Below are 72,089 nucleotides of genomic sequence, written 5' to 3'. Positions count from 1 at the left end.
CTGTTTGAATGGTGTCTGTGAGTATAACAGAACTCATTTGGCAGGCAAAAAACTGAGAAGGTTTCATGCAGGAAGTGGCCTGTCTGACAAGGTGTCGTTCTTCTTGTCTCTGTTTATTGAAGAGTGAGGATCTTAGCTGTCCCGTGACACTTCCTACGGCTGCCATAGGGTCTCAGAAGGCGGTAAAAAGCTGAATCGTGGCTTTGCAGGCTCTGGCTGAAAAAAAGTAGCGCGTTTGGGTAGTGGCTGGTTACAGTACTGTGAGACTCAGGCTCGTGCCTCCGCGTCGACCGAAAGCTTTGTTTACTTTCCTCTGTTTAGCTAAATGGACATTCCCGGTCGGAATATTATCGCTTTTTACGAGAAAAATGGCATAAAAATGGATTTTAAACAGCGGTTGACATGCTTTGAAGTACGGTAATGGAATATTTAGATTTTTTTTGTCACGAATTGCGCCATGCGCGCGACCCTGATTTAACATTTCAGATAGTGTCTGGGACGCACAAACAAAACGCCGCTATTCGGATATAACGATGGATTATTTTGGACCAAACCAACATTTGTTATTGAAGTAGCAGTCCTGGGAGTGCATTCTGACGAAGACAACAAAAGGTAATCAAAGTTTTATAATAGGAAATGTGATATTGGTGAGTGCTAAACTTGCCGGGTGTCTAAATAACTAGCCCGTGATGCCTGGGCTATGTACTTAGAATATTGCAAAATGTGCTTTCACCAAACAGCTATTTTAAAATCGGACATAGAGTGCATAGAGGAGTTCTGTATCTATAATTCTTAAAATAATTGTTATGCTTTTTGTGAACGTTTATCGTGAGTAATTTAGTAAATTGTTAGCGAATTCCCCGGAAGTTTGCGGGGAATTTGCTAGTTCTGAACGTCACATGCTAATGTAAAAAGCTGGTTTTTGATATAAATATGAACTTGATTGAACAAAACATGCATGTATTGTATAACATAATGTCCTAGGGTTGTCATCTGATGAAGATCATCAAAGGTTAGTGCTGCATTTAGCTGTCTTCTGGGTTTTTGTGACATTATATGCTAGCTTGAAAAATGGGTGTCTGATTATTTCTGGCTTGGTACTCTGCTGACATAATCTAATGTTTTGCTTTCGTTGTAAAGCCTTTTTGAAATCGGACAGTGTGGTTAGATTAACGAGAGTCTTGTCTTTAAATAGCTGTAAAATAGTCATATGTTGGAGAAATTGAAGTAATAGCATTTCAAAGGTTTTGAAAATCGCGCCACAGGATTCAACTGGCTGTTACGTAGGTGGGACGAATTCGTCCCGCCGGTCCCATAGAGGTTAAACATGTGTTAATCATGTGCTCTTCTGCCCTCTAGTCTAGGTCAGTGTGGTCTGACAGAGGGTTGCTGTTCAGTTCTGGCCTCAGTCCTGAGTTCACCCAACTCACACCTGAAACAACTGGACTTGAGAGACAATGACCTGCAGGACTCAGGAGTTACACTGCTATCTGCTGGACTGGAGGATCCAGACTGTAAACTACACACACTGGGGTAAGTACAGCTGTTTCAGTCAGGTCAGTACTGAGCTTAGCAAAACAAATACTCTGAAAATCTGATGTTTCATGACAATGTTTGTGTCATGAACAAATTTATTGGTGTCCTACAAGATGATTGACACCAGTACATCAACCAAGAGAGCTGTTGTGTGTCTCTCTGTAGGCTGTCTGGCTGTCTGGTCACAGAGGAGGGCTGTGCTGCTCTGTCTTCAGCTCTGAGGTCAAACCCCTCCCACCTGAAAGAGCTGGACCTGAGCTACAATCACCCAGGAGACCCTGCAGGGGGACTGCTTTCAGCTGCTCTGGTGGATCCCACATATAAACTGATGAAGCTGAAGTAAGTCAGAATAGATGTCCTAATAGTGTGAGCAGTGGTTGTGTCATATGTAGTGATGTAGGGTCAGTAACATGAGGACATGATAGTAAAATTAAGGGGGAAGTTTACTCAGCAGGCTGAGCACTCCAACACAGCATACATCATCACCACATGAATACTCTTCTTCTGCATCTCTGATATCCTGTTGGAACTGTACTCTGTTCTGTATGTAGTAGGCAGGATTGAAAACCTGTATGTCTCTAGTAATGATTTGTACTCTGTTCTGTATGCAGTAGGTAGGGTAGAATACCTGTATGTCTCTAGTAATGAACTGTACTCCGTTCTGTATGCAGTAGGTAGGGTAGAATACCTGTATGTCTCTAGTAATGAATTGTACTCCGTTCTGTATGCAGTAGGTAGGATAGAATACCTGTTTGTCTCTAGTAATGAGCTTGGATAGTGCACCAGAACACAACAATATGGTTTAAATGTTGACTGCTTTATTAGGTCTTTGTCAGTTATTAACCTGTTTGTCCTACAGTGTGGATCATGGTGGAGAGTGCAGGCTGAAATCAGGGCTGAGGAAATGTAAGTATCTTTAATCCTAATTAACTGCATATTCAGAACTATAGTAACCGAGTAACTAATCAATACTTGTTCTGTACCTACAAAACAACATTTTATATGAAGAAGTGGTTTGATTAAACTCTCCTTTTGTCTACAGATGCCTGTCATCTCACCCTGGACCCAAATACAGCAAACCCAAACCTGATACTGTCTGAGGGGAACAGGAAGGTGACACGGGTGAAAGAGAAGCAGCATTATGAAGACCATCCAGACAGATTTGACTATCATTCCCAAGTTCTCTGCAGAGAAGGCTTATCTGGAGGTCGTTGTTACTGGGAGGTGGAGAGGGATAGTGGCATGGCTATCATTGGTGTGGTGTACAAAGGAATGAAGAGGAAGGGAAAGGAGGATGACAGTAGGATTGGAGCCAATAAGAAGTCCTTGAGTTTATTCTGCTATGATAGAGGTTATGAATTGATAGTCTTATTCCATGCTAGAGTCGGTAGATCCATCTCTGGTCCTGTTTCTAACAGAGTTGGTGTGTATCTGGACTGGCCAGCTGGTATTTTGTCCTTCTATAGTGTGTCCTCCTCTGGTACACTGACACACCTTTACACATTCTACACCACATTCACCGAACCCCTCTATCCTGGGTTTGGGATTTCCTTCTCCTCAGTGACCCTGTGTCAGATAGATGACCAACACATTCAGAGGTGAGTCATAGCAATGTTTCATCATTTGTTTTCCTCTGGAATCATTTCTATAATTAGATTAGTAGTGGTGTGTTTTAATGTGTTCTGTTGGACCTACAGACAGTTAGATTAGTAGTAGTGGTGTGTTTTAATGTGTTTGTATGCACCCTACATAGGGAGCTGGTCTGTCACCCTTTGTATTGTTATGAAGACTGTATGTATGCTATATAAAGCCTTTATAAGTTGTATGTAGTTTAATCACAGTCTATCCTTCTGCTTTACCAACACCAGAGACCATGGTGGAGAGAGTTGGATCAAGCCTGGACCTGAGAACACCAGAGACCATGGTGGAGAGAGTTGTATCAAGCCTGGACCTGAGAAATGTGAGTGTTAACTGATAATTGTTTTTAAATCAAAATAGTTTTAAAGCGTTCATTATACTTGAGTCCCAGGCAAGGAACACAATCATGATCTATTTGGTCAAAACAAACTTAAAGGTAGAGTCAGCAATATGACGTAGATGCACAAAGTAAACAGCATAGTGGGTCAATTTCTGCAACAACTAAGAGTGTTGGAACGCAAATCTAAATTTCTCTGCTGTTTTGTTCCCTTGTCTAACACTCTAAGAGAGTGAAGAGAACCCTTGCACATGGGTAGTGTCATGACGTTGGCCTGTGGCTAAGGTTTATGACCCCCCCATAAATACCTTTCTCCCTTCCCTCTCTCCGACTCTACTGAAGGACTCTTGAATAGCCATTGTTAAACATCGAGAGTCTGGGAACATCAAACAAGTGGGGGAAAGGAACCATATTTCGGTAATAGAACCAGTTGAAAATATGCGTTGGTACTTAATGAATATGATGTCAGTTCGGTTGTCATCTGAGACATTATGACTGATGACAGGACGACAAACTGTATCTGGGAAAGTCTACACATTCTAGTTATAAGATTCACATGGAATTGTTGTTCAATTTAAATGTTTAAATATAAAACTATTTGAAAAGATTAAATGTAATTTTAGCTTCCAAATGAGAGAAATGATTTTCATAAGGTTAGAGCCCAGCTCAATCAGTGGCCCGCCCCTGTGAAGAGACATGGGTTATAAACTATGAAACACCCTTCTCCCCTCCACTATATAAGCCCTTGACGAAAATGTAACGTCCTGTTCCGAGGACGATAGGACGACGGTCCATACGTTAAAAAGGACTAACATGTCAACTACCGAACTAAGCCAACCTCAGCATGAGCTTTGGTTGTGAATGGTATGAATTTTGAACTCTTATTCACTAAAGAAGTGAGACATCCTAGCCGTTTAGTTAGCAACAGCAGCTGTAAACGTGGGCTAGGAAAGGACGGACGACGTATCCAGTCTAACACACAACGAAGATACTACAACATATCCAATTTACCACCAGAGACATTCTTTTGAGGACAGGAAGGTCTCTGTTGGCCAACACGGCCAGCATCTACGACCAACCTACCGAGCGCAGCTCAGAGTAAATATTTATAGCATTTTCCTTTTCCAAATGGGCGGTAATTTAGAATGCATAAGATACTGTATTTACGATAGCACAGCTTCTCCCTTTGTTCCTCAGTCTTCCTGCTCTTTCATTCAAGCCCAACCCCTCTCTTTGTGTAACCAGCCGTCATTGTCACGTTCGGTCTAAAGGAGTAAACCAAGGCGCAGCGTACTTAGAGTTCCACATGTTTAATAAATATGAAACTCACCAAAACAATACAGAAGAAACCGAAGCGTGACATTCTGTGCTGCTCACAGGCAGCTACACAAACACAAGATCCCACAAAGCACAGGTGGGAAAAGGCTGCCTAAGTATGATTCCTAATCAGAGACAACGATAGACAGCTGCCTCTGATTAGGAACCATACTCGGCCCAAAACAAAGAAATACAAAAACATAGAAAAAGGAACATAGAACGCCCACCCTAGTCACACCCTGGCCTAACCAAAATAGAGAACAAAACCCTCTCTATGACCAGGCGTGACAGTCATACAGGTTCCGTCCCCCAGGGAAGTTTTCTGTATGACATAATTTGCATTCTGTGTATATGTAATTCTGTGTGATTAGTTAGGTATTTAGTAAATAAATAATTAAACCTAATTTTGTATTGCTGATTCAACTTGTTAGCCAGGGTTCGTGAAGATAACTAAGAATTTACAACTTTCAGATGAGACTGAAATAAGGTGACGATTAATATTGACTGCTATTGATGTAAAATATTACTAGGTCTTTAAGAGTTTATTCGGAAGATAACAGCTCTATAAACACTCTTTCGTGGTGCCCCAACTTTCTAGTTAATTTCTTTTACATGATTAGCTCAATCAGGTAATATTAATTACAGAGAAAGTATTTTATTGAATAGCATGTCATATCACTTAATCCGGCATAGCCAAAGACACGACAGTAGATACTGTGTGTGACTGTGTGAGAGAGAAGTCAGGCATCTTGCTCATCACAATATCTGTGGTGCTGCTCGTACATCATCATTTAGCTGACTCTACCTTCAAGCTCTCATCCTAGGATCTACCAGAAATCAGACCCCAACATCTACAAAACACGGACCAGAACGATGTTGTTTCCTGCTTCCACAAACATTAATTAATATAACTAATGTCAGATTATGGTAGGCTAATGAGTGTACATTCTGAGACTGTTGATCACTTATATTCATTTTTATTAAAAGTCTATTTAATAATTATTAATTCAATATTCCATGAGATTGTCCATTTTAAATACTACTTTTGAATTCAGGGATTCCTCAGAGCTGTAAGACTTGTGGCCATGTTGAGGTAAGTCATAATGTCAATTCTTACTTTTACATACCTGTAGGAGTCAGGAACAGTCTCAAAGCCAGGTGTGTACTGACTAACCATTCATACTGGGATATAGACAGTCCTGTGTTCTGCTTTAGTAATATAAACACAGTCTCAAAGCCAGGTGTGTACTGACCAACCATTCATACTGGTATATAGACAGTCCTGTGTTCTGCTTTAGTAATATAAACACAGTCTCAAAGCCAGGTGTGTACTGACCAACCATTCATACTGGTATATAGACAGTGCTGTGTTCTGCTTGTAGTCATGAAGGATTTTAGCTGTTGTCATATTTTGTCATTAGACAGTTTAATTGATAAATCACCAGCATTCCATGTAACATTGAATAAATACATTAGATTAGTTACTTTGGTTAATGGGCCAGTTTCCCAGACACAGATTAAGTCTAGTCCTGGACCATAAAGAACTTTCTATTGGAACTTCCATTGAGCATGCTTTTTAGTCCAGCACTAGACTCAATCTGTGTCCAGGAAACAGGCCCCATATGTATTACTGACATGCTTGTCCTTGTTCAGGACTCCACACACTGGCTTCAGATTGAACCTTTGACTTCCACTGTCCAGGGAGTGAAAATGTTCAGGTAAAATAACTACTTTTAACATTTCATTCCACCTGCTAGTGTATTTCCCTATTAACTTTGGGAATAGTCTTCTAATCCAACCTCTCCATTTGACGATTGACCCTCTCTCCATTATCTTGTTGTTGCACTCAGACACAGGACACCCAAAGGGAGTTATGAGTGCACAGTGTCTGGGCTCCGCTGGTTGTGTGAGAGAGATGTCATTCTGAAGTATCACTTCAGGACCTGGGAACCCTACAGTCAACTTCTGAAAGACATGCAGTACACACAAGGTGGTCCATTGCTGGACATCACTATGGAGTTAGGTGAACTGGAGGAAGTTCATCTGCCACACTGTGTCTGTTTAGGTAAAACCATATAGAAATAGTATTCAGAAAGACATTTCCATGTAACTGAGTTTCACTTCCTGAATGAATGAATGAACTATTCTGCGAGTTTGAGTTTACTGTGATCCGGTACTGCATATTCTTTGTGTTTTAGTTGGATGAATAATACAATATTTGTCTTTCTGTCTCCTTCTTATTGTGTTGTTCAGGGACCAACCCTTCCCTGAGGAATGAGATGAAGATTCTTCATGTAGAGGAACATGGAGTGTCTTTAGAGGAAGTGCATGAGGTCACCAGATTCCATGCTAAGATTCTCCATCCCAAGTTCTCAGTAATCTCTCTGATACTGAGATTACTGTCTTGGAACGTAGATGTCCACTGTGAGCTGATGCTCTATCTGACAGTGAAAAAGCAAACACTAATTCCACGCCTATACCTGTTCCCCAGTAACCCCGGCCAAATACTGGTGAGGTTCCATTATTATAGAGGTGACCTTAACTAACCAGTGGTGCAGTTTATGTTGACACTCATTAAATGAAGATAAGTGTGTTGGTAGTTTTCTGAATAATCTTTGAATTAGACTATACATTGACTGGCTGTGTATTCCGTGCCTCGTTTCACAGGCTGTGGAAGAACAGGAATCAAAGTTTCAAGGGTCTAAAAGGATTCCCATCACAAGACCAGAGCAGTCCTTAGAACTGAATAGTTCCTTCAGACTGAACATTCCCTGTTCTACCTCCATCTTTCCACCGGTACAGTTTTTGCAGACTAAGAACATGAATCTGACATTTAAGTCACATCTCTCTCTCTCTCTCTCTCTCTCTCTCTCTCTCTCTCTCTCTCTCTCTCTCTCTCTCTCTCTCTCTCTCTCTCTCTCTCTGTCTCTCTCTCTCTCTCTCTCTCTCTCTCTCTCTCTCTGTCTCTCTCTCTCTCTCTCTGTCTCTCTCTCTCTCTCTCTCTCTCTCTCTCTCTCTCTCTCTCTCTCTCTCTCTCTGTCTCTCTCTCTCTCTCTCTCTCTCTCTCTCTCTCTCTCTCTCTCTCTCTGTCTCTCTCTCTCTCTCTCTCTGTCTGTCTCTCTCTCTCTCTCTCTCTCTCTCGTCTCTCTCTGCTCTCTCTCTCTCTCTCTCTCTCTCTCTCTCTCTCTCTCTCTCTCTCTCTCTATGCTGGCAGTGTTTGGTGCATGCTGGGTATTGTATGAGCGAGTGTGAGTGTTGTCTGGAGTTAGATCGCCTGTGGTTTCTTTCTGGTTTACTTTTCTTGGTGGTTTTCCTTTTTCTGCTGATTCAGGTTTTTTTCAGTGGTAGAATTAGATATATTGTATTTCTTGTTGAATTGTCCTGGTTTTGGTGGGGATGGCGACCCACATGTGGTCGGCGTCCCTGCCACTTGGGCACGGCTTGAGGTGTGTTACTAAAGCTACTGTCACTGTGGAGGAGTATCTGGTCTCAGTAGGAGAGAAGGTAGACTATGAAAAAGTTACGCCGCTTTTTCTCCGTCAACAAGGGTTACGATTTTGAATGTACCGCCTTTTTATTGCAAATGAGCGATTGGAACGCGAGTTATTGCGGTTTGGGAAATTGGGTTTCAAACACTCGACTCTGAAAAAGGTTGTTGTTTCGGCGACAGGTGTTTATGTTTTTGGATTCACCGGAGCAGACTTTGGAGTTATCATTTAAAGTCAAGTATGACATCAGACTGTATATGGCTTATGCTAGTACGGGTAGTCAACAGTGATTTGAGTGTGGGGATGTTGGCCATAAGTGACATGCTTGCAGGTGGTCCTCGTAACGCCTGGACTCACTGATGTAGGGAGAGGTGGGCTGACAGTGGTAGGAGCAGCCACAAGCACCTGTTGCTGAGGAACAAGTTGTTTGTGTTGAGGGTACTGAGTTGCAGTTTGTAACAGAGGGGAACATAGCGTCTGATGTGCAGCAGAACATTTTTGTTGTAGGAGCTCAGGATGGATCTGGGGAGCCATTTCCCCAGACTGGTGAGAAGATGCCCAGTACGCGTGATGGAGTACAGGAGGGGGTTTAGGTGGGTCTAGTTTCCCAGGTAGTGGAGGAGATGCCCGGTACGAGTAATGGGGTACAGGAGGGGGTTCAGGTGGAGCTAGTCTCCCAGGTAGTGGAGGAGATGTCCACTACTAGTAATGGGGTACAGGAGGGGGTTCAGGTGGGGCTAGTCTCCTAGGTAGTGGAGGAGATGCCCGGTACGAGTAATGTGGTACAGGTGAGGAGTGTTGAGAGGGATGTGGCAGAGGGGAGTCAGGGGTCTGTGTCCTCAGTTGAGGAGGATCAGGAGAAGGATATGGATATTTCTGATATGATAGCAGCTGGCGATGACTCAATCAATCAAGGTCAGACAGGTTGTATGTATCTGATCTCTACTGTAGTAGTTAATGAAGGTGGTGTTTGTGCAGCAAGGTTAGACAGGTTATATGTATCTGATCTCTACTGTAGTAGTTAATGAAGGTGGTGTCGGTGCAGCAAGGTTAGACAGGTTATATGTATCTGATCTCTACTGTAGTAGTTAATGAAGGTGGTGTCGGTGCAGCAAGGTTAGACAGGTCGTATGTATCTGATCTCTACTGTAGTAGTTAATGAAGGTGGTGTCGGTGCAGCAAGGTTAGGCAGGTCGTATGTATCTGATCTCTACTGTAGTAGTTAATGAAGGTGATGTCGGTGCAGCAAGGTTAGACAGGTTGTATGTATCTGATCTCTACTGTAGTAGTTAATGAAGGTGATGTCGGTGCAGAAAGGTTAGACAGGTTGTATGTATCTGATCTCTACTGTAGTAGTTAATGAAGGTGGTGTCAGTGCAGCAACGTTAGACAGGTTATATGTATCTGAGCTCTACTGTAGTAGTTAATGAAGGTGGTGTCGGTGCAGCAAGGTTAGACAGGCTGTATGTATCTGATCACTACTGTAGTAGTTAATGAAGGTGGTGTCAGTGCAGCAAGGTTAGACAGGCTGTATGTATCTGATCACTACTGTAGTAGGGTTGACATTACTCCTGAGGGTTTTTCTGATCACCATATTGTTACTGTTGATATTCACTTGTCCTGTCCATGAAGGTCATCACCTTATTGGTATTTTAATGTGAAGATATTACATGACGCCATGTTTTGGGAAAAGTTTTTGTTGTTCTGGAAAACATTGAGGGTTATTAATTAGAATTTTTGAATCCTTGAGACAATGGTGGTAGGTTGGGAAGGCCCAAATATGTGTGTCTTGTCAACAGTATACTGCTCTGTCTTGTATTGAAGTTAAAGAGACTATCAGGGCCCTTGAACAGGACATCAAATCTATTGAATTGAAGTTGCTCACTCAGAGGGACCCCGGAGCCCCTGGCATCGATGTTTTACCATCTCAGTTCTATAAGCACTGGGGTGCTACCCCGCTGTCTATTGGGGGGATTTTTATGAAGTGGTGTGTGAATCTTTTCATGAGGATTCTCTTCCTGTATCCTGTCAACGTGCTGTGCTTTCATTGTTGCCAAAAGGGAGGATTTGGCCCTTTAAAAAAACTGGTGACCTGTTGCATTGCTGTGTGCAGAATATAAAATGATATCTAAGTGTCTCTCAAACAGGTTGAAAGAATATCTGGGGCTGTTGGTCCACAAGGACCAGTCTGACTGTGCACCTGACCGCTCTATCGTGGAGAACTTGTTTCTGATAAGAGATGTTTTAGACATTTGTAAACTGTCTGATGTGAATGTGGGTTTACTTTCTTTGGATCAGAAGAAGGCTTTTGACCGTGTGGACCACCAGTACTTGTTCAAAACAATGAAAGCCTTTGGGTTTGGGGATGTTTTTTTGTCTTGGATGAGTACACTGTATGCTGGGGCCTCATGTATGATGAAGGTGGGGGGGGGGTGGGTTGAGTTGCCCCATCCCTGTCCATAGGGGTATTAGGCAGGGATGCCCAACTTCAGCGCAGTTATATTGTCTGGCAATTGAACCAATGCTTTGTTTTTTAAGAGCGAGGCTTACTGGTTTCTCTGTGCCAGGGGTTATGAAGGGTCCCACGATAGCACGGTCTTTGTATGCAGATCACGTGACAGTTTTTATTACAGAGGGTGAGGATGTTAAGGTTCTCTCAAACGCTCTAAAGGTGTGTGAGGGGTTCTTATCAGGTAGAGTTAATTGGGGAAAGAGTGAATCGCTGTGGGCAGGTCAGCTTCAGATAGGGTCCACTCCACGGTTGGGATGAACACTGTTCTTACAGTGTCCCAGGTTGGTGGGGATGATTGACCTGATCACTAGCTTATTCTCAGGTCTGGGAGAGGTTTTCTCTTCCCAAATGTTTATATTTGGGACAAAGTACAGGTTTAGTAGAAGGGGTGAAGTTCTCTTAACTTTGTGTCAGGTGCAGCTAAATTAGCAATTTGTAAGACATGAAAGAACAGTATTCGAGGACAGGGGTCTGTGGACGTGGTGGGAATGCTGGAGGGGATGTTGGCAGCGAGACTGAGGGTTGAGTTTGCCTGTTACAAAATGGTTAACATTGATCTGTTTGAGTATATGGGGTATTCAGAGGCTGTTGTGTTGAGTTACTGTGGAGGAAGATTTGGTGTTGATGTTTAACCATGTTTTTGTTTAACCTGTCTCTCTCTCCCTCTCTCTCTCCAGAGGATTCATCTCATACATAGAGACACCACACCAAGCTTTTTCAAGGTGGTTATGAAAATTACAGGGATTGAGATGGAGTTAATCGGTGATGATGAGAGGATAGTATGGAAAGAAATTGTACCAACAGGTAGGAGAATATGTCAATCATAACTTTTTCTGACAGATGCTATTTACAGTGATATAACCTATTTTTTGTTTCTTTCAGATGAATTCATCACTGAAACCCATTCAACTAGTAAGTAAACATGAGATATACGAACCAATGACTTGAGGGTCAGTCAACATGGTTTACTGTAGGACCTGGACTAGTCCTGATTATAAAATACTGTCTTCAAGAACAATGACATCTCCTCCAGGACTTGATGTAGATTAACCTGGTTCTGAATGCCCCAATGACATCTCCTCCAGGACTTGATGTAGATTAGCCTGGTTCTGAATGCCCCAATGACATCTCCTCCAGGAATTGATGTAGATTAGCCTGGTTCTGAATGACCCAATGACATCTCCTCCAGGACTTGATGTAGATTAGCCTGGTTCTGAATGCCCCAATGACACCTCCTCCAGGACTTGATGTAGATTAGCCTGGTTCTGAATGACCCAATGACATCTTCTCCAGGACTTGATGTACATTAACCTGGTATTGAATGACCCAATGACATCTCCTCCAGAACTTAATGTAGATTAACCTGGTTCTGAATGCCCCAGACTGTTTTTCTATGTCTGTGAAACCGTCCCTAAATGTGAATATGTGATATGTTCAGGTCGTTATTGTAAAAGATAATGTTTTCTCAATACTTTTATTTTAGGAGTCTGCTTCTAAATGACTGAAATGTAAATGTTCAAATGTAGTTATTTTGTAACCTGACTCTCTCAGGTGCTGTGTTGGGGGCAGGAGGTCCGGCTGAGAGCAGTCTGACTGGTTCTGCAGAGAAGCAGCTGCGTTCTGTACGGACAGAGTTTGTGAAACGAGTATCAGGACCTGTCCTGAATGAACTGCTGGACGGACTCCTGCAACACACAGTCATCAACCAGGAGGAAATGGAGTCAGTGAAGGTGATAGCTGAGAGGGCAGAGAAGGCACGTGACATCATCGACATGGTGTTGAGAAAAGGAAATGAGTCATGTTCCAGGATGATCAACCTTCTTGGGGAGCTGGACCAATGTCTTTGTTCACTGCTTCAGATCAACAGTGTTGGAGTACCAACCTAATGGTAGAATGGATAGTAACAGTGTTGGGGTACCAACCTAATGGTAGAATGGATAGTAACAGTGTTGGAGTACCAACCTAATGGTAGAATGGATAGTAACAGTGTTGGGGTACCAACCTATTGGTAGAATGGATAGTAACAGTGTTGGGGTACCACCCTAATGGTAGAATGGATAGTAACAGTGCTGGGGTACCAACCTAATGGTAGAATAGATAAACAGTGTTGGGCTACCAACCTAATGGTAGAATGGATAGTAACAGTGTACAAACGTTATGGAGAAAAAACATTGTGTGTGTGTGACGACTCTCCCGGGGATAAATACACCTTTCCCCCCATTCATTGAGGAGACTCTCTCCACCCAGACACACTGTTGTTTTTGGTTTTGGCATTTCATTTGTTCATTTGTTTTGGCACCTCTCAACAGCCCTCATTATCACCATCTGTGAACACATCCACTCACTTCCACTACTGACTACACACCACATTGTTACTTGTATATAGTTCACTTTATTTAATAAATATATTTTTTTCTATATCTCCACGTTGTCTCCCTCTTTGTTACGGGCTATGAGCCGGTTCGTAACAGTGGATCAGAATTATAATCTGAATCATTTGGACCGGGGACAACTGATCCTAGATCAACCCTCCTATTCAACACCATGGGGTGTATTAACTAGGAAACAGACCTGATCCTAGATCAACCCTCCTACTCAACACCATGGGGTGTATTCACTAGGAAACAGACCTGATCCTAGATCAACCCTCCTATTCAACACCATGCAGTGTATTCACTAGGAAACAGACCTGATCCTGGATTATCACTCCTATTGAACACCATGGGGTGTATTCACTAGGAAACAGACCTGATCCTAGATTATCACTCCTATTCAACAGCATGGGGTGTATTCACTAGGAAACAGACTGTCACGTAGAGTAGGCCAGAAGGCTAAACTGGAAAACCTAAACTCTATCAAAATAAAAAGATGGCGGAGCCGCAAAAGTTATTCTGTGTGTTTATTTACATAGTGATTCCGGAAACAAAAACAACAGTACTGCCATCAAACATATACCTTATGGGACAGCTAAAAACAATGCTGCCCCATCCACAGCTCAATCCAAAATGCCTCTCCATGAACTGAAAGAGAGGCTCCTTTTGTAGGGCTAGCCCCTCCCCTCAGAACAATTAACACTAATTAATTAATTAATTAAGCAATTACCTATTCAAACCTTCCTTTTCCATTTGACTAAACATACTAAAGTATATACATTGCAACACGTTTTTTATGAAACAATATCACAATATAGCATTTACAAAATTACATCACTACTGACAGTGTCTTTCAATATTTCCATTTACTTTAACCTCTTCACTATAGGGGCAGTATTTTCACGGCTGGATGAATAACGTACCCAAATTAAACTGCCTCCTACTCAGACTCAGAAGGTAGGATATGCATATTATTAGATTTGGATAGAAAACACTCTGAAGTTTCTAAAACTGTTTGAATGATGTCTGTGAGTATAACAGAACTCATATGGCAGGCAAAAACCTGAGAAAAATCCAACCAGGAAGTTTGACCTCAGATGGCTGTAGTCATTTCAAATGAAGTTCTATCTAAAATGCAGTGTCTGTGATGTCATATTGCACTTCCTAAGGCTTCCACTAGATGTCAACAGTCATTAGAACCTCGTTTGAGGCTTCTAGAATACGATTTGATTGAATAACACCCGGAAGAGTAACTGGTCGACCTGGGGTCATTTCCTTACCTCGCGCACGCTCACGAAGGATTAGCCATTTTTCTTTTTCTTTTGTAATGAATCTGCTATTGTCCGGTTGGAATATTATTGCAATTCTACAATTATAATACCCTAAAGATTGATTGTGAACATGGTTTGACATGTTACTACAAACGCTGAGGGAACTTTATAACTTTTCGTCGACGGTAGAATGATGCATTTTGGAATGGGGATCTGGACGCGCCATCAAAACGGATTTATTTTGACATAAATTATGGACTTTATCAAACAAATGAACATTTCTTGTGGAAGTGGGAGAACTTCCGAGTGCATTCAGCCGAATATCAGCAAAGGTAAGATAATGAAGGTCATTAAACCTTTATTTACGAATTTGGGGGAATGATTTAAGATATCTTGGATTTGATGTTCTAAATACTTGGAATTTATCAATAATAGGAGCTTAGTTATTCTACACAGATTCACTAAGGTGTTTTTACTTTGTGTATTAACAAAATTGATAAGGGAGCAGGTCTGCGAAGACCTGAGGTACATGTGCACTACCATAAATAAAACTAGCTTAAAACTGTTGGGGCTACAGGTTAGCAATGAACCCCGAGTCGGGATTGCTAACAAGGCTGGAAATTCAAAACATCAAAAATCTAATAATTTCAATTTCTCAAACAATCAACTATTTTACACAATTTAAAAGATAAACATCTCCTTAATCTAACCACATTGTTCGATTTTCAAAGAGGCTTTACGGCAAAAGCATAAAGTTAGATTATGTTAGGACAGTACATAGCCACAAAAGTACAAACATCCAATTTCAATTCAAGGTCAGGCGTCACCAAAAGCAGAAACCAGCTAAAATTATGCACCAACCTTTGACAATCTCCATCAGATGACACTCCTAGGACATTATGTTATACAATACATGCATTTTTTGTTCCATCAAGTTCATATTTATATCCAAAAACAGCATTTTACAGTAGCGTGAAATTCAGATTTTTCTTCTCTGAAATGCTTCCGGTGAACATAACAAAATTACTATTCGAAAACATTGGTAAATTATAATATTGTCATTCAAAGAATAATATATTATCATCTCGTAATTGCTACCGAATGGCCAGATCTCAAAATAACTTTACTGGGAAATCACATTTTGCAATAAACGGGGTGCTATGCAGAGAACAATAAGCTATGCTATACAGTTAGCATCATCTAATATCGATAATAACATTGTAAATATCCCCTTACCTTTGATTATCTCCATCAGAAGGCACTGCCAGGAATCCAAGGTCCAGAACAAATGTGGTTTCTTTTGACAAAGTTCATAATTTATGTCCAAATAACACCAAGTAGTTTGCGTTCATTATGCTCCCACAAAACGCGGTGGGGGGGGGTGTAAAATCACGCCGAAAAGCTAAAAAAACCTAGTAAATAATCTATTTACGTTCGTTCAAACATGTCAAACGTTGTTTAGCATTAATCTTTTGGTCCATTTTTAACGTTAAACATCAGTAATATTTTCACACAACCTATCCTATGTCTAGATAAACAATTATGACAAACTCACGCTTCTCAGATTTATGCGCAGGCGCAAAAAAATGAAGTGACGACATGTCAACTTCCATGCATTCTAATTTGCTCTCTGTTTATCATAGACGCTTCAAACAACTTTATAAAGATTGTTGACATCTAGTGGATGCCGTAGGAGTTGCGAAATGAATCCTTTCTCACTATGGTATCTATAAAACAATGACACTAAATAGTACAGTCACAAAATTCACATTTTTTTTAAAATCTATTTTTCACAGGTTTTTGCCTGCAATATGAGTTTTGTTATACTGACAGACACCATTCAAACGGTTTTAGAAAATTCAGAGTGTTTTCTATCCGAATGTGTTAATAATATGCATATCCTAGCTTCTGAGTTGGTGTAGGAGGCAGTTAAAAATGGGCACATATTTTTTTCAAAATTTCTCAATACTGCCCCCTAGCCCCAACAGGTTAATAATTGAGGTCAGTGTTTTTCTTTGTGAAGTGGCCGAGAGGTTATTAAGAAGGGATATAAAATAGGTGCTGTGAGATAGGACGGTAATTTTGTGCAAAGAGGATAACTTAAATGGTTATTTAACGAGTGGTAAATTAACCATAGATCCAAATCAAGAGACATACCTAAATAAAGTCCTAAATTGAGGAGAGGAGAGGCTATAAAATAGGTTTGTGAGATAGAATTACCATCCTATGTGAACAAGATAACTCAACTCAAATGGTCAATTAACAAGAGTGAATTAACCATAGATGCAATTCAAAAGACAACACTGAAATAAAGTCCAAAAAGGAGGAGAGGCAAGAGCATTAAATTAAACAAGACTAGGTAAATTAATTATAGATCCAAATTAACAGATTGGAATTAAACAAAACAAGGTAAGATAATCATAGATCCAAATTAGTAGTCATAATAGAACAAAACCAGGTTAAAGTGAAAAGCAAATACACATAGATCGTCAGCATAGAGTGAGAGCACCCACATAGAGAGGAGTGACACAATTCTAGATTGTGAGAAGAAGACACATAGATTGTGATACACATAGAAGTTTTAAATTTAATTAGAGTTGTAATAATAACGGTAGAAAGCACTCACATAGAGATTAATAGTAAGTACACACAGATTGTGAGAAGAAGCATAATAACAACGATAGTTATTGGATAACCATGGGTGGCAAATCCTCAGAGGAGGTGCAGGAATTAACGGGAGATGAGCGATACATGGAGTTAAATGTTATAAAATAAGTATTTATTTTGGTCCAATGTGGAGAAGGAAGTATGAATTTGATGGAAGTTTGGACGTAGAAAAGTTGGGACTAATGATCAGAAAGATACATAAGGTATGTGGGGACAAGACAGGGAAACAGCAGGTCAAGGGTTAGATATAGCCAGAGTGTGGCTGTCTGAAACCCGGAGAAGAAGGCAAGTATAGAGAAAGAGAGAGAGAAGGTTTGAAGAAGGATATCAGCAGGGGGAAAATAAATAAAAATGATGTGCGTGTGAGATAGGGTTATTGACCAGTTAAAAGTCATAAGTTCAGTAACTCGTATATGTGTGAGACCTAATAACTTATCAAAAGTCACAATAGTAATTATTCCTAAATTCTGAGAAAGAGAAAAAGAGAGAGGCAGAGTAAACGGGAGCAAGGTTAAGGAGAGTAATCGCAGGAGAAAGGCTTAGACATTTACATTAGGGCTATGTTCTGGAAATTGTATTGGTAGTACGTGCCTAATTTTACGACTACAGATATTTAGAAATAGGGTTGTTTGCGAGCAGTCTTCATCATTTCAATAGCACGTTGGTGGTTCAGCGGTAGAATTCTCGACTGCCAGGCGGGAGGCTCGGGTTCGTTTCTCAGCCTATGCATCAGTGGATTATAATTTAAGGTGCTGATTGTCATTCAACTGTTGGTATGTTTTGCCTGGAAAGATTCGGTTGTTAGTGGTTGTTTAACCTGTTATGGCTAGGGGGCAGTATTTTCACGGCTGGATAAAAAACGTACCCGATTTAATCTGGTTACTACTCCTGCCCAGTAACTAGAATATGCATATAATTATTGGCTTTGGATAGAAAACACTCCAAAGTTTCTAAAACTGTTTGAATGGTGTCTGTGAGTATAACAGAACTCAAATGGCAGGTCAAAACCTGAGAGATTCCTTTACAGGAGTTATCAAGGAGTTACAGGACAAAAATGTTGACAGCTGCGCCATACAGGTTGCAAAATAACTGGGAGGAGATTTTCGATGTACCAATTCCATGGCATATGGTTTATGAACTGGTACAAAAAAACTACACTTGACTCAACAGTTTTTCAATTTAAATGATTATATAAATTTCTTGCAACCAACATAATGATATATATATATATATGGCAACAATACAACAATCTCAGCTCTGTAGATTTTGTTGTGAAGAGACAGAATCATTAGATCATTTATTCTGGTATTGCCCCGATGTAGCTAGTTTCTGGTCATAGGTTCAGGAACGGTTAAAAAAATCACATGCACTTAAAGTTAACCTTACAAATAGCAATGTTGGGCGATTTGGAAAGACACAGTCAGTCAATTAATAACATAATAATACTCGCAGGAAAGGTTTTCATCTTTAGCTCACAATCTGTGGATACCATACAATTAGAAAGGTTCAAACATTTTGTAAAACATCACATCCTAATTTAAAAATATATGGCTCATGGAAATATGTGTGTAAATATGTATATGTATGTGTAGCAAAAAAGCTGAAATAAAACTACGATATTTGTCCTCTGAAGAGGGTGGTGGAGGATTGTTGTTGCTTTTTTGACCAAGATTTACAGCCCAGTCAGATCAGGGGTGTATTAATTAGTCACCCACCGTAGCACAACGTTTTGCAACAAAAAAGTAGTTTCTTTTGGACAAATTCAGGTAGTGTTGATTTAGGATCAGGTCTGTTTCCTAGTGAATACACTGCATGGTGTTGAATAGGAGGGTTGATCTAGGATCAGGTCTGTTTCCTAGTGAATACACCCCATGGTGTTGAATAGGAGGGTTGATCTAGGATCCGGTCTGTTTCCTAGTGAATACACCCCATGGTGTTGAATAGGAGTGTTGATCTTGGATCAGTTCTCCCCGGTCCAAATGATTCAGAATTATTCTCATACACTGTTACGAACCGGCTCATAGCCTGTAACAAAGAGGGAGACAACGCGGAGATATAGAATAAAATATATTTATTAAATAAAGTGAACTATATACAAGTTACAATGGGGTGTGTAGTCAGTAGTGGAAGGGAGTGGATGTGTTCACAGATGGTGATAATGAGGGCTGTTGAAAGGTGCCAAAACAAATGAACACAACGAAGCCCCAAAATGCCACAACCAAAAACAACAGTGTGTCTGGGTGGAGAGAGTCTCCTCAATGAATGGGGGAAAGGTGTATTTATCCCCGGGACACAGCCGAGCCCAGGTGTGTCCCATTTCACTGACGACCCTTCCAGCTCCGCCCACCGACATCCTATTAAAGAAAACAAGATCAAAGAGAAAGAATTCTGCAGACAGAGTGGGAGGGTCGTCACAGTGTGACAGAGCGGGAGGGTCGTCACAGTGTGACAGAGTGGGAGGGTCGTCACAGTGTGACAGAGTGGGAGGGTCGTCACAGTGTGACAGAGCGGGAGGGTCGTCACAGTGTGACAGAGCGGGAGGGTCGTCACAGTGTGACAGAGCGGGAGGGTCGTCACAGTGTGACAGAGCGGGAGGGTCGTCACAGTGTGACAGAGTGGGAGGGTCGTCACAGTGTGACAGAGTGGGAGGGTCGTCACAGTGTGACAGAGTGGGAGGGTCGTCACAGTGTGACAGAATGGGAGGGTCGTCACAGTGTGACAGAGTGGGAGGGTCGTCACAGTGTGACAGAGTGGGAGGGTCGTCACAGTGTGACAGAGTGGGAGGGTCGTCACAGTGTGACAGAGTGGGAGGGTCGTCACAGTGTGACAGAGTGGGAGGGTCGTCACAGTGTGACAGAGTGGGAGGGTCGTCACAGTGTGACAGAATGGGAGGGTCGTCACAGTGTGACAGAGTGGGAGGGTCGTCACAGTGTGACAGAGTGGGAGGGTCGTCACAGTGTGACAGAGTGGGAGGGTCGTCACAGTGTGACAGAGTGGGAGGGTCGTCACAGTGTGACAGAGTGGGAGGGTCGTCACAGTGCGACAGAACGGGAGGGTCGTCACAGTGTGACAGAGCGGGAGGGTCGTCACAGTGTGACAGAGCGGGAGGGTCGTCACAGAGTGACAGAGCGGGAGGGTCGTCACAGAGTGACAGAGCGGGAGGGTCGTCAAACACACACAATATATAAAATGTTTTTTTCTCCATAACATTTGTGCACTGTTACTATCCATTCTACCATTAGGTTGGTAGCCCAACACTGTTACTATCCATTCTACCATTAGGTTGGTACCGCAACAATGTTACTATCCATTCTACCATTAGGTTGGTACCCCAACACTGTTACTATCCATTCTACCATTAGGTTGGTACCCCAGCACTGTTACTATCCATTCTACCATTAGGTTGGTACCCCAACACTGTTACTATCAGTTCTACCATTAGGTTGGTACCCCAACACTGTTACTATCCATTCTACCATTAGGTTGGTACCCCAACACTGTTACTATCCATTCTACCATTAGGTTGGTACCCCAACACTGTTACTATCCATTCTACCATTAGGATGGTACCCCAACACTGTTACTATCCATTCTACCATTAGGTTGGTACCCCAACACTGTTACTATCCATTCTACCATTAGGTTGGTACCCCAACACTGTTACTATCCATTCTACCATTAGGTTGGTACCCCAACACTGTTACTATCCATTCTACCATTAGGATGGTACCCCAACACTGTTACTATCCATTCTGCCATTAGGTTGGTTCTCCAACACTGTTGATCTGAAGCTGTGACCAAAGACAGGGGTCCAGCTCCCCAAGAAGGTTGATCATCCTGGAACTTGACTCATTTCCTTTTCTCAACACCATGTCGATGATGTCACGTGCCTTCTCTGCCCTCTCAGCTATCACCTTCACTGACTCCATTTCCTCCTGGTTGATGACTGTGTGTTGCAGGAGTCCGTCCAGCAGTTCATTCAGGGCAGGTCTTGACACTCGTTTCACAAACTCTGTCCGTACAGAACGCAGCTGCTGCTCTGCAGAACCAGTCAGACTGCTCTCAGCCGGACCTCCTGCCCCCAACACAGCACCTGAGAGAGTCAGGTTACAAAATAACTACATTTGTACATTTACATTTCAGTAATTTAGAAGCAGACTCCTAAAATAAAAGTATTGAGAAAACATTATCTTTTACAATAACGACCTGAACATATCACATATTCACATTTAGGGACGGTTTCACAGACATAGAAAAACAGTCTGGAGCATTCAGAACCAGGCTACTCTACATCAAGTCCTGGAGGAGATGTCATGGGTCATTCAGAACCAGGTTAATCTACATCAAGTCCTGGAGGAGATGTCATTGGGTCATTCAGAACCAGGTTAATAATCTACATCAAGTCCTGGAGGAGATGTCATTGGGTCATTCAGAACCAGGTTAATCTACATCAAGTCCTGGAGGAGATGTCATTGGGGCACTCAGAACCAGGCTAATATACATCAAGTCCTGGAGGAGACATCATTGGGTCATTCAGAACCAGGCTAATCTACATCAAGTCCTGGAGGAGATGTCATTGGGCCATTCAGAACCAGGCTAATCTACATAAAGTCTTGGAAGAGATGTCATTTGGTCATTCAGAACCAGGCTAATCTACACCAAGTCCTGGAGGAGATGTCATTGGGTCATTCAGAACCAGGTTAATCTACATCAAGTCCTGGAGGAGATGTCATTGGGTCATTCAGAACCCGGCTAATCTACACCAAGTCCTGGAGGAGATGTCATTGGGTCATTCAGAACCAGGTTAATCTACATCAAGTCCTGGAGGAGATGTCATTGGGCCATTCAGAACCAGGCTAATCTACATAAAGTCTTGGAAGAGATGTAATTGGGTCATTCAGAACCAGGTTAATCTACATCAAGTCCTGGAGGAGATGTCATTGGGTCATTCAGAACCAGGCTAATCTACATCAAGTCCTGGAGGAGATGTCATTGTTCTTGAAGACAGTCTTTTATAATCAGGACTAGTCCAGGTCCTACAGTAAACCATGTTGACTGACCCTCAAGTCATTGGTTTGTATCTCTCATGTTTACTTACTAGTTGAATGGGTGTCAGTGATGAATTCATCTGAAAGAAACAAAAATAGGTTATATCACTCTAAATAGCATCTGTCAGAAAAAGTTATGATTGACATATTCTCCTACCTGTTGGTACAATTTCTTTCCATACTATCCTCTCATCATCACCGATTAACTCCATCTCAATCCCTGTAATTTCCATAACCACCTTGAAAAAGCTTGGTGTGGTGTCTCTATGTATGAGACGAATCCTCTGGAGAGAGAGAGGGAGAGAGAGACAGGTTAAACAAAAACATGGTTAAACATCAATTAAAAACACAACACCAAATCTTCCTCCACAGTAACTCAACACAACAGCCTCTGAATACCCCATATACTCAAACAGATCAATGTTAACCATTTTGTAACAGGCAAACTCAACCCTCAGTCTCGCTGCCAACATCCCCTCCAGCATTCCCACCACGTCCACAGACCCCTGTCCTCGAATACTGTTCTTTCATGTTTTTCAAATTGCTAATTTAGCTGCCCCTGACACAAAGTTAAGAGAACTTCACCCCTTCTACTAAACCTGTACTTTGTCCCAAATATAAACATTTGGGAAGAGAAAACCTCTCCCACACCTGAGAATCAGCTAGTGATCAAGTCAATCATCCCCACCAACATGGGACACTGTAAGAACAGTCTTCATCCCAACCGTGGAGTGGACCCTATCTGAAGCTGACCTGCCCACAGCGATTCACTCTTTCCCCAATTAACTCTACCTGAGGAGACCCCCTCACACATCTTTAGAGCGTTTGAGAGAACCTTAACATCCTCACCCCCTGTAATAAAAACTGTCACGTCATCTGCATACGCAGACAGTGCTATCGTGGGATCCTTCATTACCCCTGCCACAGAGAAACCAGTAAGCCTCGCTCTTAGAAAACAAAGCATTGGTTCAATTGCCAGACAATATAACTGCCCTGAAATTGGGCATCCCTGCCTAATACCCCTATGGATAGGGATGGGGCAGCTCAACCCAACCCCCCACCTTCATCATACATGATGCCCCCAGCATACAGTAAACTCATCCAAGACAAAAAAACATCCCCAAACCCAAAGGCTTTCATTGTTTTGAACAAGTACTGGTGGTCCACACGGTCAAAAGCCTTCTCCTGATCCAAAGAAAGTAAACCCACATTCACATCAGACAGTTTACAAATGTCAAAAACATCTCTTATCAGAAACAAGTTCTCAACGATAGAGCGGTCAGGTACACAGTCAGACTGGTCCTTGTGGACCAACAGCCCCAGATATTCTTTGAACCTGTTTGAGAGACACTTAGATATCATTTTATATTCTGCACACAGCAATGCAACAGGTCACCAGTTATTTTAAAGGGCCAAATCCCCCTCTTTTGGCAACAATGAAAGCACAGTACGTTGACAGGATACAGGAAGAGAATCCTCATGAAAAGATGCACACACCACTTCATAAAAATCCCCCCCAATAGACAGCGGGGGTAGCACCCCAGTGTTTATAGAACTCAGATGGTAAAACATCGATGCCAGGGGCTCCGGGGTCCCTCTGAGTGAGCAACTTCAATTCAATAGATTTGATGTCCTGTTCAAGGGCCCTGATAGTCTCTTTAACTTCAATACAAGACAGAGCAGTATACTGTTGACAAGACACACATATTTGGGCCTTCCCAACCTCCCACCATTGTCTCAAGGATTCAAAAATTCTAATTAATAACCCTCAATGTTTTCCAGAACAACAAAAACTTTTCCCAAAACATGGCGTCATGTAAAATCTTCACATTAAAATACCAATAAGATGATGACCTTCATGGACAGGACAAGTGAATATCAACAGTAACAATATGGTGATCAGAAAAACCCTCAGGAGTAATGTCAACCCTACTACAGTAGTGATCAGATACATACAGCCTGTCTAACCTTGCTGCACCGACACCACCTTCATTAACTACTACAGTAGAGCTCAGATACATATAACCTGTCTAACGTTGCTGCACTGACACCACCTTCATTAACTACTACAGTAGAGATCAGATACATATAACCTGTCTAACCTTGCTGCACCGATACCACCTTCATTAACTACTACAGTAGAGATCAGATACATATAACCTGTCTAACCTTGCTGCACCGACACCACCTTCATTAACTACTACAGTAGAGATCAGATACATATAACCTGTCTAACCTTGCTGCACTGACACCACCTTCATTAACTACTACAGTAGAGATCAGATACATATAACCTGTCTAACCTTGCTGCACCGACACCACCTTCATTAACTACTACAGTAGAGATCAGATACATACGACCTGCCTAACCTTGCTGCTCCGACACCACCTTCATTAACTACTACAGTAGAGATCAGATACATACGACCTGTCTAACCTTGCTGCACCGACATCACCTTCATTAACTACTACAGTAGAGATCAGATACATACGACCTGCCTAACCTTGCTGCACCGACACCACCTTCACTAACTACTACAGTAGAGATCAGATACATACGACCTGTCTAACCTTGCTGCACCGACACCACCTTCATTAACTACTACAGTAGAGCTCAGATACATATAACCTGTCTAACCTTGCTGCACAAACACCACCTTCATTAACTACTACAGTAGAGATCAGATACATACAACCTGTCTAACCTTGCTGCACCGACACCACCTTCATTAACTACTACAGTAGTGATCAGATACATATAACCTGTCTAACCTTGCTGCACAAACACCACCTTCATTAACTACTACAGTAGAGATCAGATACATACAACCTGTCTGACCTTGATTGATTGAGTCATCGCCAGCTGCTATCATATCAGAAATATCCATATCCTTCTCCTGATCCTCCTCAACTGAGGACACAGACCCCTGACTCCCCTCTGCCACATCCCTCTCAACACTCCTCACCTGTACCACATTACTCGTACCGGGCATCTCCTCCACTACCTAGGAGACTAGCCCCACCTGAACCCCCTCCTGTACCCCATTACTAGTAGTGGACATCTCCTCCACTACCTGGGAGACTAGCTCCACCTGAACCCCCTCCTGTACCCCATTACACGTACCGGCATCTCCTCCACTGCCTAGGAGACTAGCCCCACCTGAACCCCCTCCTGTACCCCATTACCAGTAGTGGACATCTCCTCCACTACCTGGGAGACTAGCTCCACCTGAACCCCCTCCTGTACCCCATTACTCGTACCGGGCATCTCCTCCACTACCTGGGAAACTAGACCCACCTAAACCCCTCCTGTACTCCATCACGCGTACTGGGCATCTTCTCACCAGTCTGGGGAAATGGCTCCCCAGATCCATCCTGAGCTCCTACAACAAAAATGTTCTGCTGCACATCAGACGCTATGTTCCCCTCTGTTACAAACTGCAACTCAGTACCCTCAACACAAACAACTTGTTCCTCAGCAACAGGTGCTTGTGGCTGCTCCTACCACTGTCAGCCCACCTCTCCCTACATCAGTGAGTCCAGGCGTTACGAGGACCACCTGCAAGCATGTCACTTATGGCCAACATCCCCACACTCAAATCACTGTTGACTACCCGTACTAGCATAAGCCATATACAGTCTGATGTCATACTTGACTTTAAATGATAACTCCAAAGTCTGCTCCGGTGAATCCAAAAACATAAACACCTGTCGCCGAAACAACAACCTTTTTCAGAGTCGAGTGTTTGAAACCCAATTTCCCAAACCGCAATAACTCGCGTTCCAATCGCTCATTTGCAATAAAAGGCGGTACATTCAAAATCGTAACCCTTGTTGACGGAGAAAAAGCGGCGTAACTTTTTCATAGTCTACCTTCTCTCCTACTGAGACCAGATACTCCTCCACAGTGACAGTAGCTTCAGTAACACACCTCAAGCCGTGCCCAAGTGGCAGGGACAACGACCCCATGTGGGTCGCCATCCCCACCAAAACCAGGACAATTCAACAAGAAATACAATATATCTAATTCTACCACTGAAAAAAACCTGAATCAGCAGAAAAAGGAAAACCACCAAGAAAAGTAAACAAGAAAGAAACCACAGGCGATCTAACTCCAGACAACACTCACACTCGCTCATACGATACCCAGCATGCACCAAACACTGCCAGCATAGAGAGAGAGAGAGAGAGAGAGACAGAGACAGAGACAGAGAGAGACAGAGAGAGAGAGAGAGAGAGAGAGAGATGTGACTTAAATGTCAGATTCATGTTCTTAGTCTGCAAAAACTGTACCGGTGATGGAGGTAGAACAGGGAATGTTCAGTCTGAAGGAACTATTCAGTTTGAAGGACTGCTCTGGTCTTGTGATGGGAATCCTTTTAGACCCTTGAAACTTTGATTCCTGTTCTTCCACAGCCTGTGAAACGAGGCATGGAATACACAGCCAGTCAATGTATAGTCTAATTCAAACATTATTCAGAAAACTAGCAACACACTTATCTTCATTTAATGAGTGTCAACATAAACTGCACCACTGGTTAGTTAAGGTCATCTCTATAATAATGATACCTCACCTGCATTTGGCCGGGGTTACTGGGGAACAGGTATAGACGTGGAATTAGTGTTTCCCTTTTCACTGTCAGATAGAGCATCAGCTCACAGTGGACATCTACGTTCCAAGAAAATATATATCTCAGTATAACAGAGATAGCTGAGAACTTGGGATGGAGAATCTTAGCATGGAATCTGGTGACCTCATGCACTTCCTCTAAAGACACTCCATGTTCCTCTACATGAAGAATCTTCATCTCATTCCTCAAGGAAGGGTTGGTCCCTGAACAACACAATAAAAAGGAGACAGAAAGACAAATATTGTATTATTCATCCAACTAAAACACAAAGAATATGCAGTACCAGATCACAGTAAACTCAAACTCCCAGAATAGTTCATTCATTCATTTAGGAAGTGAAACTCAGTTACATGGAAATGTCTTTCTGAATACTATTTCTATATGGTTTTACCTAAACAGACACAGTGTGGCACATGAACTTCCTCCAGTTCACCTAACTCCATAGTGATGTCCAGCAATGGACCACCTTGTGTGTACTGCATGTCTTTCAGAAGTTGACTGTAGGGTTCCCAGTTCCTGAAGTGATACTTCAGAATGACATCTCTCTCACACAGCCAGCGGAGCCCAGACACTGTGCACTCATAACTCCCTTTGGGTGTCCTGTGTCTGAGGGCAACAACAAGATATGGTAGAGAGGGTCAATGGTCAAATGGAGATGTTGGATTAGAAGACTATTCCCAAAGGTAATGGGGAAATACACTAGCAAGTAGAATGAAATATTAAAAGTAGTTATTTTACCTGAACATTGTAACTCCCTGGACAGTGGAAGTCAAGGGTTCAATCTGAAGCCAGTGTGTGGAGTCCTGAACAAGGACAAGCATGTCAGTAATACATATGGGGCCTGTTTCCTGGACACAGATTGAGTCTAGTGCTGGACTAAAAAGCATGCTCAATGGAAGTTTCAATAGAAAGTTCTTTAAGGTCCAGGACTAGACTTAATCTGTGTCTGGGAAACTGGCCCATTAACCAAAGTAACTAATCTAATGTATTTATTCAATGTTACATGGAATGCTGGTGATTTATCAAATAAACTGTCAAATGACAAAATATGACAACAGCTAAAATCCTGCATGACTACAAGCAGAACACAGGACTGTCTATTTCCCAGTATGAATGGTTGGTCAGTACACACCTGGCTTTGAGACTGTGTTTATATTACTAAAGCAGAACACAGGACTGTCTATATCCCAGTATGAATGGTTGGTCAGTACACACCTGGCTTTGAGACTGTGTTTATATTACTAAAGCAGAACACAGGACTGTCTATATCCCAGTATGAATGGTTGGTCACTACACACCTGGCTTTGAGACTGTGTTTATATTACTAAAGCAGAACACAGGACTGTCTATATCCCAGTATGAATGGTTGGTCAGTACACACCTGGCTTTGAGACTGTACCTGACTCCTGCAGGTATGTAAAAGTAAGAATTGACATTATGACTTACCTCAACATGGTCACAAGTCTTACAGCTCTGAGGAATCCCTGAAGTCAAAAGTAGTTATTTAAAATGTACAATCTCATGGAATATTGAATGAATAATTATTAAATAGACTTGTAATAAAAATGAATATAAGTGATCAACAGTCTCAGAATGTACACTCATTAGCATACCATAATCTGACATTAGTGTTATATTAATTAATGTTTGTGGAAGCAGGAAACAACATCGTTCTGGTCCATGTTTTGTAGATGTTGGGGCCTGATTTCTGGTAGATCCTAGGATGAGAGCTTAAAGGTAGAGTCAGCTAAATGATTTTGTACGAGCAGCACCACAGATATTGTGATGAGCAAGATGCCTGACTTCTCTCTCACACAGTCACACACAGTATCTGCCTATGTGGAAGGGTTCTCTTCACTCTCTAACAGAGTGTTAGCCACGGGACCAAAACAGCAGAGAATTTTAGCCTTGTGCTCCAACACTCTTAGTTGTTGTAGAAATTGACCCACTATGCTGTTTAGTTTGTGCATCTACGTCATATTGCTGACTATACCTTTAAGTTTGTTTTGACCAAATAGATCATGATTGTGTTCCTTGCCTGGGACTCAACTACAATGAACGCTTAAAACAATTTTGATTTAAAAACAATTATCAGTTACTAACAGTCACATTTCTCAGGTCCAGGCTTGATACAACTCTCTCCACCATGGTCTCTGGTGTCCTCAGGTCCAGGCTTGATCCAACTCTCTCCACCATGGTCTCTGGTGTTGGTAAAGCAGAAGGATAGACTGAGATTAAACTAAATACAACTTATAAAGGCTTCATATAGCATACATACAGTCTTCATAAGACATACAACAAGTTTATATGGGGTGAGAGAACAACTCCCTATGTAGGGCACATTGCCTAAATGTGACATAACCCACTATGTCAACTTTCATATAGGCAATACTGACAGGTGACATTGCATATCTTGAGGAAAGCCCTTAGAGGTGTGAAGTCACCAGGTAGTGGTTAGAGAGAGAATGACATTACAGAGAGGCTGTTCTATTTAACAGGTTCTGATGCCCTCTAGTGGTTAGAGAGAGAATGACATTACAGAGAGGCTGTTCTATTTAACAGGTTCTGATGCCCTCTAGTGGTTAGAGAGAGAATGACATTACAGAGAGGCTGTTCTATTTAACAGGTTCTGATGCCCTCTAATGGTTAGAGAGAGAATGACATTACAGAGAGGCTGTTCTATTTACCAGGTTCTGATGCCCTCTAGTGGTTAGAGAGAGAATGACATTACAGAGAGGCTGTTCTATTTAACAGGTTCTGATGCCCTCTAGTGGTTAGAGAGAGAATGACATTACAGAGAGGCTGTTCTATTCAACAGGTTCTGATGCCCTCTAGTGGTTAGAGAGAGAATGACATTACAGAGAGGCTGTTCTATTTAACAGGTTCTGATGCCCTCTAGTGGTTAGAGAGAGAATGACATAACAGAGAGGCTGTTCTATTTAACAGACTGAAATTAAATAGAGGACAGGAATCTACTAACACATTAAAACACACCACTACTACTAATCTAACTGTCTGTAGGTCCAACAGAACACATTAAAACACACCACTACTACTAATCTAACTGTCTGTAGGTCCAACAGAACACATAAAAACACACCACTACTACTAATCTAACTGTCTGTAGGTCCAACAGAACACATTAAAATACACCACTGCTACTAATCTAACTGTCTGTAGGTCCAACAGAACACATTAAAACACACCACTACTACTAATCTAACTGTCTGTAGGTCCAACAGAACACATTAAAACACACCACTACTACTAATCTAACTGTCTGTAGGTCCAACAGAACACATTAAAACACACCACTGCTACTAATCTAACTGTCTGTAGGTCCAACAGAACACATTAAAACACACCACTACTAATGTAATTATAGAAATGATGAAACAAATGATAAAACATCGCTATGACTCACCTCTGAATGTGTTGGTCATCTATCTGACACAGGGTCACTGAGGAGGAGGAGGAGCAAACCCCAAACCCAGGATAGAGGGGTTCAGTGAATGTGGAGTAGAATGTGTAAAGGTGTGTCAGTGTACCAGAGGAGGACACACTATAGAAGGACAAAGTACCAGCTGGCCAGTCCAGATACACTCCAACTCTGTTAGAATGAGGATCAGAGATGGATCTCCTACTGACTCCAGCATGGTTAAATGAGTAGAAGCCATCAAAGCAGATTAAACACCAGGACTTCCTATTGGTTCCAATACCACTGTGAAGCACCCCTCCCTTCCTGTTCATTCCTTTGTACACCACACCAATGTAAGCCATGTCACCATCCATGTCACCATCCCTCTCCACCTCCCAGTAATAACGAGATCCAGATAAGCCTTCTCTGCAGAGAACTTGGGGATGATAGTCAAATCTGTCTGGATGGTCTTCATAATGCTGCATCTCTTCCACCCGTGTCACCTTCCTGTTCCCCTCAGACAGTATCAGGTTTGGGTTTACTGTATTTGGGTCCAGGGTGAGATGACAGGCATCTGTAGACAAAAGGAGAGTTGAATCAAACCACATCTTCATATAAAATGTTGTTTTGTAGGTACAGAACAAGAATTGATTAGTTACTATGTTACTATAGTTCTGAATATTCAGTTAATTAGGATTAAAGACTTACATTTCCTCAGCCCTGATTTCAGCCTGCACTCTCCACCATGATCCACACTGTAGGAGAAACAGGTTATTGACTGACAAAGACCTAATAAAGCTGTCAACATTTAAACCATATTGTTGTGTTCTGGTGCACTATCCAAGTTCATCACTAGAGACATACAGGTATTCTATCCTACCTACTGCATACAGAACAGAGTACAATTCATTACTAGAGACATACAGGTATTCTATCCTACCTACTGCATACAGAACAGAGTACAATTCATTACTAGAGACATACAGGTATTCTATCCTACCTACTGCATACAGAACAGAGTACAATTCCAACAGGATATCAGAGATGCAGAAGAAGAGTATTCATGTGGTGATGATGTATGCTGTGTTGGAGTGCTCAGCCTGCTGAGTAAACTTCCCCTTAATTCTACCATCATGTCCTCATGTTACTGACCCTACATCACTACATATGACACAACCACTGCTCACACTATTTGGACATCTATTCTGACTTACTTCAGCTTCATCAGTTTATATGTGGGATCCACCAGAGCAGCTGAAAGCAGTCCTCCTGCAGAGTCTCCTGGGTGATTGTAGCTCAGGTCCAGCTCTTTCAGGTGGGAGGGGTTTGACCTCAGAGCTGAAGACAGAGCAGCACAGCCCTCCTCTGTGACCAGACAGCCAGACAGCCTACAGAGAGACACACAACAGCTGTCTAGGTTGATGTACTGGTGTCAATCATCTTGTAGGACACCCATACATTTGTCCATGACACAAACATTGTGAAGAAACGTCAGATTTTCAGAGTATTTGTTTTACTAAGCTCAGTACCGACCTGACTGAAACAGCTGTACTTACCCCAGTGTGTGTAGTTTACAGTCTGGATCCTCCAGTCCAGCAGACAGCAGTGTAACTCAGCTCAGTACAGACCTGACTGAAACAGCTGTACTTACCCCAGTGTGTGTAGTTTACAGTCTGGATCCTCCAGTCCAGCAGACAGCAGTGTAACTCCTGAGTCCTGCAGGTCATTGTCTCTCAGCTCCAGTTGTTTCAGTTGTGAGTTGGGTGAACTCAGGACTGAGGCCAGAACTGAACAGCAACCCTCTGTCAGACCACACTGACCTAGACTAGAGGGAGTAGAGAACATGATTAACACATGTTTAAAACATCCACATAATAACTCATACTGAAGATATTTAACTCACACTAGTGTCTGTATGTTGCAGAGTGGACTGGTTAGTCCAACACAGAGCAGCTCCACTCCTCTGTCTCCCAGGTCATTGTAGCTGAGGTCCAGTTCTCTCAGGGGGGAGTTTGGTGTCTGCAGAGCTGAGGCCAGAGTCTCACAGGATTCATATGTGAGTTTACAGCCAGCCAGTCTGGAGAGAGGAGATATGTCAATACACTGTTAAATATGCAAAACATTAAGAATAATGAGATGCATTAAGACAACAACAGAAGGACACATTATTAACCAATGTTAACTTTTTACAACCATTTTCATATTTTCATATATTTGTAGTATATGTTTTTACAAGATGAGTGATGAGAAGAGAATCGTCCAGCTCATTGGGTCTCTCTCTACACTTCCATATACCATGTCATGAAATATGCAGACAGACGGATTAAAAGCGTGTTTACATTGTAATACTTCTGACAGACAACTTCTAACTCCGCACATAACTTATGGAATTATAGCATTCCCAGAAAGCATGAATTATTGACTCATTGTTAGTTTTACACTTAAGACATGACTCTGTTGTTCTGCTGTACAATTTGTTAATTTTGTCTCGTGTAATAAACTCTATACATTAGTTTATACTGGATTAATCATATATTTTTGCTAACTTTAATTTTGTTAGTTATGTTCCAACATTCCCTCCATCTTGTGACCAATATCAGTTCTTTTTAAGTCTTGGTTCCTATAGTTTACATTTTTTACTAAAAACACACTAACTCACTCAATATATTTAACCTTAGTTTGATATATTTATCACATTTGATTAATGTTTCTGCATATTTACTAAGATGTTCAAATAATGTTAAAAACATAACTACAAATATATAAACACTATAAAGACAGTGGATACTGAAGATATTTAACTCACACTAGTGTCTGTATGTTGCAGAGTGGACTGGTTAGTCCAACACAGAGCAGCTCCACTCCTCTGTCTCCCAGGTCATTGTAGCTGAGGTCCAGTTCTCTCAGGGGGGAGTTTGGTGTCTGCAGAGCTGAGGCCAGAGTCTCACAGGATTCATCTTCGAGTTCACAGCCATCCAGTCTGGAGAGAGGAGATAATCTGTTAGATATACAAATCCTTCATTATAATGATACTGTAAACATCAACTCAATAACAGAACTTACAGTGCTCTCTTGCAGGTTTTCACTACCGGCAGCAACCTCTGATAACCTTCCTCTGATGTGTTGTATGTCTTCAGGTCAAACTCCTCCAGCACCTCCTCTGACATCAGTAACAGGTAGGCCAGGGCTGAACATTGGTCAGGTTCTAGTCTTGTTTTTGAAAGAGTTCCTGATCGCAGGGAGGTCTGCATGTCTTCAACTAGAGAGTTGGCACCAAGTTCATTCAGACAGTGGAACAAGTTGATGATCCTTTCTGGTGAGGATTCCTCATTGATCTTGTATGAAAGGTACCTGACTGTTCTCTCAACTGTTTCCTCATTGGTCTGTGTTGTACTTCCTGTCTGTGTCAGAAGGCCTCGTAACAGATTCTGATTGGACTCCAGTGAGAGACCCAGAAGGAAGCGGAGGAACAGGTCCAGGTGTCCATTCTCACTCTTCAAGGCCTCGTCCACTGCTCTCCTGTGTAAGTAAAACAACTGGAATGACTCCTCTTCATCATTGTCGTCATCATCATCCTCATCTTCGTCATTGTTCTCCTCCTCCTCGTCCTGCTTATCATCAATCTCCTCCTCCTCCTCATCATCATCCTTGTTCTCCTCCTCCTCCTATCATCATCATCATCATCATCATCATCATCATCATCATCATCATCATCATCACTAGTGACTGCTTTGGGGGAGAAAACATTTTCCTTCTTGTCCAGACATGATTCTAAAGCATGCACTGCTGCTAGAAACTCCTGAATGCTCAGATGCACAAAGCTGTAGACCTTCTCTTGGTACAGCCCAGATTCTTCTTTAAAGATCTCTGTACACAATGCTGAGTACACTGATGCCTCTGTGACATCAAGGCCACACTCTCTCAGGTCCTCCTCATAGAAGATCAGGTTGCCCTTCTGCAGCTGTTGGAAAGACAGCTTTGCCAGTTTCAGGATCATCTCTTTGTCTGACTGAGACAGTTCCTTTGGGTTTGTCTCTGTGGCTTTGTTGTACTTCTTGTTCTTCACAATGATTTGGATGAGAATGAAGTGTGAGTACATCTGGGTCAGAGTTTTGGGGACTTCATCCTTCTCTGCCTCTTTCAGTATCATCTCAAGGACAGTGGCTGATATCCAACAGAAGACTGGCATGTGGCACATGATGTGGAGGCTCCTTGATGTCTTCATGTGTTTGATGATTTCATTGGCCAGATTCTGATCTGTGATTTTCTTCCTGAAGTACTCGTCCTTCTGTGGATCATTGAACCCTCGTACCTCTGTCACCTGGTCAACACACTCAGGAGGGATCTGATTGGCTGCTGCAGGCCGTGAGGTTATCCAGAGGAGAGCAGAGGGAAGCAGATTCCCCTCGAGGAGGTTTGTCAGCAGCACATCCACTGAGGTTGGCTTCATGACATCACAGCACTTCTCATTGTTTTTAAAGTCTAGAGGAAGTCGACACTCATCCAGACCATCAAAAATGAAAACAGTTTTGGTTTCACCATCTTCAATGCTGTCAATCTCTTTCAGCTCTGGGAAGTAGTGGGAAAGAAGTTGCATCAGACTGTATTGGTCCTTTTTCAGGTTCAGATCACGGAAAGGAAGAGGAAACATGAAATGAACGTCCTGATTTGCTTTTCCCTCTGCCCAGTCAAGGATGACCTTCTGCACAGAGACTGTTTTTCCAACACCAGCGATTCCTTTTGTCAGCACAGTTCTGATAGGTTTGTCTTGTCCAGGTAAAGGCTTGAAGATGTCGTTGCATTTGATTGGTGTCTCTTGTGTGGTTTGTTTCTTGGATGCAATCTCTATCTGTCTAACCTCATGTTCATTATTGAGTCCTCCACTTCCACCCTCTGTGATGTAGAGCTCTGTGTAGATGTCCTTTAACAGAGTTTGGTTTCCATGGTGTCCAATTCCTTCAGATATGTGTTGATACTTGTGTTTCAGTTTAGCCTTAATGTCTTGTTGGACTGTCAGCAGAGTTTGACCTGTAGGAAAACATTGAGAGTTGGGACTCATAACTTTGTGTGTGTGTTTTATATAGGCCTTTGTACCGTTCTTTGTAATATTGTATGAAACACAGTCTTACTTCTTCTGTCCAGAAGGTTGTGTGTGATCTTTAATGCATCCTCACTGTCCAAACTCTCCACTTCCTTATTGTCATCTGGTAATGGTTCCTGGCTGAAAGCAGGTGGCTGATCACTATTCATTGATAGCAGGCTGGTTGTAGGTAACTCTGCTCTGGGCTTCTGGACACTGAACAAAACAGGGAGACAGATCACCTCATCAATATCTCATCAATACCTCATCTACTTCCTTTTAACAACTGTATAATGGAACATCTAGAAGTCCTGATGTTTCTTTATAAAGATACAGTCTGCAATTGGTAAATCCATTTCTGGCATTTTAAGTGAATGATATAGACCTACATTTTATGTAATTTGGGAACACTTTTCATTAGTTTGATATTTTTAAGAGAACTGTATATTTTACATGTCATCTCTTACCTCTTAGAACTGGTGTCTTGAGTCATTTTGGAGGCAGTGGTCCCCTCCTCTCTCTCCCCAGAGAGACTCGTTTTAGAGGCAGTGGTCTCCTCCCCTCTCTCCCCAGAAAGACTCATTTTAGAGGCAGTGGTCTCTTCCTCTCTCTCCCCAGAGAGACTCGTTTTAGAGGCAGTGGTCTCCTCCTCTCTCTCCCCAGAGAGACTCGTTTTAGAGGCAGTGGTCTCCTCTTCTCTCTCCCCAGAGAGACTCATTTTAGAGGCAGTGGTCTCCTCCTCTCTCTCCCCAGAGAGACTCATTTTAGAGGCAGTGGTCTCTTCCTCTCTCCCCCCAGAGAGACTCGTTTTAGAGGCAGTGGTCTCCTCCTCTCTCTCCCCAGAGAGACTCATTTTAGAGGCAGTGGTCTCCTCTCTCTCCCCAGTGAGACTCATTTTGATGTAAGTTACAGCTCACTCAGCTACAATAAGAAATAACAGAACAGTCAATATTTCTGAACATTGTTGAAGAACCATTAACAACACATTTACTGTCTGAGGTCAAAGAGTTAAATCAGACTTCATATTGTATTCAAACATACACAGTCCAATATGTTATTCATTTGATTTGACTTGGATCCCCATTAGCTGACATTTGTCAACATCTGTTGTCCCCAACTCAACCTCTAGATGGAGCTGTAGACCTACAGCTCTACTCCATCTAACCACAACCGTAGAAACATAAACAAACCATCTATGGAGAGAAATCATCAGTATCATAACACCGGAATGCAACATCCATCCACTTATATCAGTACATCTGTAACAGTCTAAACATTACAAACCTTCTATTAGATCAAATAAGCCTCACGTAACTCCACACTCTCATAGAACTTGTTCTCAACTGGCCTACCTGGTTAAATAAAGGTGAAATAAAATAAAAGACAGATTTTGGGCAGAGTAAATCCTCTCACTTCGCCTCTTCCTCTCTGTCTCTATCTTCTCAATATAATAGACAATCTTTGCTTGCATGCAGGAACATTGGTACATTGTGGGAGGCAACCTGTCTGTCTAGGGAGACTAGTGATGAACAAGTTAGGCCTATTTGAAACATCACCATCTCCTGGCAGCATTTACCAGACAACGTATAGAAGGGAAAAATAACAGAACATAATTTATGATAGTTTTTATTTTTGTTTTGGAATCAATTACTATAGTTTTAGTTTTTCAAATGAGTTTCTTAATCATTTTAGTTTCAGATTTGGTAACCTAATTACTAGTTTTAATCATTTAATAATTTATAAATAAAAATGTATATCAGTAACCCCCTTTCTCCTGCACATGTTGCCATGGGGACATGTTGCCATGGGGGCGTAGTGAAAATGATATAGCAATTTTCTAACTAATTTCCTGCAATTCAAAGAAAACATTTTCAGTTATACAGATAATTCTACTCATGTTGCCACAGAGTGGAGGCAAATGTTAGCAGTTTTTAATGTGACAACTGATGATCAATGGGCCCCACCCCGGTTGGTAATTCAACCATGCTGACTACAAGTTTAGCCGCTAGACTAATTTACCATCTAAAAACATGTAGCTAACATGGGCTAATAGACTGACTGCTGATACACAACCACATTTACACACTGAACCATGTGTTTTCTATTATTCTAACGGTCAACAGTAAGTTGAGACCCAGACTGAGTTCCAAAACAATGTTTTATTACTGGTCCCGGGCCGCCAGTTGTCCATCCCTGGTTTAGTGAATAGACCCATGCACTGCTTGAGTTCACTTGAGGTGCGATCAGTTTATCTCGCCCGGCGCACCGGGTTTGTATTCTGAGAAAAGGCGTGCTGATGATTCAACCCGGGGTTCACAATGCGCATAGATGAGCCGGTGACGTTATATCGAGCGCACCTGCAGTTCGCCAAACGGACCACCGCCTTCCTGATCTGTCACCAGAAAGCTTTAAACTTAACATGTGATTTAGCCTCGCATTTAAATAGTTTATATGCACATTGTTGAACGTCACATTTACTTGACGAGACGGACTATTTTATTTAATGACAGCTATACATAATTCTGATGCACGTCTTCTTTCAGGAAGTGAAAGTGAGTCAGTTTCCACAGATAATCACCTTAATGTGCTGTCAATCACATAACAATAATACCATACCTCATAGCCCTGTAGCCTATAACAATAATACCATACCTCATAGCCCTGTAGCCTATAACAATAATACCCTATCTCATAGCCCTGTAGCCTATAACAATAATACCATACCTCATAGCCCTGTAGCCTATAACAATAATACCCTACCTCATAGCCCTGTAGCCTATAACAATAATACCATACCTCATAGCCCTGTAGCCTATAACAATAATACCATACCTCATAGCCCTGTAGCCTATAACAATAATACCATACCTCATAGCCCTGTAGCCTATAACAATAATACCATACCTCATAGCCCTGTAGCCTATAACAATAATACCATACCTCATAGCCCTGTAGCCTATAACAATAATACCATACCTCATAGCCCTGTAGCCTATAACAATAATACCATACCTCATAGCCCTGTAGCCTATAACAATAATACCATACCTCATAGCCCTGTAGCCTATAACAATAATACCATACCTCATAGCCCTGTAGCCTATAACAATAATACCATACCTCATAGCCCTGTAGCCTATAACAATAATACCATACCTCATAGCCCTGTAGCCTATAACAATAATACCATACCTCATAGCCCTGTAGCCTATAACAATAATACCATACCTCATAGCCCTGTAGCCTATAACAATAATACCATACCTCATAGCCCTGTAGCCTATAACAATAATACCATACCTCATAGCCCTGTAGCCTATAACAATAATACCATACCTCATAGCCCTGTAGCCTATAACAATAATACCATACCTCATAGCCCTGTAGCCTATAACAATAATACCATACCTCATAGCCCTGTAGCCTATAACAATAATACCATACCTCATAGCCCTGTAGCCTATAACAATAATACCATACCTCATAGCCCTGTAGCCTATAACAATAATACCATACCTCATAGCCCTGTAGCCTATAACAATAATACCATACCTCATAGCCCTGTAGCCTATAACAATAATACCATACCTCATAGCCCTGTAGCCTATAACAATAATACCATACCTCATAGCCCTGTAGCCTATATCACATCACATCTTATTGATTAGGCTGATCACTATGAATCAACAACAATGTAAATAAACCTAAAATAATAATTATTGAAAGTTTAAATCAATATTGTATTAACTTGGCGGATGTCTTACCCCCTAAATCATCTCTCTCTTTATGATAACCTAACTTCTCAAAAATCCTTTTCTACATGACATTGTAAAAGAACGCTACAAACCTCTGAAACATGTTTCTCCGACGATAACGTCCGTTACTTCCTCTACTTCTTTATACTAGTATTTCCTGTTTCAACTAGTGATGGTCGTTCGGTAACGAAAGGTTGTTTTTGAACGGATCGTTTGGTGAACGTCGGTAACCGAATTGCATCGGTGAACGAGCCGTTCATTTATCTCCCTGGTTTACATACAGCTACGAGGTGCTTTTTGAGCTCAAAACAACGATTACCTGCAGATAAGTGACACAATAATTCTCTAAAGAGGGTGAATCCTGACTGCAGAAACAATAAATAGTGGGGAGAGCGCGTTATTCTGGTCAAGGCTTTGTAGTGCGTAAAAAACAACTGGTGATCTAATCATTTAAATACTAGTTATCCACAAAAAGAAAAACAACTTACTTTTTTGGCAAAAACTTTTGTATTTTCCTAATGTTATGAATTTTAGTGACGATGCCAATTCTTGTTCCTGAATGTATTTCGTTATTTGGTCCTCAGAACTTGAACTCGAGATTTACCATTTGGAGAACGCAGCGTTTCCCGCAACCATATGATTGGTCGGGTAAGATTACGCGTCATCACACTCCCTCATCTGATTGGTCGGGTAGGCGGACCTTCTGACTTTGTGGCTGTGGTAACTAGTGAGCTAAGCAGATCACCACCTTTCTGAGTTTCTCAACCTAATGTCGCATTCACATCAAACAGGGAACTCGGAAAAAACCAAATCCGACTGAGAAAAATCGATTTGAACTGCCCTCTTTCTCGAGCGTTGACATCGTATTTTTCCGAGTTCCCTGTTGTTGTGAACGCGGCATAAACGTTTCACATTATTCCTTCATTTAGTTTCAATACCCATTGCTGCACGTCACTTTTACTTGGCCGAATTGACGAGAAGGATTTTTTTTTAAAGAAACTAGTTGACGTGATACACGTTTTTCTCAGGGAAGTGAAAGAGCGCAAAGACAATAATCACGATCATGTGGAGTCAATCGCCCATACGCTACCTCATAACCCTGTAGACTATAATATAACCCTGTAGACTATAATATAACCCCATACCCTACCTCACAGCCCTGTAGACTATAATATAACCCCATACCCTACCTCATAGCCCTGTAGACTATAATATAACCCCATACCCTACCTCATAACCCTGTAGACTATAATATAACCCCATACCCTACCTCATAGCCCTGTAGACTATAATATAACCCCATACCCTACCTCATAGCCCTGTAGACTATAATATAACCCCATACCCTACCTCATAGCCCTGTAGCCTATAATATAACATTGATAAATATTGACTAGGCTGATCAATATGAATCAGCATCAATGTAAGGAAGCCTAAAATGATCATTATTGAAAGTTGAAATCAGTATTGTAATAACTTAACAATTCTGCGGATGTCTTACTGCCTAAATCACCTCTCTCTGCGATGGCCTAACTTCTCCAAAACACTTTTCTACATAAAATGGTAAAAGAACGCTACAAACCTCAGAAACATTTTTCTTCGACCGACAGTGTCCAGTTCTGCCTCTACTTCCTTATAAATGTACTTCCTTGTTTCAACACAGTGGGCGGGTTCAACAGGTATAGGTTTATGTGAAGACACACAAACACAAAACACCCTCGCAGACAGACACATAGATGCACACACACACACTCTCCTTCCCGCTAACTTTAGACCATGTGTATGCACAGTTTCTAGTGGTTGAAGTATTGCATTTCAAGAAGGCAAGTAGATTAGTATTTGGTGTAAATGTGGGATATGATGGACACGCTTATTCATAACAATAACAAGGTCAATAACAAGATGTAATCATTTGCTGTTAGTGAGAAGAGAGAACATCCATTTAGTTTATCTTTGCATTTTAAAATAATTATAAATAGCCATCTATTTCCCAGACTTTTATTTATTTCGTTTCCATGATCATTGCATAATAAATTCCTCACCTTTTCCGTGATGTTTTCATTCTCACGAGGTAGCATATAGGCCTACGAGGTTACCATTCGTCCCATCTCTCGTTTAATTGAACCCACTTCACAGTAGTAAATAGATAAGCTATTTCAAGTATTTTGCTCTATGTAAAATACCAGGGCCACATTTGTAAACGTTGTCTACACACAAAATATGCCACAAAACATGCATGTGCCAGTTTTCACGCAAATGTTGTCATTTATAAAAAGTGAACTTGACATGAGAATTTGCTAATCCTCCCGCTAACTTTAGACCAGGCGTCCTTCCAGTTTCTAGTGGTTGAAGTCTTGCATTGTAAGAAGACAAAAGTAGACTAGTAGTAGCCTGGTGCAGATGGGGAATATATGACGAGACTCTTATTCAGAACTAAAGAACAGATAGACCTGGCTTAATGTAATAACAGGATGCAATCATTGGCTGTTAGTAAGGCGAGCAAAAAACGATGTTTCTTTACATTCTATAATAATTAGAAGTAGGCATACATTTCCTGTTATTGCAGAATAAAGCCTATACTCACCAAATATCATATAGGCCCAGGGGTGCCATATGGGGGAAAAACATAGGACAATTCTAAGGGCCTGTGACTGACAGGGGCGCTAAACAAATATTAGAACGTTTGGTTACAAAAATGCAATATTAAAATATTAACCTATCATCATTAATTTAAAAAATGTTTTTACAATGTTCTAATAAAACTAACGGTTTATTTTTATTTTCTTGTTTTTGGCAAAAAGTAAACATCCAGAGAGCCTCTGTCTGGTTATTGATAATGTTCTTCTACATACTGTATATCTATCTACCTCATTTATAACCAATATAACTGATATGGTTATTGATATTGTTCTTCTACATACTGTATATCAATCTACCTCATCTATCACCAGTATAACTGATATGGTTATTGATAATGTTGTTTTACATACTGTATATATATCTACCTCATTTATAACCAGTATAACTGATATGGTTATTGATAATGTTCTTCTAAAATACTGTATATCTATCTACCTCATTTATAACCAGTATAACTGATATGGTTATTGATATTGTTCTTCTACATACTGTATATCTATCTACCTCATTTATAACCAATATAACTGATATGGTTATTGATATTGTTCTTCTACATACTGTATATCAATCTACCTCATCTATCACCAGTGTAACTGATATGGTTATTGATAATGTTCTTCTACATACTGTATATCTATCTACCTCATTTATAACCAGTATCACTGATATGGTTATTGATAATGTTCTTCTACATACTGTATATCAATCTACCTCATCTATCACCAGTATCACTGATATGGTTATTGATAATGTTCTTCTACATACTGTATATCTATCTACCTCATTTATAACCAGTATAACTGATATGGTTATTGATAATGTTCTTCTACATATTGTATATCAATCTACCTCATTTATCACCAGTATAACTGATATGGTTATTGATATTGTTCTTCTACATACTGTATATCAATCTACCTCATCTATCACCAGTATAACTGATATGGTTATTGATAATGTTCTTCTACATACTGTATATCTATCTACCTCAATTATAACCAGTATAACTGATATGGTTATTGATAATGTTCTTCTACATACTGTATATCAATCTACCTCATCTATCACCAGTATCACTGATATGGTTATTGATAATGTTCTTCTACATACTGTATATCTATCTACCTCATTTATAACCAGTATAACTGATATGGTTATTGATAATGTTCTTCTACATACTGTATATCTATCTACCTCATTTATAACCAGTATAACTGATATGGTTATTGATATTGTTCTTCTGCATACTGTATATCTATCTACCTCATTTATAACCAATATAACTGATATGGTTATTGATATTGTTCTTCTACATACTGTATATCAATCTACCTCATTTATAACCAGTATAACTGATATGGTTATTGATAATGTTCTTCTACATACTGTATATCAGTCTACCTCATTTATAACCAGTATAACTGATATGGTTATTGATAATGTTCTTCTACATACTGTATATCTATCTACCTCATCTATCACCAGTATCACTGATATGGTTATTGATAATGTTCTTCTACATACTGTATATCAATCTACCTCATCTATCACCAGTATCACTGATATGGTTATTGATAATGTTCTTCTACATACTGTATATCTATCTACCGCATTTATAACCAGTATAACTGATATGGTTATTGATAATGTTCTTCTACATATTGTATATCAATCTACCTCATTTATCACCAGTATAACTGATATGGTTATTGATAATGTTCTTCTACATATTGTATATCTATCTACCTCATTTATAACCAGTATCACTGATATGGTTATTGATAATGTTCTTCTACATACTGTATATCAATCTACCTCATCTATCACCAGTATAACTGATATGGTTATTGATAATGTTCTTCTACATACTGTATATCAATCTACCTCATTTATAACCAGTATAACTGATATGGTTATTGATAATGTTCTTCTACATACTGTATATCAATCTACCTCATTTATAACCAGTATAACTGATATGGTTATTGATAATGTTCTTCTACATACTGTATATCAATCTACCTCATATATAACCAGTATAACTGATATGGTTATTGATAATGTTCTTCTACATACTGTATATCTATGTACCTCATTTATAACCAGTATAACTGATATGGTTATTGATAATGTTCTTCTACATACTGTATATCTATCTACCTCATCTATCACCAGTATCACTGATACGGTTATTGATAATGTTCTTCTACATACTGTATATCAATCTACCTCATTTATAACCAGTATAACTGATATGGTTATTGATAATGTTCTTCTACATACTGTATATCTATCTACCTCATTTATAACCAGTATCACTGATATGGTTATTGATAATGTTCTTCTACATACTGTATATCTATCTACCTCATCTGTCACCAGTATCACTGATATGGTTATTGATAATGTTCTTCTACATACTGTATATCAATCTACCTCATCTATCACCAGTATCACTGATATGGTTATTGATAATGTTCTTCTACATACTGTATATCTATCTACCTCATTTATAACCAGTATCACTGATATGGTTATTGATAATGTTCTTCTACATACTGTATATCAATCTACCTCATCTATCACCAGTATCACTGATATGGTTATTGATAATGTTCTTCTACATACTGTATATCAATCTACCTCATCTATCACCAGTATAACTGATATGGTTATTGATAATGTTCTTCTACATACTGTATATCAATCTACCTCATTTATAACCAGTATAACTGATATGGTTATTGATAATGTTCTTCTACATACTGTATATCAATCTACCTCATTTATAACCAGTATAACTGATATGGTTATTGATAATGTTCTTCTACATACTGTATATCAATCTACCTCATATATAACCAGTATAACTGATATGGTTATTGATAATGTTCTTCTACATACTGTATATCTATGTACCTCATTTATAACCAGTATAACTGATATGGTTATTGATAATGTTCTTCTACATACTGTATATCTATCTACCTCATCTATCACCAGTATCACTGATACGGTTATTGATAATGTTCTTCTACATACTGTATATCAATCTACCTCATTTATAACCAGTATAACTGATATGGTTATTGATAATGTTCTTCTACATACTGTATATCTATCTACCTCATTTATAACCAGTATCACTGATATGGTTATTGATAATGTTCTTCTACATACTGTATATCTATCTACCTCATCTGTCACCAGTATCACTGATATGGTTATTGATAATGTTCTTCTACATACTGTATATCAATCTACCTCATCTATCACCAGTATCACTGATATGGTTATTGATAATGTTCTTCTACATACTGTATATCTATCTACCTCATTTATAACCAGTATCACTGATATGGTTATTGATAATGTTCTTCTACATACTGTATATCAATCTACCTCATCTATCACCAGTATCACTGATATGGTTATTGATAATGTTCTTCTACATACTGTATATCTATCTACCTCATTTATAACCAGTATAACTGATATGGTTATTGATAATGTTCTTCTACATATTGTATATCAATCTACCTCATTTATAACCAGTATAACTGATATGGTTATTGATAATGTTCTTCTACATATTGTATATCTATCTACCTCATTTATAACCAGTATCACTGATATGGTTATTGATAATGTTCTTCTACATACTGTATATCAATCTACCTCATCTATCACCAGTATAACTGATATGGTTATTGATAATGTTCTTCTACATACTGTATATCAATCTACCTCATTTATAACCAGTATAACTGATATGATAATTGATAATGTTCTTCTACATACTGTATATCAATCTACCTCATTTATAACTAATATAACTGATATGGTTATCGATAATGTTCTTCTACATACTGTATATCAATCTACCTCATTTATAACCAGTATAACTGATATGGTTATTGATAATGTTCTTCTACATACTGTATATCTATCTACCTCATTTATAACCAGTATAACTGATATGGTCATTGATAATGTTCTTCTACATACTGTATATCAATCTACCTCATTTATAACCAGTATAACTGATATGGTCATTGATAATGTTCTTCTACATACTGTATATCTATCTACCTCATCTATCACCAGTATCACTGATATGGTTATTGATAATGTTCTTCTACATATTGTATATCAATCTACCTCATTTATAACCAATATAACTGATATGGTTATTGATAATGTTCTTCTACATATTGTATATCAATCTACCTCATCTATCACCAGTATCACTGATATGGTTATTGATAATGTTCTTCTACATACTGTATATCAATCTACCTCATCTATCACCAGTATCACTGATATGGTTATTGATATTGTTATTTTACATACTGTATATTCTGTAGTTCTTTCTCTACATTGACACTTGTTTTTATTTTTTTATTTATATTATTTATATTGACACAATATATTTCTGATATTGCTACTACGTAAGTAACCATTTGTCTGTACAGTTTCCACCTTCTGTAGAGACCCATCCACTTAGCTAGATGTGGCTGGGGGATACAGCATTTCTGTCACATGACCCATCAGTTTAATGTCTGGATTAGCATCATCTAACATTTCTACAATATTTTTATCTGGACACTTTCTGCTTACCTGGGATTGTTCCTTATTGTAGGCTACTACTTTTAGTCTTAATCTTTACTACACTACTCACTGTTTATCACATGACCTCACATGTGAATCCTTAAACAGATGGGTGGGGCTAAGGCTTAAGAGGGTGTGAACAATGCTGAATGGGTGGAGACAAAGGAGAGCTCTCCAGTAGGCGCACCAAAAACATTCAGGGGCCATTTTCACAAAAGTGGGGTTTCAGGTTTATCAACTTTCAAAGTAGAATTACTTTCCCATTGTTCCTCAAATGCAGTGTATGATATACCATTTTGTATCTCTGTCTCTGCTTTTTTCCAATGTAAAAAACACAATTTCAAATGTTGCTACGTAAGACCGAATCAAGTCTGTCGGTCACATTTAGTTTCAATGCCCATTACCGCATGTCACTTTTTACCGAATTGACAAGAGGGACAATTATTTTTCTACAAAGAAACTAGATGACGTGACACACGTCTTCCTCCGGGATGTGAAAGAGCGCAAATAAATCAATCGCCCATACCCTACCTCATAACCCTGTAGACTATAATATAACCCCATACCCTACCTCATAGCCCTGTAGACTATAATATAACCCCATACCCTACCTCATAACCCTGTAGACTATAATATAACCCCATACCCTACCTCATAACCCTGTAGACTATAATATAACCCCATACCCTACCTCATAACCCTGTAGACTATAATATAACCCCATACCCTACCTCATAACCCTGTAGACTATAATATAACCCCATACCCTACCTCATAACCCTGTAGACTATAACATAACCCCATACCCTACCTCATAACCCTGTAGACTATAATATAACCCCATACCCTACCTCACAGCCCTGTAGACTATAACATAACCCCATACCCTACCTCACAACCCTGTAGACTATAACATAACCCCATACCCTACCTCATAACCCTGTAGACTATATTATAACCCCATACCCTACCTCATAACCCTGTAGACTATAATATAACCCCATACCCTACCTCATAACCCTGTAGAATATAATATAACCCCATACCCTACCTCATAACCCTGTAGACTATATTATAACCCCATACCCTACCTCATAACCCTGTAGACTATAACATAACCCCATACCCTACCTCATAGCCCTGTAGACTATAATATAACCCCATACCCTACCTCATAACCCTGTAGACTATAATAGAACCCCATACCCTACCTCACAACCCTGTAGACTATAATATAACCCCATACCCTACCTCACAGCCCTGTAGACTATAATATAACCCCATACCCTACCTCATAACCCTGTAGACTATAATATAACCCCATACCCTACCTCATAACCCTGTAGACTATAATATAACCCAATACCCTACCTCACAGCCCTGTAGACTATAATATAACCCCATACCCTACCTCACAACCCTGTAGACTATAATATAACCCCATACCCTACCTCACAGCCCTGTAGACTATAATATAACCCCATACCCTACCTCATAACCCTGTAGACTATAATATAACCCCATACCCTACCTCACAGCCCTGTAGACTATAATATAACCCCATACCCTACCTCACAGCCCTGTAGCCTATATTATAACCCCATACCCTACCTCATAACCCTGTAGACTATAATATAACCCCATACCCTACCTCATAACCCTGTAGACTATAATATAACCCAATACCCTACCTCACAGCCCTGTAGACTATAATATAACCCCATACCCTACCTCACAACCCTGTAGACTATAATATAACCCCATACCCTACCTCACAGCCCTGTAGACTATAATATAACCCCATACCCTACCTCATAACCCTGTAGACTATAATATAACCCCATACCCTACCTCACAGCCCTGTAGACTATAATATAACCCCATACCCTACCTCACAGCCCTGTAGCCTATATTATAACCCCATACCCTACCTCATAACCCTGTAGACTATAATATAACCCCATACCCTACCTCATAACCCTGTAGACTATAATATAACCCCATACCCTACCTCACAGCCCTGTAGACTAGAATATAACCCCATACCCTACCTCACAGCCCTGTAGACTATAATATAACCCCATACCCTACCTCACAGCCCTGTAGCCTATAATATAACCCCATACCCTACCTCACAGCCCTGTAGACTATAATATAACCCCATACCCTACCTCACAGCCCTGTAGACTATAACATAACCCCATACCCTACCTCACAGCCCTGTAGCCTATATTATAACCCCATACCCTACCTCATAACCCTGTGACTATAATATAACCCCATACCCTACCTCATAACCCTGTAGACTATAATATAACCCCATACCCTACCTCATAGCCCTGTAGACTATAATATAACCCCATACCCTACCTCATAGCCCTGTAGACTATAATATAACCCCATACCCTACCTCATAACCCTGTAGACTATAATATAACCCCATACCCTACCTCATAACCCTGTAGACTATAATATAACCCCATACCCTACCTCATAACGCTGTAGCCTATAATATAACCCCATACCCTACCTCATAGCCCTGTAGAGTATAATATAACCCCATACCCTACCTCATAACCCTGTAGCCTATAATATAACCCCATACCCTACCTCATAGCCCTGTAGCCTATATTATAACCCCATACCCTACCTCACAGCCCTGTAGACTATAATATAACCCCATACCTTACCTCACAGCCCTGTAGCCTATAATATAACATTGATACATATTGACTAGGCTGATCATGTAAGGAAGCCTAAAATGATCATTATTGAAAGTTGAAATCAGTATTGTAATAACTGAACAATTCTGCGGATGTCATACCCCCTAAATCACCTCTCTCTGCGATGGCCTAACTTCTCCAAAACACTTTTTGTCATAAAATGGTAAAAGAACGCTACAAACCTCAGAAACATTTTTCTTCGACCGACAGTGTCCAGTTCTGCCTCTTCTTCCTTATAAATGTACTTCCTTGTTTCAACACAGTGGGCGGGTTCAACAGGTATAGGTTTATGTGAAGACACACAAACACAAAACACACGCGCAGACAGACACACACACACACTCTCCTTCCCGCTAACTTTAGACCATGTGTATGCACAGTTTCTAGTGGTTGAAGTATTGCATTTCCAGAAGACCAGTAGATTAGTATTTAGTGTAAATGTGGGATATGATGGACACGCTTATTCATAACAATAACAAGGTCAATAACAAGATGTAATCATTTACCGTTAGTGAGAAAAGAGAACATCCATTTAGTTTATCTTTGCGTTTTAAAATAATTAGAAATAGCCATCTATTTCCTAGGCTATTATTTATTTCGTTTCCATGATCGTTGCATAATAAATTCCTCACCTTTTCTGTGATGGTTTCATACTCACGAGGTAGCATATAGGTCTACAACGAGGTTACCATTCGTCCCATCTCTCGTTTAATTGGACCCAGTTCACAGCAGGAAATAGATAAGCTATTTCAAGTATTTTTCTCTATGGAAAATACCAGGGGCCTCATTTGTAAACGTTGTCTACACACAAAATATGCCACAAAACATCCATTATAGTATTTCAACAATAGTTTCACCTCTAATTTAACTATTTACTGTAATTTAACTATTTACTGTACTTTATATTGACTGTTATCGTAACAAATGCACTGATGTGGTCAAATTATATATAGCCTGTCAAGGCATGTTGCATGAATTCACATTTTCAACATACAGTATATTAGGGGAGGCAGGTAGCCTGGTGGGTAGGAGCATTGGACCAGTAACCGAAAAGTTGCTAAATCGAATCCACAAGCTGACAAGATACAAATCTGTCGTTCTGCCCCTGAGCAAGGCAGTTAACCCACTGTTCCCCGGGCGCAAATGATGTGGATGTTGATTAAGGCAGACTCAGCACCTCTGATTCATGGTTAAATGACGTGGATGTTGATTAAGGCAGACTCAGCACCTCTGATTCATGGTTAAATGACGTGGATGTTGATTAAGGCAGACTCAGCACCTCTCTGATTCATGGTTAAATGACGTGGATGTTGATTAAGGCAGACTCAGCACCTCTGATTCATGGTTAAATGACGTGGATGTTGATTAAGGCAGACTCAGCCCCTCTGATTCATGGTTAAATGACGTGGATGTTGATTAAGGCAGACTCAGCCCCTCTGATTCATGGTTAAATGACGTGGATGTTGATTAAGGCAGACTCAGCACCTCTGATTCATGGTTAAATGACGTGGATGTTGATTAAGGCAGACTCAGCACCTCTGATTCATGGTTAAATGACGTGGATGTTGATTAAGGCAGACTCAGCACCTCTGATTCATGGTTAAATGACGTGGATGTTGATTAAGGCAGACTCAGCACCTCTGATTCATGGTTAAATGACGTGGATGTTGATTAAGGCAGACTCAGCACCTCTGATTCATGGTTAAATGACGTGGATGTTGATTAAGGCAGACTCAGCACCTCTGATTCATGGTTAAATGACGTGGATGTTGATTAAGTCAGACTCAGCACCTCTGATTCATGGTTAAATGACGTGGATGTTGATTAAGGCAGACTCAGCACCTCTGATTCATGGTTAAATGATCTGGATGTTGATTAAGGCAGACTCAGCACCTCTGATTCATGGTTAAATGACGTGGATGTTGATTAAGGCAGACTCAGCACCTCTGATTCATGGTTAAATGACGTGGATGTTGATTAAGTCAGACTCAGCACCTCTGATTCATGGTTAAATGACGTGGATGTTGATTAAGGCAGACTCAGCACCTCTGATTCATGGTTAAATGATCTGGATGTTGATTAAGGCAGACTCAGCACCTCTGATTCAGGGTTAAACGACGTGGATGTTAATTAAGGCAGACTCAGCACCTCTCTGATTCATGGTTAAATGCGGAAGACACATTTCAGTTCAACTGACTAGGTATCCCCCTTTCCCCATTCTACACTTGACAAGCAGTTCCCTTATTCCACCCCTTGGCACTGTTCTTATGCATGGTAATGGGGCTGCACACTGTCAAGCTAACATTTCTATTGATAAATCTCACACTTTGCGTGGTAATGATCCCTTGCATGGTTTACATACCGATTATCTCTTACGTATGATTAATAAATGAGGCCCCTGGTAATGAATAATAACAAAGTGGATATGAAAACTAGAAAATACCTTTTCTAAGTCTGCTAACATTTCCTCCTAAATTGTTACGAATGTGTAAAAAAAAAAAGAAAAAAAATCACAATCATAGTGGGACTTTTATTTTGAAGGACAATCGCCGGGGTCACGGCCTTATTCTTGCTAGGTCTTGGTTATTCATACTGGTGGAACGGAGGTGAAGTGAAGTAGCAGCACCATCGAGCTATAATAAGAGACCCTTTCCTCTACTTCCTTATAAATGGACTTCCTGTTTCAACACAGAAAGCTGCTGATAGACTGAGGTGGTTGTGTTGATATTCAGTCTCTCTCATGAACCTCTAACAGGAAAGCTGCTGATAGACTGAGGTGGTTGTGTTGATATTCAGTCTCTCTCATGAACCTCTAACAGGAAAGCTGCTGATAGACTGAGGTGGTTGTGTTGATATTCAGTCTCTCTCATGAACCTCTAACAGGAAAGCTGCTGATAGACTGAGGTGGTTGTGTTGATATTCAGTCTCTCTCATGAACCTCTAACAGGAAAGCTGCTGATAGACTGAGGTGGTTGTGTTGATATTCAGTCTCTCTCATGAACCTCTAACAGGAAAGCTGCTGATAGACTGAGGTGGTTGTGTTGATATTCAGCCTCTCTCATGAACCTCTAACAGGCCAACACTGCACAATATATTCATAAAATACATTTATGTGGTTTTAAGTTGAATGCCAAATTCTCAGAGCCAGTTAACCAGACATATTCACAGTGAGTATGCAAATACAGCAAGTACATTCCAATAACATCACAATACATGTTTACAATACATATACAACACACGTTTCCAATACATATACAATTCACGTTTCCAATACATATACAATACATGCTTACAATACATATACAATACATGTTTCCAATACTTATACAATACATACACAATACATGCTTACAAAACATATACAATACACGTTTATAATACATATACAACACATGTTTACAATACACGTTTCCAATACATACACAATACATATTTCCAATACATATACAATACACGTTTACAACACATATACAATACACGTTTCCAATACATACACAATGCATGTTTCCAATACATATACAATACACATTTACAATACATACACAATACACGTTTCCAATACATAAACAATACATGTTTCCAATACATATACAATACACGTTTACAATACATATACAACACATGTTTACAATTCATATATAATACACGTTTACAATACATACACAATACATGTTTCCAATACATATACAATACATGCTTACAATACATATACAAGTTTACAATACATATACAATACATGCTTACAATACATATACAATACACGTTTCCAATACATATACAATACATGCTTACAATACATATACACTACACGTTTACGATACATATACAATACACGTATACAATACAATACATATACAATACATGTTTCCAACACATAAACAATACACGTTTACAATACATATACAACACACGTTTACAATACATATACAATACATGTTTACAATACATATACAATACACGTTTACAATACAATACAATACATGTTTCCAATACATATACAATACACATTTACAATACATATACAATACACATTTACAATACAATACATGCTTACAATACAAGTTAACAGTACATATGCAACACACGTTTACAACACACGTTTACAATACATATACAATACAAGTTTACAATACACGTTTACAATACATATATAATACACATTTCCAAAACATAAACATGTTTACAATACAGATACAATACATGTTTCCAATACATATACAATACACGTTTCCAATACATGGTTACAATACACGTTTCCAATATATATACAATACATGGTTCCAATACAAATACAATACACATTTCCAATACATGTTTAAAATACATGTACAATACATGTTTACAATACACATTTACAATACATATACAATACACGTTTACAATACATATACAATACATGTTTCCAATACATGCTTACAATACATGCTTACAATCTCCTCCAATATGGTGTAATTTCAGATGGTAGTCCTAGACTCTCCTCATCTCCTCCAATAGGGTGTCATTTCAGATGGTAATCCTAGACTCTCCTCATCTCCTCCAATAGGATGTCATTTCAGATGGTAATCCTAGACTCTCCTCATCTCCTCCAATAGGATGTCATTTCAGATGGTAATCCTAGACTCTCCTCATCTCCTCCAATAGGATGTCATTTCAGATGGTAATCCTAGACTCTTCTCATCTCCTCCAATAGGGTGTCATTTCAGATGGTAATCCTAGACTGCCCTCATCTCCTCCAATAGGGTCTCATTTCAGATGGTAGTCCGTTTTCTAATACTCATACTAACCACACTAACTGTACTATTTGTGACGTGATTTGAGTATATAGTATGCTTATTGGTCATAGTATGATATCGTTTAGTATGCCAAAAGTTCCCGGACGTCGTACTAAATTCGCCAAAATATTAAGTTTAAACGCAGAGGACACTACTTCCGTACTTTAGGGCCCATAATGCAATTCTTCAGGAAATGGGCGGGGCTTCACGTTTTCAGATTTGAAGAAAATGGCGGAAAATATGTTGCCGAAGTCCAACGAGAGCGGATACAAATTCATTGTTTTAACTAATTATGACAAATGTTAAGAAAATGTTGAGCAATGTAATAAAGTAATGACTTTTCTAATAAGTTACCTTACACGTTATGCTGGCTGACAATTTGCTAGCTACGTTGTCCTTACGAACCACATATCATATCATTACAGCTGTATGTACCGGTATGTTAGCTACCTACCTAACGTTACAGTAGTTGGCTACTTATACATCAAACGTGCCAGTATATTAACTACAGGTTAACTAACTACTCAACGTTTATTGACTTGATTATTCCCGTCATTCTTAGCTAAATGGTATAGTCGTTGTGCTTTAGTAAATTCTCTCTGGCTCTCTACTCCGATTTCAGAGCATCTCGCCTGAGAGACCAGAGCGCAGAATAATGAATTTACGAGCAGCTCAACACCCGTTGAATATGGCCGGTGTCAGTAAACGTCGGCAAAAAGCGTAATTAAATTGTTTCCAGCAGCACCAGAGTGCTCAATTCAACCCTACTCCTCGGCCTGAGCGTCCAGCACTCCATATTTAATTTAATAACACACCCAAAGTCGAACAATGTCTAACTAGTAATTTGTTACACTGACTAGCTAGCAAGAGTTTGTATAGCAACAGCATCAACTTCCGGTAGAGAAGGCAAAAAGCTGGTCGGTTACAGTATACCAAAACTAATAGTATGTAGTATATACTCATTAAGTATGTAGTATACAGTATACTAAAATGAACTAATAGTATGTAGTATATACTCATTAGATATGTAGTATACAGTATACTAAAATAAACTAATAGTATGTAGTATATACTCATTAAGTATGTAGTATACAGTATGTTAGTATGGGTATTCGAACACAGCTCTAGACTCCCCTCTCCCCCTCATCTCTGCACACTAGACTGTCACCTCTAAACCAGAGACAATCACACAAACTCTGACTGTAGTCTATGGTCACACCCTCAAATGGCACCCTTCTCCTTATATAATGTACTGCTTCCCCCACAGCTCTGGTCTAAAGTAGTGCACTTCATAGGGAACAGGGTGCCAGTTGGGATTAGAGCCTATTTGTATGGGCCTGTATGCTACACCTGGACATGGGCCGGTTTCCTGTATCCATGGTGCTGGGTTGTAGTGTCAGCCTAGTGACCGTTGCTTAGCGACAGACGGAGGACTGATCAGCGATGCAGAATGAACGGAACTGAACTGTTTGTTTTTCTTCACCCTGTTGTTTTGTTTACCTGTTCTGGTTTTTGTTTACCTGTTCAGTGACAAGGGGCAGGAGATGTTTTTGCGTTACTGCTCTCTCTCTCTCTCTCTCTGTGTGTGTGTGTGTGTGTGTGTGTGTGTGTGTGTGTGTGTGTGTGTGTGTGTGTGTGTGTGTGTGTGTGTGTGTGTGCGTGTGTGTGTGTGTGTGTGTGTGTGTGTGTGTGTGTGTGTGTCATTTTTAATGTGTGTGTATTAGATGAATGCTTACAGGCTTCCCAGCCAACCAATGGTGAACAGACAGAAGCGTGGTGGAATACTCACCTGAGTTAAAGGCTGAGTACTAAATGGTACCCTATTCCCTATGTAGTGCACTACCTTTGACCAGTAATGCACTAGATCGTGACTAGGGGGCCATTTGGAAGTCAAACCAAGCTACACTCCTCATGACCCTTGTTGCGCAGTCACTTATGGCTGGGTTTTGGTTAGTCTTTAATCACTGGTATCTCTCTTCTCCACTTGTATCTCTCTCTCCTACACTGGTATCTCTCTCTTTTCTCCGCTGGTATCTCTCTCTCTATTCTCCACTGGTATCTCTCTCTTTCTCCACTGGTATCTCACTCTCTTTTCTCCGCTGGTATCTCTCTCTCTATTCTCCACTGGTATCTCTCTCTTTCTCCACTGGTATCTCACTCTCTCTTCTCCACTTGTATCTCTCTCTCCTACACTGGAATCTCTCTTCTCCACTGGTATCTCTATCTCCTACACTGGTCTCTCTCTTTTCTCCACTGGTATCTCTCTCTCTTTTCTCCGCTGGTATCTCTCTCTCTATTCTCCACTGGTATCTCTCTCTTTCTCCACTGGTATCTCACTCTCTTTTCTCCACTGGTATCTCTCTCTGCATCGGTGCTCTCCCTACTTTTAACCTACTTCTCTGTTGTCATTTCTCAATCTCTTTTTACTGTTAGAGACTAAAGGCTGAGTGTTTGTCTGTACCAAATGGCACCCTATTCCCTATGTAGTACACTACTTTTGACCAAGGCCCTATTCCCTATGAAGTGCACTACTTTTGACCAGGGCCCTATTCCCTATGAAGTGCACTACTTTAGACCAGGGCCCTGTTCCCTATATAGTGCACATTATGTATTCAATGTAGACAAGACAAATACATAATTTGTGTGTTATTAGTTTAAGCAGACTGTGTGTCTATTGTTGACTTAGATGAAGATCAGATCAAATTTGATGACCAATTTATGCAGAAATCCAGGTAATTCAAAAGGGTTCACATACTTTTTCTTGCCACTGTATGTACAACAGGTGTGTGTGTGTATTTATATATATGTGTGTGTGTATGAGGCGTATGGACATGTGTATGTCCAGTGAACTACCCAGAAACAAAGACTATATTAACTCTCTCTCTCGCTCTCTCTCTCTCTTCTCTCTCCTCTCTCTCTCCCCTCTCTCTCTCTCTCTCATTAAAACTCCAGTTAAACAAGAGCATTATGGAACCATTTTAGGAACCAAAAACAATATAATTTAATTGCTATTATTAACAAAGAATTACAGCCCAGTTAGATCAGGGGTGTATTTAAGTCACCACTGTAGCATAATGGGGGGAAGCCTTCAGTGTAATCATAAATGTTGAGTAGTAGTGTGGATCTAGGATCAGGTCTGTTTCCTAGTGAATACACCCCATGGTGTTGAATAGGAGGGTTGATCTAGGATCAGGTCTGTTTCCTAGTGAATACACCCCATGGTGTTGAATAGGAGGGTTGATCTAGGATCAGGTCTGTTTCCTAGTGAATACACCCCATGGAGTTGAATAGGAGGGTTGATCTAGGATCAGGTCTGTTTCCTAGTGAATACACCCCATGGTGTTGAATAGGAGGGTTGATCTAGGATCAGGTCTGTTTCCTAGTGAATACACCCCATGGTGTTGAATAGGAGTGTTGATCTAGGATCAGGTCTGTTTCCTAGTGAATACACCCCATGGTGTTGAATAGGAGGGTTGATCTAGGATCAGGTCTGTTTCCTAGTGAATACACCCCATGGTGTTGAATAGGAGTGTTGATCTAGGATCAGGTCTGTTTCCTAGTGAATACACCCCATGGAGTTGAATAGGAGTGTTGATCTAGGATCAGGTCTGTTTCCTAGTGAATACATCCCATGGTGTTGAATAGGAGTGTTGATCTAGGATCAGTTGTCCCCGGTCCAAATGATTCAGATTATAATTCTGATCCACTGTTACGAACCGGCTCATAGTCCGTAACAAAGAGGGAGACAACGTGGAGATATAGAAAAAAATATATTTATTAAATAAAGTGAACTATATACAAGTAACAATGGGGTATGTAGTCAGTAGTGGAAGGGAGTGGATGTGTTCACAGATGGTGATAATGAGGGCTGTTGAAAGGTGCCAAAACAAATGAACAAATGAAATGCCACAACCAAAAACAACAGTGTGTCTGGGTGGAGAGAGTCTCCTCAATGAATGGGGGAAAGGTGTATTTATCCCCGGGAGAGTCGTCACACACACACAATGTTTTTTCTCCATAACGTTTGTACACTGTTACTATCCATTCTACCATTAGGTTGGTAGCCCAACACTGTTACTATCCATTCTACCATTAGGTTGGTACCCCAACACTGTTACTATCCATTCTACCATTAGGTTGGTACCCCAACACTGTTACTATCCATTCTACCATTAGGTTGTTACCCCAACACTGTTACTATCCATTCTACCATTAGGTTGGTACCCCAACACTGTTACTATCCATTCTACCATTAGGTTGGTACCCCAACACTGTTACTATCCATTCTACCATTAGGTTGGTACCCCAACACTGTTACTATCCATTCTACCATTAGGTTGGTACTCCAACACTGTTACTATCCATTCTACCATTAGGTTGGTACTCCAACACTGTTACTATCCATTCTACCATTAGGTTGGTAGCCCAACACTGTTACTATCCATTCTACCATTAGGTTGGTACCCCAACACTGTTACTATCCATTCTACCATTAGGTTGGTACCCCAACACTGTTACTATCCATGTTGAACCATCCTGCCTGTCTATTCTGCCTGGTCTCCCCACACCCAGGGGTTAAAGCAACAGACAGCAAGACCATGTTGAACCATCCTGCCTGTCTATTCTGCCTGGTCTCCCCACACCCAGGGGTTAAGGCAACAGACAGCAAGAACATGTTGAACCATCCTGCCTGTCTATTCTGCCTGGTCTCCCCACACCCAGGGGTTGACTACAACTGTTGATCTGAAGCAGTGAACAAAGACAGGGGTCCAGCTCCACAAGAAGGTTGATCATCCTAGAACTTGACTCAGTTCCTTTTCTCAACACCATGTCGATGAGGTCACGTGCCTTCTCTGCCCTCTCAGCTTTCCCCTTTAGTGAGTCCATTTCCTCACTTCCTTCAGACCGAGTGAGATGTAATCCCATTAAGAATATAAGGAATGTCTTTGGTCAAGATGTCAACATGGTGGTGTGTATCCTTGACTAGCCTGACTATCAGCCTCCCCATCTGTATAGAACAAGAGATCATTCCAGTTCATTCCCTTAATTGTGTTTTCAAAATCATGTTGTGGAAATTCTTTCACACAGAGACACTCGAAGTCAATCTGAAAAGAATCATTGTTTATTGTCAGCGAGCTGGAGAGGTTCCAACCAATCAGGAGCTCTCCCTGGTCAGACCCAACTCAATGTACCATAGTACACATGTCAATCAGGATCTCTCCATGGTCAGACCCAACTCAATGTACCATAGTTCACATGTCAATCAGGATCTCTCCCTGGTCAGAACCAACTCAATGTACCATAGTACACATGTCAATCAGGATCTCTCCCTGGTCAGACCCAACTCAATGTACCATAGAACACATGTCAATCAGGTTCTCTCCCTGGACAGACCCAGCAGTTGTCTTATAAACGGCTATTCACAGACAAGTTATATTTGCATGATTTAGCATATTTAATGAATCATTACCGTTTTGTTCCATTCATGTGACCGACCAGTACTGGTTCATAACATTTAACAGACCAACACCTCACCAGTCTTCTTCTCTCTAAGCTGAGACCTTGAAACTGAGATATCTCGTTCTCAAAACAACGTCTGGGCTTACTGCCAAATTACAGCTACTGATAGTGAGGATTTGTACAGTCAGCCACTTGATGAACACACAAATTAGTTTATAGAACAGCACATTAATAAAACACAGACATTTGTTAAAAGAATAGCACAAACATAAACATTTTCCTTACAATCATTTAAGTGTCTTTGTCCACAGACCAGGAGACAGGCCTCAGCGTCTTCAGATTAGGTGAAGAAGTGTCTTTGTCCACAGACTAGGAGACAGGCCTCAGCATCTTCAGATTAGGTGAAGAAGTGCCTTTGTCCACAGACCAGGAGACAGGTCTCAGCGTCTTCAGATTAGGTGAAGAAGTGTCTTTGTCCACAGACTAGGAGACAGGCCTCAGCATCTTCAGATTAGGTGAAGAAGTGCCTTTGTCCACAGACTAGGAGACAGGCCTCAGCATCTTCAGATTAGGTGAAGTAGTGTCTTTGTCCACAGACTAGGAGACAAGCCTCAGCATCTTCAGATTAGGTGAAGTAGTGTCTTTGTCCACAGACTAGGAGACAGGCCTCAACATCTTCAGATTAGGTGCTACAAGACAGAGGATGGAGGAGAAGGGAAGAGAGAGATCAGAAAGTATGGAGAAGAATGAGGAGTGAGATACACCTGAGATAATGATGTGATGATGGTCCTATGATACACCTGAGATAATGATGTGATGATGGTCCTATGATACACCTGAGATAATGATGTGATGATGGTCCTATGATACACCTGAGATAATGTGATGATGGTTCTATGATACACCTGAGATAATGATGTGATGATGGTCCTATGATAGAACTATAATAAGAGTCATTTATTACAGACAGCAACACAAAAACATGCTTCCATTCTGAAAAAGACTTTCTCTTTGATCTGGGTAGCTATGTTTTTATTTGACCTATATTTAATCATTCCACATACTGAAGGGAGGGAGAAAAGAAAACGGTCTTACCTAGATTCACTCAAGTACTTAACAAGATGGTGTTCATGTTCAATGAGAGCTTTGAGACAAGCTCCCGTCACTTCTGGTCCTTTAGGGAGGACTGCATTCAGTAGTTCTCTCATTCGGTCCTGTTCAGTTGTTTCAGCTTTTATTCTGGAGTACTCTTCATCACCAATCATGCTCTTTGACGACAGATCATCTGCTATTGGCATTGGGTTTTTGACTCCCTGAATGAGTTCAGCCCTGTGTTTCTTCAGAAACTCCTCAGCAGGAATCCCAGGGAGTGTTAATGCTGAAGGGGGGTGAATTAAATGAATATGTCTTTAGGGTGAACAGCAGCTGTTTCTACATCTAACAGTCTCTCCAGTTATCATTCCCCTGATAGTCATTTCTTGTATAGAGCTGACTCCAGTGTTGTAGTCAATTCAGACTCAAGTCAGTCAAAATGAAACCATTTTATTTATCTTCCTATTAGTCATTGAAAATTGATGCCCTTTTCTGGTTATTGAATTGGAATTTCAGTTTACTTCCTGAATTGACTGATTTATTTGGTATTGCCACCTACCCTGGCTGACACTATTGTCTATTCTACATAACATACAGAGCCTTGCAAAAGTGTTCATACCCCTTGTATTTCTCCATTGTGTTACATAGTGGGATTAAAATGGATTTAGTTGTAATGTTTTGTCATCAATCTACTGAAAATACTCTGTAATGTCAAAGTGGACCTGTCCCCCATACATACAACATCTGGAAGGTCCCTCAGTCCAGTATCACATTTCAAGCACAGATTCAACTATACACAAAGACCAGGGATGTTTTTGAAAGCCTCATATACAGCGCCTTCAGAAATATTCAGACCCCTTGACTTTTCCTCACAATCCTCAGCAATCTAGTGACACAGCTCAGTGCTAGAGGAATCACTACAGACCCTGGTTCGATTCCTGGCTGTATCACAACCGGCCGTGATTGGGAGTCCCATAGGGCGGCGCACACATTGTAAATAAGAATTTGTTCTTAACTGGCTAGTTAAATAACAGTTAATCAAAAAATTATACACACAATACCCCATAACGACATCACAATAGTCCATAATGACATCACAATACCCCATAATGACATCACAATACCACATAACGACAAAGTGAAAACAGGTGTAGAATTTTTTTGCAAATGTATAAAAAAATAAGACACAGAAATTCCTTATTTACATAAGTATTCAGACCGTTTGCTATGAGACTCGAAATTTAGCTCAGGTGAATCCTGTTTCCATTGATCATCCTTAAGATGTTTCTACAACTTGATTGGAGTCCACCTGTGGTAAATTCAATTGATTGGACATGATTTGGAAAGGCACACACCTGTCTATATAAGGTCCCACAGTTGACAGTGCATGTCAGAGCAAAAACCAAGCCATGAGGTCTCAGGAATTGTCCGTAGAGCTCTGATATAGGAATGTGTCGAGGCACAGATCTGGGGAAGGGTACCAAAACATTTCAGCAGCATTGAAGGTTCCCCAAGAACACAGTGGCCTCCATCATTCTTAAATGGAAGAAGTTTGGAACCACCAAGACTCTTCCTAGAGCTGGCCGCCCAGCCAAACTGAGCAATCGGGGGAGAAAAGCCTTGGTCAGGGAGGTGACCAAGAACCCGATGGTCACTCTGACGGAGCTACAGAGTTCATCTGTGGAGATGGGAGAACCTTCCAGAAGGACAACCATCTCTGCAGCACTCCACCAATAAGGCCTTTATGGTAGAGCGGCCATACGGAAGCCACTCCTCAGTAAAAGGCACATGACAGCCTGCTTGGAGTTTGCCAAAAGGCACAGAGACTTTCAGACCATGAGAAACAAGATTCTCTGGTCTGATGAAACCAAGATTGAACTCTTTGGCCTGAATGCCAATCGTCTGGAAGAAACCTGGCACCATCCCTACGGTGAAGCATGGCGGTGGCAGCGTCATGCTGTGGGAATGTTTTTCAGCGGCAGGGACTGGGAGACTCGTCAGGATCGAGGGAAAGATGAATGGAGCAAAGTACAGAGAGATCCTTGATGAAAACCTGCTCCAGAGTGCTCAGGACCTCAGACTGGGGTGAAGGTTCACCTTCCAACAGGACAACTACCCTAAGCACACAGACAAGACAACGCAGGAGTGGCTTCGGGACAAGTCTTTGAATGTCTATGAGAGGCCCAGCCAGAGCCCGGACTTGAACCCGATCTAACATCTCTGGAGAGACCTGAAAATCACTGTGCAGCGATGCTCCCCATCCAACCTATCAGAGCGTCATGCTGTGACGGCCCTGAATTTTCCTGAATCGTCTCAGTGCTTCTCATTCCAATAGGGCGCTTTCCCTTTAATTCTCAATTAAATAGTGCTTCTCCTTCCAATAGGGCGCTTCCCCTTTAATTCCCAATTAAATAGCCAGCATCAGCTGCGCAAAAGTGGGGTTGTGATGGAGACGTGAATGAGGATGTGTTCAACCCTCAGTTCCGAAGCTTCTCTCTTCCGTTTGTTTTGTTGCAGTTAAAAGTGTGCTTTGTAGCCTAATAGAAAGTCTACTCAGGATCGGATCCACTCTTTGCGTCAGTGGACTACACCTCTCCGTTGTTTTTTGTGGCCTTTCTCCGCTGGAGATCTGTCGGCTGATTGTATGTTTGACTGACCGACTGACTACAACCTTTTTGAATACGGCATTTCATTTGTTTTGGTGTGATGTATACCGTGATAATTTATGTAGTTAGTTGTAGTTGAGGACTTATTAAGATGTGATATGCTATATAGTTGTGTGGTAAAATATTTGTTATTTTGATTGTATGATTGACACTGGGTTTACGCTACACTGGTATGAACGGACAAACATTGCGTGACTAAGGTCACTTGAGGTCCCTGAACTTGTTTACCTGGCTGGACTCTCTTTAGGCCCGAGGTACAGGACATTTCTGGAGGAACCAGAGCTCTTTAAAGCTCATCGTTGTTATATTGTTGTGTGTGTGTGTGTGATCATTTGTTGTTGATACAACCCACGCAAAAGAATAGTTGTTTTTGAGGTTCTTTCCAATGTTTTAAGGGTTTATGAAAAGTGTATTTCCATCCTGACTTTTACATGAGTCCTTTGTATTGGTGTAGACTTGACGGACCAGATGGGACTCATTCCCTCCCAAACCAAAAGGAGAAACCAATATTTCCTCTGGTAGGCACAACCTACCTGGCACCCCTATAAACGATAACCTCAAGTCAAAACCGTTACAATACCCAAGAAGATTCTAGGCTGTAATTTCTGCCAAAGGTGCTTCAACAAAGTACTGAGTAAAGGGTATGAATACTTATGTAAATGTGATATTTTATTTTAAATAAACCTTTTTTTGCTTTGTCATTATGGGGTGTTGTGATGTCATTATGGGGTATTGTGATGTCATTATGGGATATTGGGTGTACATTGATGAGGAAAAAAAAACAACTGAATCCATTTTAGAACAAGGCTGTAATGTAAGAAAATGTGGAAAAGTCAAGGGGTCTGAATACTTTCCTAATGCACAGTAACTCTCATGTTTACTTACTTGTTGAATGGGTGTCAGAGACGTATTCATCTGAAAGATAAACAACATGAGGTTATATCACTATAAATAGCATCTGGTACAAAAGTACAAAGTGATGATTGACATGTGCTCCTACCTCGTGATACAGTTTCTTTCCATACTGTCCTCTCATCATCACTGAATAACTCCATCTCAATGTCAATCCCTGTCATTTTCACAACCGCCCTGAAAAAGCTTGGTGTGGTGTCTCTATGTATGAGATGAATCCTCTGGAGGGAGAGAGAGAGAGAGAGAGAGAGAGATCAATGCATAGAAATGTGACTTAAATGTCAGATTCATGTTCTTAGTCTACTGAATCTGTACCGGTGGATTGATGGAGGTAGAACAGGGAATGTTCAGTCTGAAGGAACTATTCAGTTCTAAGGACTGCTCTGGTCTTGTGATGGGAATCCTTTTAGACCCTTGAAACTTTGATTCCTGTTGTTCCACAGCCTGTGAAACGAGGCATGGAATACACAGCCAGTCAATGTATAGTCTAATTCAAACATTATTCAGAAAAATAGCAACACACTTATCTTCATTTAATGAGTGTCAACATAAACTGCACCACTGGTTAGTTAAGGTCATCTCTATAATAATGGTACCTCACCCGCATTTGGCCGGGGTTACTGGGGAACAGGTATAGGCGTGGAATTAGTGTTTCCCTTTTCACTGTCAGATAGAGCATCAGCTCACAGTGGACATCTAAGTTCCAAGAAAATATATATCTCAGTATAACAGAGATAGCTGAGAACTTGGGATGGAGAATCTTAGCATGGAATCTGGTGACCTCATGCACTTCCTCTAAAGACACTCCATGTTCCTCTACATGAAGAATCTTCATCTCATTCCTCAGGGATGGGTTGGTCCCTGAACAACACAATAAAAAGGAGACAGAAAGACAAATATTGTATTATTAATCCAACTAAAACACAAAGAATATGCAGTACCGGATCACAGTAAACTCAAACTCGCAGAATAGTTAATGAATTAATTCAGGAAGTGAAACTCAGTTACATGGAAATGTTTTTCTGAATACTATTTATATATGGTTTTACCTAAACATACACAGTGTGGCAGATGAACTTCCTCCAGTTCACCTAACTCCATAGTGATGTCCAGCAATGGACCACCTTGTGTGTACTGCATGTCTTTCAGAAGGTGACTGTAGGGTTCCCAGTTCCTGAAGTGATACTTCAGAATGACATCTCTCTCACACAGCCAGCGGAGCCCAGACACTGTGCACTCATAACTCCCTTTGGGTGTCCTGTGTCTGAGGGCAACAACAAGATAATGGAGAGAGGGTCAATAGTCAAATGGAGAGGTTGGATTAGAAGACTATTCCCAAAGTTAATGGGGAAATACACTAGCAGGTGGAATGAAATGTTAAAAGTAGTTATTTTACCTGAACATTTTCACTCCCTGGACAGTGGAAGTCAAAGGTTCAATCTGAAGCCAGTGTGTGGAGTCCTGAACAAGGACAAGCATGTCAGTAATACATATGGGGCCTGTTTCCTGGACACAGATTGAGTCTAGTGCTGGACTAAAAAGCATGCTCAATGGAAGTTCCAATAGAAAGTTCTTTACGGTCCAGGACTAGACTTAATCTGTGTCTGGGAAACTGGCCCATTAACCAAAGTAACTAATCTAATGTATTTATTCAATGTTACATGGAATGCTGGTGATTTATCAATTAAACTGTCTAATGACAAAATATGACAACAGCTAAAATCCTTCATGACTACAAGCAGAACACAGGACTGTCTATATCCCAGTATGAATGGTTGGTCAGTACACACCTGGCTTTGAGACTGTGTTTATATTACTAAAGCAGAACACAGGACTGTCTATATACCAGTATGAATGGTTGGTCAGTACACACCTGGCTTTGAGACTGTGTTTATATTACTAAAGCAGAACACAGGACTGTCTATATCCCAGTATGAATGGTTAGTCAGTACACACCTGGCTTTGAGACTGTTCCTGACTCCTACAGGTATGTAAAAGTAAGAATTGACATTATGACTTACCTCAACATGGCCACAAGTCTTACAGCTCTGAGGAATCCCTGAATTCAAAAGTAGTATTTAAAATGGACAATCTCATGGAATATTGAATTAATAATTATTAAATAGACTTTTAATAAAAATGAATATAAGTGATCAACAGTCTCAGAATGTACACTCATTAGCATACCATAATCTGACATTAGTTATATTAATTAATGTTTGTGGAAGCAGGAAACAACATCGTTCTGGTCCATGTTTTGTAGATGTTGGGGGTCTGATTTCTGGTAGATCCTAGGATGAGAGCTTGAAGGTAGAGTCAGCTAAATGATGATGTACGAGCAGCACCACAGATATTGTGATGAGCAAGATGCCTGACTTCTCTCTCACACAGTCACACACAGTATCTACTGTCGTGTCTTTGGCTATGCCGGATTAAGTGATATGACATGCTATTCAATAAAATACTTTCTCTGTAATTAATATTACCTGATTGAGCTAATCATGTAAAAGAAATTAACTAGAAAGTTGGGGCACCACGAAAGAGTGTTTATAGAGCTGTTATCTTCCGAATAAACTCTTAAAGACCTAGTAATATTTTACATCAATAGCAGTCAATATTAATCGTCACCTTATTTCAGTCTCATCTGAAAGTTGTAAATTCTTAGTTATCTTCACGAACCCTGGCTAACAAGTTGAATCAGCAATACAAAATTAGGTTTAATTATTTATTTACTAAATACCTAACTAATCACACAGAATTACATATACACAGAATGCAAATTATGTCATACAGAAAACTTCCCTGGGGGACGGAACCTGTATGACTGTCACGCCTGGTCATAGAGAGGGTTTTGTTCTCTATTTTGGTTAGGCCAGGGTGTGACTAGGGTGGGCGTTCTATGTTCCTTTTTCTATGTTTTTGTATTTCTTTGTTTTGGGCCGAGTATGGTTCCTAATCAGAGGCAGCTGTCTATCGTTGTCTCTGATTAGGAATCATACTTAGGCAGCCTTTTCCCACCTGTGCTTTGTGGGATCTTGTGTTTGTGTAGCTGCCTGTGAGCAGCACAGAATGTCACGCTTCGGTTTCTTCTGTATTGTTTTGGTGAGTTTCATATTTATTAAACATGTGGAACTCTAAGTACGCTGCGCCTTGGTTTACTCCTTTAGACGAACGTGACAATGACGGCTGGTTACACAAAGAGAGGGGTTGGGCTTGAATGAAAGAGCAGGAAGACTGAGGAACAAAGGGAGAAGCTGTGCTATCGTAAATACAGTATCTTATGCATTCTAAATTACCGCCCATTTGGAAAAGGAAAATGCTATAAATATTTACTCTGAGCTGCGCTTCGGTAGGTTGGTCGTAGATGCTGGCCGTGTTGGCCAACAGAGACCTTCCTGTCCTCAAAAGAATGTCTCTGGTGGTAAATTGGATATGTTGTAGTATCTTCGTTGTGTGTTAGACTGGATACGTTGTCCGTCCTTTCCTAGCCCACGTTTACAGCTGCTGTTGCTAACTAAACGGCTAGGATGTCTCACTTCTTTAGTGAATAAGAGTTCAAAATTCATACCATTCACAACCAAAGCTCATGCTGAGGTTGGCTTAGTTCGGTAGTTGACATGTTAGTCCTTTTTAACGTATGGACCGTCGTCCTATCGTCCTCGGAACAGGACGTTACATTTTCGTCAAGGGCTTATATAGTGGAGGGGAGAAGGGTGTTTCATAGTTTATAACCCATGTCTCTTCACAGGGGCGGGCCACTGATTGAGCTGGGCTCTAACCTTATGAAAATCATTTCTCTCATTTGGAAGCTAAAATTACATTTAATCTTTTCAAATAGTTTTATATTTAAACATTTAAATTGAACAACAATTCCATGTGAATCTTATAACTAGAATGTGTAGACTTTCCCAGATACAGTTTGTCGTCCTGTCATCAGTCATAATGTCTCAGATGACAACCGAACTGACATCATATTCATTAAGTACCAACGCATATTTTCAACTGGTTCTATTACCGAAATATGGTTCCTTTCCCCCCACTTGTTTGATGTTCCCAGACTCTCGATGTTTAACAATGGCTATTCAAGAGTCCTTCAGTAGAGTCGGAGAGAGGGAAGGGAGAAAGGTATTTATGGGGGGGTCATAAACCTTAGCCACAGGCCAACGTCATGACACTACCCATGTGCAAGGGTTCTCTTCACTCTCTTAGAGTGTTAGACAAGGGAACAAAACAGCAGAGAAATTTAGATTTGCGTTCCAACACTCTTAGTTGTTGTAGAAATTGACCCACTATGCTGTTTACTTTGTGCATCTACGTCATATTGCTGACTCTACCTTTAAGTTTGTTTTGACCAAATAGATCATGATTGTGTTCCTTGCCTGGGACTCAAGTATAATGAACGCTTTAAAACTAGTTTGATTTAAAAACAATTATCAGTTAACACTCACATTTCTCAGGTCCAGGCTTGATACAACTCTCTCCACCATGGTCTCTGGTGTTCTCAGGTCCAGGCTTGATCCAACTCTCTCCACCATGGTCTCTGGTGTTGGTAAAGCAGAAGGATAGACTGTGATTAAACTACATACAACTTATAAAGGCTTTATATAGCATACATACAGTCTTCATAACAATACAAAGGGTGACAGACCAGCTCCCTATGTAGGGTGCATACAAACACATTAAAACACACCACTACTACTAATCTAACTGTCTGTAGGTCCAACAGAACACATTAAAACACACCACTACTAATCTAATTATAGAAATGATTCCAGAGGAAAACAAATGATGAAACATTGCTATGACTCACCTCTGAATGTGTTGGTCATCTATCTGACACAGGGTCACTGAGGAGAAGGAAATCCCAAACCCAGGATAGAGGGGTTCGGTGAATGTGGTGTAGAATGTGTAAAGGTGTGTCAGTGTACCAGAGGAGGACACACTATAGAAGGACAAAATACCAGCTGGCCAGTCCAGATACACACCAACTCTGTTAGAAACAGGACCAGAGATGGATCTACCGACTCTAGCATGGAATAAGACTATCAATTCATAACCTCTATCATAGCAGAATAAACTCAAGGACTTCTTATTGGCTCCAATCCTACTGTCATCCTCCTTTCCCTTCCTCTTCATTCCTTTGTACACCACACCAATGATAGCCATGCCACTATCCCTCTCCACCTCCCAGTAACAACGACCTCCAGATAAGCCTTCTCTGCAGAGAACTTGGGAATGATAGTCAAATCTGTCTGGATGGTCTTCGTAATGCTGCTTCTCTTTCACCCGTGTCACCTTCCTGTTCCCCTCAGACAGTATCAGGTTTGGGTTTGCTGTATTTGGGTCCAGGGTGAGATGACAGGCATCTGTAGACAAAAGGAGAGTTTAATCAAACCACTTCTTCATATAAAATGTTGTTTTGTAGTTACAGAAAAAGTATTGATTAGTTACTATGTTACTATAGTTCGGAATATTCAGTTAATTAGGATTAAAGATACTTACATTTCCTCAGCCCTGATTTCAGCCTGCACTCTCCACCATGATCCACACTGTAGGACAAACAGGTTAATAACTGACAAAGACCTAATAAAGCAGTCAACATTTAAACCATATTGTTGTGTTCTGGTGCACTATCCAAGCTCATTACTAGAGACATACAGGTATTCTATCCTACCTACTGCATACAGAACGGAGTACAATTCATTACTAGAGACATACAGGTATTCTACCCTACCTACTGCATACAGAACGGAGTACAGTTCATTACTAGAGACATACAGGTATTCTACCCTACCTACTGCATACAGAACAGAGTACAAATCATTACTAGAGACATACAGGTTTTCAATCCTGCCTACTACATACAGAACAGAGTACAGTTCCAACAGGATATCAGAGATGCAGAAGAAGAGTATTCATGTGGTGATGATGTATGCTGTGTTGGAGTGCTCAGCCTGCTGAGTAAACTTCCCCTTAATTTTACTATCATGTCCTCATGTTACTGACCCTACATCACTACATATGACACAACCACTGCTCACACTATTAGGACATCTATTCTGACTTACTTCAGCTTCATCAGTTTATATGTGGGATCCACCAGAGCAGCTGAAAGCAGTCCCCCTGCAGAGTCTCCTGGGTGATTGTAGCTCAGGTCCAGCTCTTTCAGGTGGGAGGGGTATGACCTCAGAGCTGAAGACAGAGCAGCACAGCCCTCCTCTGTGACCAGACAGCCAGACAGCCTACAGAGAGACACACAACAGCTCTCTTGGTTGATGTACTGGTGTCAATCATCTTGTAGGACACCAATAAATTTGTTCATGACACAAACATTGTCATGAAACATCAGATTTTCAGAGTATTTGTTTTGCTAAGCTCAGTACTGACCTGACTGAAACAGCTGTACTTACCCCAGTGTGTGTAGTTTACAGTCTGGATCCTCCAGTCCAGCAGATAGCAGTGTAACTCCTGAGTCCTGCAGGTCATTGTCTCTCAAGTCCAGTTGTTTCAGGTGTGAGTTGGGTGAACTCAGGACTGAGGCCAGATGTGAACAGCAACCCTCTGTCAGACCACACTGACCTAGACTAGAGGGCAGAAGAGCACATGATTAACACATGTTTAACCTCTATGGGACCGGCGGGACGAATTCGTCCCACCTACGTAACAGCCAGTTGAATCCTGTGGCGCGATTTTCAAAACCTTTGAAATGCTATTACTTCAATTTCTCCAACATATGACTATTTTACAGCTATTTAAAGACAAGACTCTCGTTAATCTAACCACACTGTCCGATTTCAAAAAGGCTTTACAACGAAAGCAAAACATTAGATTATGTCAGCAGAGTACCAAGCCAGAAATAATCAGACACCCATTTTTCAAGCTAGCATATAATGTCACAAAAACCCAGAAGACAGCTAAATGCAGCACTAACCTTTGATGATCTTCATCAGATGACAACCCTAGGACATTATGTTATACAATACATGCATGTTTTGTTCAATCAAGTTCATATTTATATCAAAAACCAGCTTTTTACATTAGCATGTGACGTTCAGAACTAGCAAATTCCCCGCAAACTTCCGGGGAATTCGCTAACAATTTACTAAATTACTCACGATAAACGTTCACAAAAAGCATAACAATTATTTTAAGAATTATAGATACAGAACGCCTCTATGCACTCTATGTCCGATTTTAAAATAGCTTTTTGGTGAAAGCACATTTTGCAATATTCTAAGTACATAGCCCAGGCATCACGGGCTAGTTATTTAGACACCCGGCAAGTTTAGCACTCACCAATATCACATTTCCTATTATAAAACTTTGATTACCTTTTGTTGTCTTCGTCAGAATGCACTCCCAGGACTGCTACTTCAATAACAAATGTTGGTTTGGTCCAAAATAATCCATCGTTATATCAGAATAGCGGCGTTTTGTTCGTGCGTCCCAGACACTATCTGAAATGTTAAATCAGGGTCGCGCGCATGGCGCAATTCGTGACAAAAAAATCTAAATATTCCATTACCGTACTTCAAAGCATGTCAACCGCTGTTTAAAATCCATTTTTATGCCATTTTTCTCGTAAAAAAGCGATAATATTCCGACCGGGAATGTCCATTTAGCTAAACAGAGGAAAGTAAACAAAGCTTTCGGTCGACGCAGGCACGAGCCTGAGTCTCACAGTACTGTAACCAGCCACTACCCAAACGCGCTACTTTTTTTTCAGCCAGAGCCTGCAAAGCCACGATTCAGCTTTTTACCGCCTTCTGAGACCCTATGGCAGCCGTAGGAAGTGTCACGGGACAGCTAAGATCCTCACTCTTCAATAAACAGAGACAAGAAAAACGACACCTTGTCAGACAGGCCACTTCCTACATGAAACCTTCTCAGTTTTTTGCCTGCCAAATGAGTTCTGTTATACTCACAGACACCATTCAAACAGTTTTAGAAACTTTAGGGGGTTTTCTATCCATATGTAAAAAGTATATGCATATTCTAGTTACTGGGTAGGAGTGGTAACCAGATTAAATCGGGTACGTTTTTATCCGGCGGTGTAAATACTGCCCCCTAGCCCTAACAGGTTGAAACATCCACATAATAACTCATATAAAGATATTTAACTCACACTAGTGTCTGTACGTTG

General features: G+C 40.6%; 4 protein-coding genes across 4 annotated transcripts in view; 1 reads left to right on the top strand and 3 right to left on the bottom strand.

The window, feature by feature from the left end:
* The window catches only part of LOC106592659 (protein NLRC3-like), a 15,465-nt gene extending 2,599 nt beyond the window's left edge, over positions 1-12,866 (top strand). The window contains 13 exon segments of the mRNA XM_045712356.1: positions 1,360-1,533; positions 1,702-1,875; positions 2,396-2,442; positions 2,579-3,134; positions 3,405-3,496; positions 5,884-5,921; positions 6,482-6,546; positions 6,679-6,893; positions 7,082-7,338; positions 7,496-7,624; positions 11,506-11,632; positions 11,711-11,740; positions 12,380-12,866. Of these exon segments, the coding sequence (XP_045568312.1) occupies positions 1,360-1,533; positions 1,702-1,875; positions 2,396-2,442; positions 2,579-3,134; positions 3,405-3,496; positions 5,884-5,921; positions 6,482-6,546; positions 6,679-6,893; positions 7,082-7,338; positions 7,496-7,624; positions 11,506-11,632; positions 11,711-11,740; positions 12,380-12,714 (2,239 nt within the window). The 3' untranslated portion in view covers positions 12,715-12,866.
* Positions 12,867-20,781: 7,915 nt separating this feature from the next.
* On the bottom strand, positions 20,782-32,306 carry LOC106592908 (uncharacterized). Its single transcript, XM_045712354.1, has 14 exons — positions 32,139-32,306; positions 31,887-32,060; positions 31,450-31,623; positions 30,944-30,990; positions 30,242-30,809; positions 28,921-29,018; positions 28,264-28,301; positions 27,556-27,620; positions 27,209-27,423; positions 26,761-27,020; positions 26,480-26,603; positions 22,344-22,470; positions 22,237-22,266; positions 20,782-21,231 (listed from the first exon to the last, which is right to left on the bottom strand). The coding sequence occupies exons 3-12, from the start codon at positions 31,458-31,460 to the stop codon at positions 22,451-22,453; spliced, it is 1,446 nt and encodes a 481-aa protein (XP_045568310.1). The 5' UTR covers positions 31,461-31,623; positions 31,887-32,060; positions 32,139-32,306; the 3' UTR covers positions 20,782-21,231; positions 22,237-22,266; positions 22,344-22,450.
* Positions 32,307-33,040: 734 nt separating this feature from the next.
* LOC106597580 (protein NLRC3-like) lies at positions 33,041-40,739 on the bottom strand. The gene is made up of 5 exons (XM_045712353.1): positions 40,653-40,739; positions 35,783-36,236; positions 35,365-35,531; positions 33,299-35,263; positions 33,041-33,215 (listed from the first exon to the last, which is right to left on the bottom strand). Exons 2-4 carry the CDS (start codon positions 36,208-36,210, stop codon positions 33,732-33,734), a joined length of 2,127 nt encoding a protein of 708 aa, XP_045568309.1. The 5' UTR covers positions 36,211-36,236; positions 40,653-40,739; the 3' UTR covers positions 33,041-33,215; positions 33,299-33,731.
* An 18,183-nt stretch (positions 40,740-58,922) lies between these two features.
* The window catches only part of LOC123733062 (protein NLRC3-like), a 15,632-nt gene continuing 2,465 nt past the window's right edge, over positions 58,923-72,089 (bottom strand). The window contains 15 exon segments of the mRNA XM_045712355.1: positions 58,923-59,965; positions 60,372-60,654; positions 63,920-63,949; positions 64,035-64,167; positions 64,262-64,390; positions 64,548-64,807; positions 64,996-65,210; positions 65,343-65,407; positions 65,968-66,005; positions 68,395-68,486; positions 68,757-69,312; positions 69,449-69,495; positions 70,015-70,188; positions 70,357-70,530; positions 72,072-72,089. The exon segment at positions 72,072-72,089 is cut by the window's right edge and continues 83 nt beyond it. Coding sequence (XP_045568311.1) covers positions 59,959-59,965; positions 60,372-60,654; positions 63,920-63,949; positions 64,035-64,167; positions 64,262-64,390; positions 64,548-64,807; positions 64,996-65,210; positions 65,343-65,407; positions 65,968-66,005; positions 68,395-68,486; positions 68,757-69,312; positions 69,449-69,495; positions 70,015-70,188; positions 70,357-70,530; positions 72,072-72,089 — 2,221 coding nt within the window. The 3' untranslated portion in view covers positions 58,923-59,958.

The sequence above is a fragment of the Salmo salar genome, unplaced genomic scaffold (assembly GCF_905237065.1).
Source record: "Salmo salar unplaced genomic scaffold, Ssal_v3.1, whole genome shotgun sequence".
Classification (NCBI taxonomy): Eukaryota; Metazoa; Chordata; class Actinopteri; order Salmoniformes; family Salmonidae; genus Salmo; species Salmo salar.
The sequence above is the reverse complement of the archived record's forward strand: the minus strand, read 5'-3'. Positions and strand labels throughout refer to the sequence as shown.

What these genes read in the sequence shown, in the direction of transcription:
- LOC106592908 (XM_045712354.1), bottom strand. An exon ending in GATGACCAACACATTCAGAG is followed by an intron (nt 29,019 to 30,241) that starts GTGAGTCATAGC and finishes TACCAACACCAG; the next exon opens with AGACCATGGTGGAGAGAGTT. An exon ending in TGGACCTGAGAAATGTGACT is followed by an intron (nt 28,302 to 28,920) that starts GTTAGTAACTGA and finishes TTTTGACTTCAG; the next exon opens with GGATTCCTCAGAGCTGTAAG.
- LOC106597580 (XM_045712353.1), bottom strand. Translation starts at nt 36,210, where the DNA reads ATGAGTCTCACTGGGGAGAGAGAGGAGACCACTGCCTCTAAAATGAGT. An exon ending in CAAGACACCAGTTCTAAGAG is followed by an intron (nt 35,532 to 35,782) that starts GTAAGAGATGAC and finishes TGTTTTGTTCAG; the next exon opens with TGTCCAGAAGCCCAGAGCAG. An exon ending in CAACCTTCTGGACAGAAGAA is followed by an intron (nt 35,264 to 35,364) that starts GTAAGACTGTGT and finishes GTTTTCCTACAG; the next exon opens with GTCAAACTCTGCTGACAGTC.